We start from the raw sequence: 53,998 nt of genomic DNA, 5'->3' as shown, positions 1-53,998 counted from the left end.
CATTAAGGTGCTAGATTAGGGTTAAGAAAACCCTGGTTGAAGTTTATCTTCAACCACAGAAACTGAATTTTGGCCAGTCACTCACTCAACCCAACCTGTGTTATTATACTGCGGATAAAATGTGAAAATGCCTTGAGATCCAAGAGGAACAGTGGAATATAAATCTAACAATTAAAGGTAAAGAAATACAGGCCAAGGACAATTGAAGTCAGAAATCAAGTCATACCTCTTGGTGCCCCTGGAAATAAGATAGATAGGTAGGTAGGTAGGTAGGTAGATTATATTCCATCAAGTCATTTTCAACTCTTAGCGACCACATAGATAGATCGATTTTTTCCACGATTGGAAATAATCACAATCTGATTAAATCAAGATAGCTTCCATCTTTTATCAAGATATCAACAAGCCTTAGTGTTTGTCCTGTTGGTATGTGTACCTGTGTATGAGAAGAGGTAACGTGGGCTTTTCTGTTAGCAAAATGATAAAGACCTGGATTCTTCACTGTTGTATGGGCCCCAAAGGAGTTCTACAAACGTTTACACCAAAAAGTTTGTACACTCCCAAATCAAGTCTAGTTTTCCATTCTGCGTTTTCCCCACCCAGCCTCTGAAAGCACCCCATGCCCTTACATGGGTTAAGTTGGCTTTGTAAGAGGAGGAGAGCTAGATTTCGTGATGACGCTTGGCAAAAAACAATATGTACCAGAATTCTGACTAATTGCTGGGTGTTATTGGTTGATGGCAAAATGCTCAGGGATGCCAAGAGATCAATTCGGTCTTTAGTTCTGCGCCAGCAAGTGAGTTATCTCCCTTTAGAGTGATTTTATATCACTTCTTAATCTTATTTGTAAATGTGATCCCTTGATGACACGATGTGTAAGACTTTGGCTCAGAATATCCAGTTCATACCATGAACTTGGCAGGCCACAGAACGGCCCCCGGAGCACCAAAGTGCTTTTTATTTTTTAATTCTTTTTGGTACCTGCTCAACTAATTGTCATAGAGGCATGCACGAAAGGAATCTATTGCTTTCGTTTCTTTTCTTCTGTTCCTTTCTTTTTAAAAAAACGTTGTCTAAAAGAAAAATAACATTAAAACCACCCTGGGGTTCTTTTTGGCAAAAAGAAGGGGAAAACAAATTAATAAAAAAAGAAAAGAAAATAGAAGCCAGGTTAAAGTGTGTTGGAAAGAGTCCAGGCATAAGGAAATCCCTGCTAGACCACAGAGGTCTTCTCCCAAGGCTCTTGGCTGTATTTCTGTCATCTCAAGGAGAGACAGGCTTCACTCATGGAGACTTTCCTTCCTAACTGTTACGATTAATGACTGAAAATGAATTTATGGAATAAGAGTATTGGAATCACATTCCTTGTGTTCAAAGAGTCCCTTTTGGGAGATGGGCGGTGATGAATTTGATTGATAAATAAATAAATAAATACTGTTTCTGGACTTGGAAATCTCAATTAGCAGGTCACTATTAATAGCCCCTGAGAGATTTCTCTACCTTTTATTCCATTTTCAAACCTAATTATGTTAGTTCCTTTTCCATTCATAGTAATTTTTCTATTTTAGTGGCAGGCTCCTTTTTAGAATTTACAGTAGCCTTTGCAACCACCACGAATCCCAATCTCTGACTTGCCCGGATCCCTTTCCTCTTTACTACCCATATGGCGATAAGGAGCAATGGCCTCTTTCCCTGTAAAATAACATGCTAAAAGCTATTATTCCTATTACTAATTTTTGGGAAGGAGTGAAACAGAGAAACTACTCCAGTAGGAAGTAGGCAGCCTCTAATTTTCTCTGGGAATGTTACAATTCAGGGAAGGAGCCTAAAGCCTATAAAAGGCTTTGATGGAAACAACGGGAGGATTTCTATGAGGGTGGTGGTGATGTGGGGGGTTAGTTAATTAATTAGCAAGCAAGCAAGCAAGCATGCATCTTTATGGTAGCCTGTTGTATGTTATGAGAGAAAGGGAAGGGACTGTATGCATGCTGGTTGTTCCTCCTCCTTCCCCTCCCCCTCCCCCTCCTCCTCTCCTCCTCCTCCTCTTCTTCGCTGCATGAACCAGTCTTTATTTTTATTTAATTACGCAGCTTATCTGGTGCCCTCCATCCAAGCAGAGTCTAGGTGAAATGCAGATACGAAAGTTAAAAGCAGTTGCAAAAATAATCATAACGATAAAAGTGATAGTAAGAATTCAAAACCCCAGACAACGTTGTGCCAACGACTTCAAAGCCAAGCAAACCACATTATGTTGTTGTGTGTTGTGTGGACCAGACTGTTCCATGTGATGTGGTTTGCTTGTTTTGGCTTAGCATGTTGTGTAAGTACAACCATTGTGATTTATTAGCTATGGTTTGTGGTTTGGGGTGGCTCGCAAACCCAGCTTGACTGCTCAGAAGTCAAAGTGTATCAAGAGATTGCAATGAGAGTTAAACATGATTCCCTGTCTTATACTACCTTAATGTTTTCTGAAACAGGGACTCTGTGAGGTTCAAAATGAGGGGACAAAATTCCTGAGATGGGGACAAGTTTCAGGGAACATACCCTTCTACCTTCAAAAAGACTGGCTGGTTCATGCAGCCTGCTTAGCTAAAAACGATTTATGCTTATTTGTGGCTTAGCATGTTGTACAAATTCAGCCCATGGAGGGTTATCAAGGAAGGAGGTATTTCTACAATCTAGCCCTCTTCCAAGGCACCTGGAGGTACATTGATGGGGAAAACCGGCTTTCTGTGCATCCTCTTTGAAATGGAATATTCACCCAGTGTTTGAGATGATTTCTGGAGTCTTTATCTTTTGATGCAGAAGTAGAAGGATTTTTTTTTTAGGGGGGTTCCTTTTCAGGATTGGCGTCCTCATTTTTATTCATTGGGTACCAGGCACCATTTGTCCCCTTGTGCTCCTGCTGGTTCTACTGAACTTGCAGTCTTTCCATGCCCCCCATCACAGCTAACCTTATTTTCAAAATATTAATTCAGAGGGCTGCACTTTTCTTCTCTTTTTTGCTTTTTGTATTCAGGGTAGTGGTTGAGCCTTTTTGGAACTGAATGGTGTATAAATTACAGTAATGAAACAAAAGTAATTGATTCTGCTCTTAAGGGGCTGAGTTTTAAGATGGTTTACTATGATGTTAGTCTCTATAGAGAAAAGGCTGTCTGTCTGCCTGCCTGTCTGTCTGCCTGTCTATCTATCTGTCTCTATGTGAAGAATTGACATTGTATTCTTCACATTTGAGTCAACTCAAATTTCTTTGAATGACGGTTGAGGCCTCTCTTTCAAGACATCCTCTCTTAAATTGACAACATGGGGCACACAGGCATTGGTGTGACCCCCATCATCTTCCTTGGCTCCTCCTGCTCCCCTCCCTCTTCACCTGAAAGAATGACAGTGATTCTTCTGTGGGAAATTGGCATGCTGTGCATTATTGGTCTCCTGCCTTGCACTTTGTTTCCAAGAACACCCACTGAGAAAATGGAATTAGGTGGTGGGTCTGCATTTGACTGCATGGAGTATGTAGTGTATGAATAGGGGCAGGGGAAGGAATCTTCTCATCCTTTTTTGCTTTTTGGTGCCCTGGCCAACCCACCAAGGCAGTACAACATGCTTTCAAACTTCTAGCTGTGTCCAATGGATCTGTCCAACTCCAGTTTAAAGATAGAGGTTATCTAAGGAGAGAGAAAGGAAAGCAGGGTAGTTAAGTTGTCCACCTCCTGGTGACAGTGGATACTATTTGCCTCTAAAGTAGAATATGTCCATCTGGCGGAGGACTGTACTCTTTGGTGTGCAGATTCAGCTGCCCTGATCAAGTCTCAAGAAATAACGAGGGGGATCAAGTGGTTCTCTGCACGTGTGATCAAGTCCATGATGGCCTCTGTGGCTTTATTTGTTGTGTTCACAAGGGGAGGTAGCCTCTCTTTCCTCCTAGCCTGTGCACTTCAGCTCCTTGGAAAATTCTCAAGACTTTCCATCAAAGGAAGCTGGAGTTTCAGAGCCCTTGTATGCCTCTGACCCTGATCTAAATTTGCATTTCCTTTTGAGTTCTTATTTTTAAAAAAAGAAGAAGAAAAAAGTTCTTGATTTCTTTAATGGCCGTGAAAGCAAGCGATTGAGAACATTTGTGGAAGACAGGCACTGAGCCAGGAAGAGGCTGTGCAGAACTCTGATTGCCAAGAGATTCCAGCCCAGAGTTCTGGATTGTAACCCAGCAGCTACTTAACAAATCTTGGCTATCCGTCATGCAGAGCTTGCCAGTTGTTATAGGCAGCAATGATGCAAATGGGGCTGTTTGGTGTGCACTATTAAACAGGAAAACTAGATTGCCTAGGTTTTTTCAGCATAGCCTTCATGTAGAATTCAAATTATGTTATAGAAGGCTACCCTTCCAATGCTACCTACTTCTGCAATGAGGCTGTTGGGAAGGTTTGTAAGGCACAGAGCAAATAAGAAATGTATCATTTATTTTTATCTAAAAACACAATTTTAATATCACCCCAATCTCATGACTCATTAGGTTTAAGCTGGCAGCCAGTGTTGTTCTAAGTATCTTCAATCTTCTGCTCAGATATTTCCTTTCCCAGATAGCTTGGTTCTCTAGTTTGGGTTCCAGATTTAGTAAATCTTCTCTGGGATCTCAGATAGATAATTTCTGGCAGAGTTTCCACTAAACCACAAGGGAATTAGCATTCTTCTCTGCTTTGAAGTTGAGTAAGTCCTTTGAAAAGCCATATCACATTTCTGTCTTTGGGAGTTAGGCTTATTTGATCATCCACAGATATTAAAAAATCTTAAATATGTCTTTCCAACCACAGTAGCATCAGCTCAGAGGAAAAACGGTCACTGGGTGACATACCAGTCTGCCATGAAGGAATTACCCTCTTGTCATTCCATTGATTTTGAAAAGCATCCTTGGTTACCGTCTAGCTAATCAATTGATTGCAATGAGCTCTAGATTTGAAAACAATAACCTGAATATGTTTTTACATTGTTTTGTCATTACCTAACCAACCAGTCCTTTTGGGTGTATGGAGAAATAAATGAAAAACATCTGCCTGGGGAAAGGGTTGCTATAATAATGCAATATTAATATGTTACTACTTTGTGGAGGCATCACTGCATACCTAAAATAGACAACTCTGCTTTTTAACAACTCTGATGTCATATCTTCTGGCTAGAAGGATTTAGCCTGCAGTTTCCAAGAAAGACTGTGTTTTAAAAGCAAGGACTCCAGAAACAGAGAAAACCAAGGATTAAATCTAAGATTTCCAGCTACAAGTCATGGATGGAGCCATTGTGATTTCCTAATTGGTCAACCAATTCCCTTAACTTTTCTTAGCACCCATCTATTGGCAGGCACAAAGAACTAATCTAATTGGCTTTAAAATCTGTACTCAAGAACATGAATTCTGCCACGTTGAAAGGTATGTTTTGATCTGGAAAAGCTCAGAAGATCACATACTGGAATTTGAAAATGTCATGAACACTAAAAATCAAGTTTTGTTTCATTTTTCCTTTCTCCCTCTCTCTCTCCCTCCCTTCCTGTTTATGTTTTATAAATATATTAAGGCTAGCAGAGGGTCAGCCCACCTATTTAATTTCAGTTTACTTCATTTGCTGCCAGAAACATACCCCTTCCCCAGTGCAGAATTGGAGCACCACTACTTAGAGATGGGCTATCAAACTTAATTATAAAAAAATTGTTAAGTGTGGACCATGTGTGGTCCTATCTGACTAACCCTGTTTTTTGGAGTAGAGCAGAGGTCCCAGATATAACTTGGCATAGAAGTGACAATGTGTGCTTCAACCTGCCCTTGAATTAAGATGATTGCAACCTTTTCAGGATAAAGAGGACCATACGGGGCATGATTCAGGCTTGGAGAAGATGATTCATAGATACTCAGCATTATCACTCAGGTCTTCCCTGTGGCTGTCCCGCCCAGCAATCGGTGTTTCTTGGCATGGTCCTCTTCTCCCTCTTCCATTGACTTAGTGCAGCCAAGAAAGCTCGCAGGATGAGGTCATCTCCCTAAACCCTACCCTTCTCTGCAGCTTCCAGTAGGTCAAGGCTCATGAGTGAAGAGAAACATGATCTTTTGAGGATCAGCCAACACAACAGCAAAACAAACTCAGTGAGATTCCATTTGGAAACCTCCCTCATGGCACAAATCAGTTCCCTGTTCTGTCCTGGAAACACCTTTTCCCATTTTCCTTTTCAAGCAGCAGAAGACGAATGAAAACGCTAACTGAATGTTTAAGCCGGGAGTGCAGGCACCTCCAGAAGTTGAAATGTTTAACGTCTCCAAAGGGGACAATTATGAAACATGCATCTGCAGAGGGCTTAGGTTATCAATAGTTAGTTAGCTAGTTAACTCCATCTTTAACTGTCATTGCATTTAAAGATAAATGAAATTGAACTTTGGATTGTACCCATTACATTTTGCACTGGGTACAAAAGTGGTGGGCTGACTTAGAAAAACTCTGGATTAAGCCACAATAACAAGGGTCTCCCAAAAACCATCTCCTGAAGTAGCCCATTTTTGAAAACACGTTCCTCCCTCTGGGACAAACTTCTTCTATTGAACTTCACCCAAAAATCCAAATTATCTTCTCCAATCCAAATTATCTTCTCTTTATTCAGCTGCCATGCTGATGGCACAGAAAGCTGGCGACTTCAGCCTTCAGCTGAGAGCATTACATTTAAGGTGATGCACCTGGCAAATAGGAATCTTGGTGTGCCTCATTGTTTTTACAGTCAGTGGTCAAGCACCATGAACTTGGCCCTGCAGCAGGAGCAACCTGTATGATTATGGCATCAACCTGTAGTTACTTGCCAAACATAAGAAGTGAAAAAGGCCTAGGATATAGGACTGTTGATCAAAACACAATCACTCTTGAAGAATGAAAACAAAGGCTGGGCTTGAATTTTTGCCTAGGCATCAATCAGTCTTGATTATGCTTGCCTGTCTGGCACCATGTGGACTAGCCTGTTTTGAGGAGTTAACCACGGGTTCAGTTTCAGGACACTGCCAATCTCATTTGATGCCCAGACTTTATTTCAGGGATCCCCAGGATCCCACAGCAGGATAGAGCAGGTGGTCCATGGGATAGGAAGGGTTCCTGAGACAGGAGGAATGGGGCAGAATTCATGATCAAAAGCAACCAGTCACATCTGTCTCTGCTATCGAGGGCCAGATGTATTTATTTCCCACGACCTGGACATCATTGTGCAGTCTCTAACAGCCTTCCTGACCTGGATGCCCTCCACAAGGGTGGGTTTCACCTCCCAGAATTCTCAGCAGTGGCTCCACTCCCAGAGGAATTCTGGGATTTCAAACCCACACATCTGGAGGGAGCACTTCTTGTGCATGTAGGACAGGGTGATCATCATCAGATGCTGGATTCCCATGAGTGACAGTTTTCATTTAAATCAAAGCAAGTTTCTAGCCCTTAGGTTTCCCGGGATGGTTTTTGATATGGGATTTCCATGTGGGGGTCCTCAGATCTGGTCTGTCTTAGATTTGTTTGTGCCTTTATCTGGTATGTTGATTGCAGCAGCTAAACTTGAAATTCGGCAGCAGAATGAAATCCGAAACGGGTTATCCCTTCAGTCTAATAGCTTTTTCCTAATCTCAGCATCTTTCTAAACCAGGCCCACATGTTTATGGTATTTTCCAGTGCATTCAGAATTAAAGGCCAATTGCTGAAAAGGGCATGAACGTTCCCAGAGCTATTGGCACCCTCTGCAATCCTTCACTTTCCATTCAGACCAGGGCAGTAGTAATAAAGGCTGAGCAAAATTCTTACCTAGCTCCTTGGTTGCAGGTAAGATTTTCCTCCTCCTTGTCTGTTTGATTTTGTTCAGAAATGCAAGAAAACCCCGGGAATTTCTGCAGATGGAGAAGAGAAGTCCCAGCAAAAGAGCCTCTTTGGCTGTGGCTGCCACTGTTTCTTGTGGTAGGGAGTTCCACAGATCAACGCTGTGTCATGCGTGGTGGTATAAAATAACACCTACAAGGCCACCTCATGTCTTCTTTGAAAATTAATACTTGATTGCATGTGGTCTTTCCAATGGACCTGTAGAATGCACTCCCATGAAATGGAGTGACAGCCAGGAACCTGAATGGCTTAAAAAGGGAGATGGATGAATTCATGGAGGGCAGATCCGTCAAGGGCTACTGATCCAGAAGACGCCGTGTGATGTCCAGGGTGGGAACGCATGCTCCAAGGACCAGTTGTGGGGGAACAATGGTGGGAGGGAGGGAGGGAGGGAGGGAGGGAGGTCTGCTATTTGCAAGTGCTGAAAGGCACTGTGGTTGGCTAGTAGGCCAGGATGCGCCTTGAACTAATCCACCAGAACAATTCTTGTGGCCAAAAAGTTGTCCCAGCCCATGAAAGACACATTAAAGATAACCCAAAACCCACTCAGTTTTTCAAAAAAGAAACACAGGAAGAAGGTGAAGCATGAGAAGTTGAAGGTCCGTGAATTCTCTACTACTAGAGCCTATCAGCCCTTCCTCCACTGAAAAAAACAGAATCGTAGATATGCAAGATCCTTGGTGTAATGTTCTGAGATGGACACAACTTTCAGAGACATCTGTAAAAGACGCTTGACGTTGGACTGAAGCTTGAGAGAGGCCAAGGCGGCTGCAACATGCTGGAGAGAGGACTGTACCACAAAAGAAATGGCACAAATTAAGAAAAGGAACAAGGTCCGCCAGTTCACCTCTGTGAGAACTCCAATGAAACGTTCCTTTTCTGAACCAATTGCAAATAATTGTATTTACTTGGCCAGTGAAGCTCCAACCTCAGTGCTATGGGGCAGAATTGTTTTTTTTCTCTTGCTTTGAAAGACTGTGTGGACTTTAGACGTTATGTCCCTTTCGCCAGGTGGGATTCTTGTATTTCCCCCCCCCCCATCTTACAAAATTGGGACTCTTGTTCCTGCTGTTCCAACAGCAAGTGAAAACATCTACGTTGAACTTCTGTGGAACAGAGGGAGATGATTCAACCTGTAGAACTTCTTCTTCTTCTTGCCCTGCGGCTTAGGTGAAAATGCAGAGATTTGGAAAAGCTGGTGGGGGGAGGGGCAACCCTTTAAAATTGCAGGCATAGGCATTTTGAATCCAGTAGACCCCCAGGAGTTTCTATTTTTATCTGCTGGGCTTCTAAGGTTGACACTAAATGTCAGGGCTACACTTCAATTTGTCAGCCACCACCTCGTTTGTCAATCGGCATGCAGCTTTTCGGTTGTCAAACGCGGCAGGATCCATGCCGGAGCATCGATCAAACGTCTGACGCAAAGAGGACAGACAGCTGCCCTGGGGAAGGCTCCTGTCAATGCCTAGATTAGAGGCCTCCAAGAAAAAGGAAAAAAACATCCTGGTTGAACGGCTCTGCTCTTTCTTCCCAGGTCAACAAAACACTCTGCATCTACGTTCAGGGATGGAACAAATACCTTTCAGAGGCTGGATGGGGGCTTAAGGTTGAGAATAGTCCTAAGCAACCTGGGTTTTGTTTTTGGTTTTCTTAGGAGGGCGCTATGGAATTAATCCCTGGATTAATTCTAAATCAGGGAAATGCTGGGATGCAAGTGTCATACAGGGCTGGAATATGGAGCTCAGGACTGATTTTTCATTTGTGAATGTCCTGAGTGATGAACAACTTTCTCTCTGTTTTGCTCTCCTGCCCTTTATATGACTGTTCCCTGACAATTTTTCTCTACATCTACCTCTATCTTCCCATGGTAGCTTCTCCAGATTTCTCTGGCTGGCTGGCTGGCTGGCTGATCATTCATTCATTCATTCATTCATTCATTCATTCATTCCATTTGTATTTTGCCAAATCTGCCAGGAAGAAATGCCTTGGAATTCATTCATTCATTCATTCATTCATTCATTCATTTGATTTCTATGGCCACCCATCTCAGACAGGTGACTCTGGGAGGCAAACGTAAAATCAGTTAAAACCAAGTACATGGCTTTCAGACCCTTGCTAGTTTGGAGAAGGATGTGCTACACAGTACACATCTCTTGGCCATACTGAGGACACCTGTCACTTTGTTCTCCCTGCACAGGGTCACCCTCTGAATCTAATATGGTTGCTCAGCCCTCACCTTCTGGATCATGTCAGGGTTTATGATGATGGGTGTAGCTGCAGGGCAGCCAGCCAAAGGATTACTGCCTTTTTGCAGCCCAAATGCATGGCATTCTTTCAAGTGGGCAGGCCTGTAGGGATGTTGGGGTGGGCTGACATATTCTGTCATACGTGACATAAGTAGCCTCCCCACTTAGCCTTGCTTGCATTACAAGTTCAAGTGGCTCTGCAGCTACCCTGACCTCAGTTTGGTTCTTGGGCCCTGCAATTTTATTCCCTCTCAATTTTTTTTAAAAAATCCATTCAATCATCTCCAATTCTTGGCAACTGCCTGGACAATCCCTGCAGTTTTCTTGGCATGATTTCGGAAGTGGTTTGCCATGGCCTCCTTCCTAGGGCTGGGAGAGAGTGACTGGCCCAAGGTCACCCAGACAGCTTTGTGCCTAAGAAGGGACTAGAACTCCTGGTCTCCCAGTTCCTAGCCTGATGCCTTTAACCACTAGACCAAACTGGCTCCAATATGGCTTGGTCTTCTATAAATGCAGATGCAGATGCCTGGTCTCTTTTCCCTAAACCACCTGATCCTGCAGGGTCTTGCTGGATCCCTCACCTACCTCTTGCACATTCTATTTGCAGTTCTGGGTTTCATGGCCCTTTACCCTGATCTCCACTTAAGGGGCAGGGTGTGATGGGGATTCCCCCAGGTGTCTGCTGGGAATAAAAGGGATCACTTGCATTGGGTGTCAATCTGGTTTGGACAGCATCCATTAGGAGCTCTCCATGGTGCTGCAGAACTCCAGCCCCCTACTCAAGGTATTTGCCAGCTGTTTCCAGACTATATTCAAGACCATCCAGCTCTCAGCTTGCTTGGAAGAGGGGACGGGGATGTGGTCATCTAGTCCTTCAGCCTATCTCAAGCTGATGTCCTCCATATGCATGGAGACAACAATTCCTTCAGCTGTGTGGGTTGAGAATCCTGGAAATTGCTTTGCCCTTGCATCTGGAAGGAACAAGTTTGGGGAATCCTGATCTAGCTTATCTAAATTTCTATGTAACATGTCATGGATGGTCTAGACAGGAGTACACTTCATAACCAGTGTGCAATCAAGAGGCCTTTTCTTACTGTGGATGAATATTTGGAAAAAACAGAAAACTTCGATATATCAGATCGATTAATCTGTTTATCCATCCACCCGAACTTTGTGCATATGAATGGTTGTCCATAGAATTAGATAGAGAATGCTTTTTCTCATCACCAGCTTCATGATGTTTTTTCAGTAACCCTCCCGGTTACATGAATGCTTTCCACTGGCTATATGTCAGATTTGGTGCAACCATTTGCTCTACTTTTTTTTCAAATATTTATACCACATCTCCTGGCAATGCATACATGTCCTTTTCTGATAAAATAGAAAAAAGGAAGATTCTAGTTTTTCTGTATTCTTAATTCCGGATGCACTTTATTCATCTTGCGTTTTAAATCTTGATCAGACACAAAAGCGTTTGGGTTCCACAGAAACTCCGGAAAAGTTGTGAAATTCTTCATGGTAACGGATAAAGCCTTCAGAAACCATAGTACTGTTTAAATGGGGAAAAGGTAAAGATTTTAAGAGGTGGTTGAGTTCTGCTGTTTTTTGCTGGCAATTTGTCTGTTCAACACCTGCGGCTAGTTGGGAGGAATACTCTAGGTATTTCCAGATACTTGATTGCCCCCCACCCCCCCAAGAAAAAAACACCTTCTCATTTGTTGAAATGTAATATTTCTTTTCCAGGAAATGAAATGTGGATGTTAAATATGTCTACTTTCTTTTTGCAATACATTTTTTCTTAGTATTCTGCAATATGATACCATGCTCCCCCCCCCCTTCCAATGATCCTGTCTTGTCAGGTTGTTGCACAGTGAAAGTTGATTTAAGAGAGAGAGAGAGAGAAAGAGGGAATAGTATGTGGCATATAATTCCATTTTATTCTAATCTTGGCATTAATCCTCTGTAGGTGTTTTTCTTTTTAAAGGACGTTTATTGAATTAGATAAAATAAAGTGACGTCAATCAAAGTCTTCCCGAATCATTTCTCTGTAATGCAGCTTGTCTTGCTGCAGAGCAAACAAACCTCATGCAAGAGAATGAAGAAGAAAGAAAGAAAGAAAGAAAGAAAGAAAGAGAAAAGCATAGCTGTTTGCTGAAAACTCTGTCTTTTATATTTGGCAAACATGGCCTGTGGTTTGTTTCTTTGTCTGAACTGTTCATATACGGCCAGACAGAGTGCAACATTTACATATCTTTTGTTCAGTTTAAAAATACAAGTGTTTCAGACTGAAGAAATAAATCAGCAGTCGTGAATAGTGGTGATGATACCAACAGGATTTACTAAGGTAAATCAATGCTTTTAGACACACTTAAAGTATCAGAAGGTTACTGCTGCTTTATCTCAAGGGGGAAATTGTTCTATATACAGTGGGTGCCACAGTAGAGAAGGTCCTGTTCCTGGATGCTGGTCTACAGGATGTGGAACGGGCAGGAGGACCTCCATTGTTTATTGAAGTACTGGGACAGGTTTTTATGAGATAAGGTATTTTCAAGTATCAAATGTTAAAGGCCATATTTGTCAAAATAGAATCTGAAACTTGCTATATGTCAAGTCAGTGTTTTTCAACCTTGGCAACTTTAAGATCTGTGGACTTCAACTCCCAGATTTCCCCAGCCAGCATGGCAGATTCCACCCTTCTATGTTCTTAAACATTTTTGTGGGGCTGGCCCCGAGTCCAGAAGATGCATCCTTTAACAATTCCTTACAGAGATTCAGGCCCCCAAAACAGGGAACCTTGAAGAACACAATGTCATTGCTTATTTTCCCATCTGCATTTCTTTTTGGTTTAAATTAGTATTTTCCAAGTGGGCAATCCCAAAGGTGGTTCGGAAGAAGCCTTCAGAAGCCTTCAAAGCCTTCAGAAGAAAATAATAATTGAAAACAGCAACAGCGAAAAGAAATCTGAGTGGAACTTGAAGGTCCATAGAATATATCTAACATGTATTTGATGCCAGAAAGTGTCTTTTCCAGATCTAGAAAGGCTTCCATTGCTCCCCCCTCCCCAAAGGAAACAACATTACAAAGGCAGGAAGGGACTTCAAAGAAACATGCTTGGCATGTAAAAATGACTGTCAAAAGTACAAAGGAATAGCTAAGATTTAGAAGGCAACGTAGGTCATGAGCGCTTAATGGCTTTACCTTTTGGGTCTGTGATCAGAGATGGTGTATATGTGGGGGAAATTGTGCCCATTTGCAAATCAAAGAGCAAAGGGTAGGATTGGATCCTGTTTACTGGAGGAAAATGGCCTGCCTTCTAAACTGTACATGATCCTCATGGATGCCACCTTTGAAAAGTCGCTGTTGTACGCCAAATGTTTTAGTTGTCCTAGCGCATCAACACTGCATGCCTGCATGGAGGCTGTTCATCAAGGCTCAAAGCACCCCTGGGCCCATCCAGAGGCCTGTCTGCTGGGTCGTCACCACCCTCTGTCCAAGCCAAGTGATAGACTAGGCTTCTCTGTCAATGGATGGCCGATCTGTTGATGGCTATTAGCCAAGCTGGCTTAGCGGAAGACACCTTCTTATCTTACTGAATGCCAGCCATTGTGAAGAAACAACAGAGGGAAACAATAACTAGAGGTTTTAATATCTGGCCATTCCATATCAGGGTCCAAACATTAAAGGAATATAATCCAGTGAAGTGGCCTATCAGCCCTTCACGGTAGCCTGCTAGAATTTTTCTCGGCCCCCTCTTATACCAAACAGACTCGAAGGTTATTTTGAAGTTCTTTCTCATGCTTTCCACTTTCCCACAACTAAGTTGTCATTTATTTTGTCTTAACTGTTCCAGCATAGCTTCCTCCCTTTTAGCTCCATATTCTTCTACGCAAGCTTCCTTTGTACTTCTTGAAGGCACCTAGCGGGCCAGTGTGCGACACTGGATGCTATTTGGCTCTTTTGTTCTGATTCAGCAGGATTATTTTTTCCTACCTAATCTTCAGGGAGAACCAGTTTGGTCTAGTGGTTAAGGCGCCAGGCTAGAAACCAGGGGACTGGGAGTTCTAGTCCCGCCTTAGGCATGAAGCCAACTGGATGACCTTGGGCCAGTTGCTCTCTCTCAGCCCTAGGAAGGAGGCAAGGGCAAACCATTTCTGAAAAATCTTGCCAAGAAGACTGCAGGGATTAGTCCAGGAAGTCATCAGGAGTCAAAAACTGACTTGAAGCCACATGCAGACATACACACATGATCTTCAAGATACGTGGCTGGGGAATTCTGGGAGTTGGTCCACACATGTTAAAGTTGCTGGGGTTGAGAAACACTGTGCTAGGAGCTGAATCAAGTTGATCTCTCCTGTGAGGTCACGATTCATATTCATTGGTTGATACTTAGCTCCTTGCAGTTGCAACAGTGCAGAAAAGAGAGTTGTACGCCTCTTACCTTGCATTTAAAGTTACATTTCCTTGGTTTTGCCGTAGGCATGCATGTACTTTCCTCCATCTCATTCATGTACAACTGGGTATGAAGCAGATGTGCCAGCAAAATTGTCCTGCAAGGCCTTCTGCACACACACACACCCCACTTCATTCTTGCAGCACGTTGCACAGGGCAAGTTCCCACTCAAGTCATTCCCTGAATGCTGCAATACTATGATTTAAGATACTGCAGAACCCCTAAAGTTGAGTTATGAAAGGAAGTTTCTAGCTTCAATGGATTAAAAAAAAAGGAAAGAAAAAGGATCTCTGGATACTGGTATATATCAGAAATGTAAAACTGAAAGGTTTCCTTGGTGCTTTTTTTGGAGTTTTCTGGGGACATTAAGACATCCAAAGGCAATATTAATAATCATTGGTCTGGAAGGACAAATTACACCTGTATCCTCTAACAGAGAAAGTCACCCTAGCAAATAAACTCCTCCTTCTTCCTTCTTTAAACAGCCCTTTCTTTCCTTTCCCTTTTTTGTTTTTAAGCCTAGACAGAAAGAATTGCACGAACGAGGTGCAAACACTCCCCCCCCAATGAAAAGATAAAACTTCTCGTACACACCAAGTGGAGGCAACTAGTTACCAACATAAACAAGAACCTGGGTGGTAATCCTAAAGGTTGCCTTTTTCTTTCTTTCCTTTTCTTCCCCTCCTTTCTCCTTTCTTTCTTTCTTGACAGGTCATGGTGGCAGTGATGAATCTGTGAAGTTATCTAATTTTCCACTGTTTTAATTAAGGGGCCTGGATTCTGAGGCTGAACAGCTGGGTTCTTTGTACTGCTTTCTGTTGCCTGACAGAGAAAAATGTTTGACTGTAACTTCAGCCAAGCTCTTGGTCTGACCTGAGCAGATGAATGTTCTGGGATTCATAAACTTGTGGCTGGAAAGCAGAATGTGTTTCGAACGGCTTCTTGGCCATCCTAACAGGCAAGCAAGTGGGTCATGCGGCAGACTCCCTTTGTACTCTGCTGCAGTGAAGATGGTAATTAAAAGGTGAGGCATCAGCTTGGAAGAGGAAGGGAGTGCTCGTCTCTGGTGCAGGACTGCATCTGATGGAGCAGAGTAGTTTCCCCCAACATGTGTTGGACGAGGTCAGGAGAAGGTTTTCTCTGGCCTTTGAGCCGGGTGCTGGGACTTTCCTCCAAGGAGTAGGTGGGATCAGGAGAAAAGATGAGGTAAAAATCCCTCTTTGATTTCGAGCAACCTCTGAATGCAGTTGCAAGTTCCAGATGCAGATGGCATGTTCCTAACACGACGACTATGTACGTGCTTAGTGATGGTTCCTCGTGGTCTGGTGTATGGACTGCGACTTCATTATTCCCTGGCTTCTGCACTCCCGCATTGTTCCAAGGTCACCAGGGGCTGAAAAATACATATAAAAGAGTTCATTTTGGAAGCAAACACATGTAACTGTCTTCAGTGGAACAGAGCTTTTTTTAGATGTGAGAGGTGACGTAGCTCCTCGGGCCTTCAGATTCCAAAGTTACATCCAACCCTTTCATGGAAGGTCAAGAACCAGCTTGTGGCCCGGAGTGCCAACGGAGGGGTAAAGTGAAGTAGCCCAGATAGGCAATTTCCATCAGTACCCAGTTCATAAGGGGAATGTACCTAAAATGGATCTCCCCAAAAGGGGACATTGCAGCTCTCACCTCTATATTGCCTGCTTTGTTCCTTTGCCCTCTCTTGTCGTGACTGCTGCTATCTTGTTCAGGAGGGTTTCAGTATACACTTTAATAAATAATGATAACACGGGTCCGTTGCATTTCTTCAAATTGTTGAAAATGCCTTTGTGCGAATATCTCCAATCACTGAAAATTTATAATCTAGGTTATCCCGGTGATAGTTTCCATGAATAGGTATTAATGCAGATCCATCAACAAATGTATGGACGAGGCGAGTCATACTCAAGCTGTCGAAAGTGGGTGCTCCATTCCTATGGTGTACACAGTAATTGCTTCTTGTAGTGATTTAATCAACTCAGAACTGAATGACCAGCAGACACTTAGAAAAACACTGATGGGAATATCTCAAACTGTCTGTTTTGATTTCTCTCCCAATCTCTCTCTCGAATTGCTTGAAAGCCAGGGACGATAACTCTCCAAGTGAGCCAATGATTTGGAAAGCAGTTGACCACTGTCAGATAGGGGGTTCTGGGAAGGAGATGAGTTTTGTTAGTGGAGCAAAAGATACAAGCCAGTGACCCTGCTGTGTTTACACTGAGCTGCTGAAAGATGCTGGGTAATTGCAATTAGCACAAGGAAGCAACTGCTGACCGCTGATCTGAGTTTTTATCAAGCGAGATTTTTCACAGGACGAGCATCAACATTATACCACCAGATTCTATAGGCTTCAGCCAGCCAGGACGTTTGACCCCGTTAAAGTTAAACTGTTGGCCAAGCCTAGTAGGAAAGGTTGAGCGTGTATCAAATGGCTCAAGGACAGCTGGTGAGCTTTAACTGGATTTAAATTTTTATGTACCCGAGATAACTGACTGGAAGGCTGTAGGCTAGTCCTCCGCAGCTTCACAAATCTCAGAGTGTAATTCCAAGGGTCGTATATCCCCTAGTTTAGCATGGTAGTTCACACTGGATAAACTGAGTTACACTGCACCAAGCCACTCAGATATACTTTATGGTTTGTGTATTCATCACTGACAGTTTTGTAATTTCTCTCGTCAGATTACACCTCCATCGATTTCCCTCTGGATAAAAATATTTATATTTTTAATGGGTAGTGAATCTGGTTTTGCATGTTCCAGGCCAGTGGACCAACAAAACCCAGTCACCCTTGGGAATTCACATTTCTCTAACATTTTCAATGCAGTTGCAAGAGAGAAAATATTGTACAATAGCTTTGTGCTGACTAGAGGAAATGTGCACAAATATATTGCATGTACTCATTGATTCTTCGCTTAAGTGACGCGACTTTTCATCCTCCCAAATTAGCTCACAGACATATCCATTTATTACTGTATGCCGATGATGTAGTAATTCTGCCGTTGACGCCCGTTGGCCTTAAAAGAGCCTTGCGATCATTTACGCATTATTGTACCAAGGAGGAATTAATAACAAATTATTCCAAGACTGCTCACCTAGCAGTTCGAAAACATGCCAATGTGAGTAGATCAATAGGTACCGCTTCGACAGGAAGGCAACGGCGTTCCGAGTCGTCATGCTGGCCACATGACCACGGAGGAAGTGTCTGCGGACAGACGCCGGCTCTTCGGCTTTGAAACGGAGATGAGCACCGCCCCCTAGAGTCGGATTCGACTGGACTTTACGTCAAGGGAAACCTTTACCTTTACTATTCCAAGACCAGGATTCTCACCTTCTCCAAATGTCCAAAACGTAGGTGGGCAGTCCATTGAGCAGGTTAAGATCTTTAAATATTTAGGGTAGTTTTTCAAGCTTCAGGATGCGGAAATGCCCACCTGGATTACATATCCAATAATGCACAGAGGTCTGCTTCAGCTATTAAAATGTATTATTTTGCCAGATGAGCACAGTTTATCTCTGCTGCTAAATGGGGCCCAGTTAGGACCATATAACAGCATGATTGCTTTAGGAAGAATTGTATTGATTGCAGTTAGGTCTCCTCGTGTGCAGTTTTGCTACCAAACACACACACCCCGGATTTCAGCTGTTGTTTTTTGTTGTTCTGCAATTGTTTCTGTCTGAACGAACCAATTTTTTTAAAATGTAATTTTGACGGGACAAACCAAATGTTTGTGTGAGAAACTGAAAAAAGTTAGAAACTATCTAGTCACAACAATGAAAAGGTGAGAGGATCTCCCATTTCACTGAGTTGGGTAAATCTAGCTAGAAAAAACTGTACATGAGGGTGGGATTCTTACTCAATGGTGGAATAAGTTCCCCAGGGTGATTCCCACCACGTCTGGTTTCAATGACCTTGAGCGGAAGAGCTAGGAAAGATTTCAGCCAAGGACTTTGGAGAACCGCTATCAGTTATGGTCCAAATGGTCAGACCCAGAACGCAGCTTCAAACATATTCAAGGCTTTTCTCCAACAGCACTGATTTTGTAAAATGGTCTGCGTGTTTGATGACCTCCTTCCTGCCAATTGTTCTTTTCTAAGCGGACACGTGAGTATCAAAGCACAGAATCAACACTGATCTCCGTTCAGTTCCCGCAATGAAGGTACAATTCAAACATTCCCCTAGAAGAAAGCCAGAGATTTGTCTCTGAAAGAATATCTCCTGTCCGCCAACAGCTTCTCTAGTTAGGACACTTGTCAAGGAGGGATCAGCTTTTGTAGAGTAAACAACTGACTTTCGGTGAGGAAAATCAAGGAAGAGAAAGGATCTGCCAATTTCCAGATATCCTGAATGGTGGTCAGTACACTTCCTTCAGCTGTCGAGGAGAAAAATGTCACCAGCTTCTGGCCAAATCTACTTTGTTTTCAACTTCAGAAATACAGGTCGAGTTGATGAGAAAAAAGGCACATCACAGAACCCTTCAAAGGCTTTTTCCAAAAAAAAGCATCCTTATTTCTGTTGGTCTTTGCATATTTTGACCATCAGGGCCACCTCTGTTGGATGCAACCAGTATTGCACCTTTTTTCACTCACTAACTCGATAATCATGGATAGGCTCCCACCATTAATTTCCAGAGTCTCTTATCAAAAGGTCATGCTAAATACAGGTAGTCCTCGCTTAACAACCATTCATTTAGTGACAGTTTGGAATTACAACGGTGCTGAAAAAAACGACTTACGACTGTTCCTCACACTTATGACTGTTGCAGCATCCCCACAGTCATGTGATCACAGTTTGAGCGCTTGGCAACCAGTTTGTATTTATGACTGTCGTAGTGTCCCATGGTCACGTGATCACCATTTTTGACCCCCCCCCAGCCGGCTTCTGGCAAGCAAAAATCAATGGGGAACCACGTTATTTGCTTAATAACCATGTGTTTTGTTTAATGCCCACAGTGATTTGCTTAACGACTGCTGCAAAAAAAATGTAAAATTGGGTTGGATTTGCTTAATGACCGCTTTGCTTAGCAACCAAAATTCTGGTCCCAATTGTGTCCCAATTCCAGTTGTTAAGTGAGGACTACCTGTATCCAGACATATCACTTACCTTTTTCACCAATAAGCACACCTCCCTCTAAGTGGTATTGTACAGGGGTTACAATTCCCATCATCCCCACCCCAAAGGTGAAACCCAGCCAGCATGTTTCAGTTATGTCTTGTGGAATATGTTGCCCTTCAGCATCATAATTTAGGATGGTCATTGCTCACTGTAGGTTTCTTACTTTCTCTCAGTGTCATAGCACATTCATTTATGTGGTACAAAAGTAATAGTTTTGATTGGAGAGGACTATTATTTACCTTGAAGGGAACAAACCCTTAACCCCAAGAATATACAAGATGAAGTAATCCAAAATGTGGTTTATGGTACAAGAGGCAGATAAGCTTTAGATCTTTATTTAGTTACCAAACTGAGCTCAGTTTCAAACTTTTCCAAATATCAACATGTGTGTTCCATCCCAGCTCATCAGAGGTGGAACACATGTTGTTACTGGCTTTGAAAGAAATTAGACAAATTCATGAATAATTGGCATTAGATGATTATAAACGGCTATTAATCATGACAAGTGTGGAACAGTAACAAAATGTTGTGCGGTGTTCACCATCCCAGAAAGCTCGCTCCAGTTTGAGATTGTCCCACCCGATTTGTTGCCAACCCATTTATCTTTCTGAACAATCACTTGCATGAATGTTGAGCCTGCTGAGTCATCACGGGATTTTTTCTGGGGTCCTTCCTTGTCTCCTGATATTTCTTTCAACTGAACTTTGAAAATAGACAATGGAAACTCAGAATGACATTGGGCTCTTGTAAAAATCTCTTCTTAACTGAGACCATTAGTTGGTCTACACCCATGATGATGACCTTTGAATGGCAACCAAGGTCCCAAGGAGAAGAGGATTCGAAATTTAACCCAATCAGTAGTATCATTAGTAGAGCTTTGCAAGCTCTAAAATGAAAGCAGCCCCACTTCTTTCAGGATTTTGCATAAGCAGGAATGTCTGCAGGGCACAGTCAAAAACATGCGACACCCATAAAAAGCAGGCAGAGCTTGGATTGTATCATTGTAGCCACCACCTTGACGTTTTTGACTACACCCTTTTCAGACATGAGCCTGAAAAAAATGACCACTGCCTTAAGCAATCTACTCATTAATATTAAGGCAACTCTTAAACTATGGCACCTTTTGTCAGTCTGCTTCAATCTCCCATTAAATCTCTTTAATTTTGAATATTTATTTCTTTTTTTTTAATCCATTCAATCATGTCCAATTCTTGGAAACTGCCTGGACAAGTCCCTGCAGTTTTCTTGGCCAGGTTTTTCAGAAGTGGTTTGCCATTGCCTCCTTCTTTGGGCTGAGAGAGAGCGACTGGCCCAAGGTCACCCAGCAGGCTTTGTGCCTAAGACAGGACTAGAATTCAGGTCTCCCAGTTTCTAGCCTGCTGCCTTAACCACTACACCAAACTGGCTATCTGAATATTTCATTAGTTAGTTTTATTTAACTGAGTACGCTATATCATTTTAAAAGCTGCAGCTCCTTGTTGACATCCCAGTGATATAGAAACATCAACAGCAACAATCAGCACAGAATGAATCATTTAAAAAGCCAAACAATTACAATGATTTCTGCCCAACAGTGAAAAACCTGTCCTTATTTACCAGATCATTGACTTCCTATTCAGTTTTGAAGCATACACAGGCTTCATTTTCCAGACTCTGGAGTTACATATTTTTGTATGCCTTGTGATAGAATATGACAAGCCAACATGTTTGCTTTGATGATCCAACCTGCAAGTAAGCTGTAGGATGTCATTCCTAACATCCCATCTTAATGATACCATTAGATTGAACTGGTAGCTTTATTCAGTTGCCTGTCACTGAGCTGTTTCCTCTATGTAAATTTATTTCCAGAAAATAATAATAACAACAACAACAATAACAACTGTTGTGGGGGAATAATCATATAGTTGTGCAGGGAATCACTCAAGGATATCTCTAACCTTAAGTTTCAGATCTGGTGAGCAGCCATCAAAATATAACACCCTCTTTCTTCACTGAGCACACGTCGGCAATTGCCTGGCTATTATAGCTGTGCCAACTCTTGTTTCAGGGCCATGACATTGCACGCCATGAACATTCATCCTTTTGGTAGCCTTGAATTTTGCCATCATAGCTTGAACTGAGGGGGCCCAGATGGTAAAGAATTGTCCCTGTGGGTGAAATTGCAATCCCACGTTCGGTATCTGTTTCTACTATTTAGTTATGAAAGGGCATTTTCCCCCTCTCACTGTGGCCTTATCTCACTCCATTTCCACTTATGTTGTAAACAACATTTTGCAAAATCTCAGGTTAACAATGGAGACAAAATCCCATAATTGCTGTTCCTAATTTCAATAGCTTAGATTTAATCAGAGGGAAGATGTGAAATGGAGAACAGAACTGTGTACCCAAGCTTGTTACTCGGCAAGTTTTTATTTATTTATTTATCTCCATCTTTCTCTCATCCCTCCCTCCCTCCCTCCCTCCCTCCCTTCCTTCCTTCCTTATCTTGAATGAATCTGGTAGGTATTTCTTGTCAGAAAAGTGTGAAATTACATTAATGCTGGGACGTGGAGAAGTGTTTCAGCTTGTGTCATATTCACAATGAATTTTCAGAACATAAACAAATACTTCAGCAATCACCTGTGCTTTGTTCTTTTACTGTAATTTGGCATGACTTTATAAGCCCCTTAATTAGCACTTGCTTTTAATCTATCAAGAAACAGTTCTACTGTATTTATCCTGAAACACAAGTGTGCTTTTCTTTCTTTTTTTTTAATAGGGCCCTGCCTCCCAAACTTAATTATACATATTTAGCTTGGCATGAAGAGTAACAAACTCATAATAAATAAGAGGAGCCAGGCACACTGTTGGGAGAAGCTAGTTTATCCTTTGCAAATGATCCTTTCAACTGCGAAACAGTCTTCAAATCCACCACCTTAAGACTTTATAATTACCAAGAAATATTTAGTTAGTTCTTTGAGGGGTGGCGAGCCTGCTGTTGGCTCAATTGCCCCATTGTGGGCCAAATCTCTCAACTTCCAAACAATGACTCAGGCTTTTTCAGAAGTTGTGCAGACTTATTATGGGGGGTGGGGGCCCTTTTTCTTAACTTCTATATGATGATCCAAGAATGATGAATTGTGGAGCTTTTTGGAAGCATCAAGCCAATTCATGTGTCCAGTTTGGAACCAGACAATCCAATGGTTGAGTTTTGTTTGTGGTGGAAGACTTGATAGCTATAGAGATAAGACCTGTTGGCACCAGAGAAGGCAAATATTTTGCACTCTGGAATTTTGAACCCCTGTCATACACCCTGTGTTAGAAATGGCTGCCATGGGATGGATTTACCTGTTTGAAGATTTATTTCTCTCATGGATGTGGCCAGTCACAAAATTAACACTGATGTTCTGATTTCTCCCCATTGCCCACTCTTGTCTCTCAGGATATATTTAAATATCCCAGCTTAACTTTGCATTTTTTTTTTCTGGGCTGGGTGGGCACACTTCCAGGCAAAGCACTGGCCAATGTGTTGCCCAGCCCATTTTATTTTCTAAGAATGCCAACATGGATCCCTGAGGCATTCTTGGAAACAAAGATCAAGCCAGAGGCAGGCTTTCAACTTCCCATTCATTTTATTTTTCAATCCAAAGATTTTAAAAAATAGTCAGGTGGGGAAAGAAACATGTGCCCTAAGAAGGCTGTATCTGCAAATACATTGTTTTATGTTATGGACCTCTGGTCTGTACTTTCCAAACAACAGCTGACTTGCTCCTTAAATTATATCTGAATTAAAAGTGACCTCCCATATTGATTGCTGTTCATATTTCACTCTGTGAAATCACACAGGGAAACTTATCCAAGAGAGGAGGGGTTTTGCTGGAAATCCTTATAAATTTGGAAAAGCCCAACAGCCAGCTTGGATGGATAGTGCTATGACCTAAAATGTCCATTGTCTCAGAGGGTCCTTTGGATTTCATGAGTCAAGGCAGCTGTGATCCAGAACCAGGAGTTCTCTTTCTAGCTCCAGATGTTGCTGGTTTCCAAATAGCTTCCATTGGGGGCAGAGTTAATTCCCAGCCCATAGGCCCTCAAGAACTGTGGTGGACCTTAGCCACATTTTCCAAAACAAGCATTTTTGGGGCATGGGAGTCTCGCCAATGGCCTCAAAGGCCTCCTTTTTATTTTTAACCACTTCAGTGGGGGCTTTGCCCAAACTCTTTTTAGTTTGTTTTTTAAGTGTTATTTATTTATTACATTTTTTTAAACAAAAAATCCACCTCTGTGTTCCTGCTGAGTGGTTAGCAGGTTGGTAAAACAAAACCATAACGTAATAAAGTATAATATTAAGATAGACTTAGGGTTGAATAAATGCATAGATGCATACCAGGCAGATGGAGAGGAACATTTAAAATCATAGCAGCAGAATAAGATTTAGGAGCTTGGTCACACTTAGGAAATTGTGTAGAAAGGAGAGGATCTTTGAGCAGAGACAGAAACAGGGCAATGTATTTTCCCCCTTGAAGGCCAATGTCTCAGGTGAAGGATACCTAGGTTTGATATAGTCAAACATTAATCATGACATTTCAGACAGACCCTTTGCTGGGCATCTGCAGGAGGGGCTCAGAAAGTCAAGATGGGGGCTGCAACTGCTAGATTAAACCCTGATTATTTTTACATGCATCACATGTGGTCCCAGCGCCTCTCTTTTCTACTTTCCCTGCAACAGATGCCCTTGGTTACCATCTTTAGTTCTCAGACTGACCCGGAGATCCTACAAAGTGGTGTCAAGGATCCCAGAACTTGCTTCGTGCAGAAAGGCTCAACCAATTTCATCCTGCTCTTTTCTGATCTCTTCTGTAGCCTATTGCTCCTACTTGGAATATCTGGTTGTACCTTTTGGCACATAGAAAGCCCTTTCTCTTTGTTTTGATCCTACGTTTTGAATATATTGCAAAGAAACAAGCGTTTATCAAGATCTGGATTAGCAAACTATTTCCTGAGGATCCCCCAACTTCATAAATGGGGTCATAAAAGGTCCACTCTGAATGGAATCCATTAATCTCCTTGTTGTTAGCGAGGAAATGTGGAAAAGTGCAGGTGCGAACAGTCTCTGTGCTATTTTTGGGAGGCTGTGAGTTGAAACACTCACAGGAAGTGCTGTGTTCCCCTGGCAGTAGGCTGAATTATTATTTTAGGCAGTGGAACTAAGGTTTGTGTGCACGGGATTGTTTTGTTTTCATTGCACCTTGGAGGGATGATTTGCTAGGAGTTTGCTTCCAGCAATAACAGCCATTAATTAATTAAATAATCAGCAAGGTCCATCTGAAAGGCTGAGATACACTTTTTGGTAACACTTATTTTTGGTGGGGGTCACACTCACTTAAGCTGACTTTGATTGTATATACAAGGCTGAAGTGTCCAAAGAGGAAGCTTATCGACTCCTTCTGAAATAAATACAGTTCATAAAAATGAATGTGTATTCTCTAAGAGCTAATCTAGATTGGGGAAATAAATGTACAAGGGGAATATTCACAAGTTCGCTTGCAGAAACATGCATTGTAAAAAGCTGTTTAACATATTTCTCTGCGTTCTTATTCAGAAGGGATATAGAGCTGACTTATCTCTGGGCAAAATGTGGTTTTGGTTGTCATGAAAGGGCAGTGAATTGTTTGTTACTCAATTGGTTGGAGCTGCATTGTTATTGCTGGGGAAAAGGAAGAGAATTTCTGCCTTGGCTGCCAAGATTACTTGGCTGACTTTGCTTATTATACATTTGATCAGTGTGTTATCTTTCTTTCTTTCTTTCTTTCTTTCTTTCTTTCTTTCTCTTTCTTTCTTTCTCTCTCTCTCTCTCTCTCTCTCTCTCTTTCTTCCCCTCTCTCTCTCCCCCTTCCCCTCCCTCCCTCCCTCCCTCCCTCCCTCCCTCCCTGTTTTCAATAGAAAATAGAATAATTTAAATACCACCCTACAGTGAAGGTGTAGTAGTGATAATCAAGGCGTAGTACCTTTTCTCTACCTTATTGTCCTGCAGTTAAGATGGAGTACATCTTCCATCAAACCACTAGTGTTTGTCAGTACGCTGGATCAAAAAGCAACATATCAGATTAAGCAACCCATTCCAAGATCTAAGCCATCAGCTTTCTGGCAGAAGAGGGTTTTTTTAATGGTAGCGTTTTGTTTTGTTTTTTGAAATGGCCGGAAGGATTAGGCTGCACATCTCTGGCGGGGAGAGTTCTAAAGCAGGGGGCCATTCCAGAAAAGGCCTGCTATGGGATCCATTGGTTCCAGACCTCATATGGAAGGGGGACCCTCAGCAGGTCTTCTTGAGATGTTCTTACCAGACTGGTAAATTCAGTTCCACATCATGTGGAAGGATTCAATCAGGGAAGCTACTGGACTTTCCACAGGGATATAAGGATCAAATCTCCCCTGCAGAATTCAGAACTCTTTCTCTAATCTTGGAGGTGAGCAAATGATCCAAGCTTATCGACTCCTTCTGAAATAAATACAGTTCATAAAAATGAATGTTTATTCTCTAGGAGCTAATGTAGATTGGGGAAATAAATGCACAAGGGGAACATTCACAAGTTCGCTTGCAGAAACATGCATTGTAAAAAGCTGTTTAACATATTTCTCTGCGTTCTTATTCAGAAGGGATATAGAGCTGACTTATCTCTGGGCAAAATGTGGTTTTGGTTGTCATGAAAGGGCAGTGAATTGTTTGTTACTCAATTGGTTGGAGCTGCATTGTTATTGCTGGGGAAAAGGAAGACCCTTCTTGGGACAATGCGTAAACCTACTGAGAGGCTGTTTGCCTCTCTTTTATCTTTCTGCAGGGAGGAAGAGGCAGCAAAATATCTCAACTCATCCCCATCAAGAACTGTGCTGACGAGTACAGTACACACCATTTTCCCAGCCATTAAGACAGATGGAAGACACCAATCCAAGCAAAACACCAATAAATCTTCCCTTCAACTTTTCACAGCCATACACCCAAATACTTCGTTCCCCACCTTTTGAATTCTGCTGCTTTAAATAATCCCTTAAACCATGTTGTATTTTCCATTTAGCAGACATCTGTTCAAACATGTGTTCTCTGGGATGGGAATGAATCACGTCGCATGGATTATATTTTTGTTTCATTTCATCATTGGCCCACATTGGTTTTAAATGCAACAAGGGTTTGCACAGAGGCTTAACAACACCCCTATTGCTGTTTCCCACTGTGGATCCTGTGTCTGTTACATAGAAAAAGCTGAGTTGGCTTACTCAGCTTAGCTCAGTGATAGAATATCTGCTTTGTATGCAGAAAGTCCTAAATTTGGTCTCCAGCACCTACATCTGAGGCTGGAGAAACTCCTGCCATTTATTCAGGAAAGCTGCTGCTGATCATATTTCAGCTGGTACGTTCTTTCAGTCTTCTCACTTCTTCCTGTCCAAGACCACGCGGGATAGAGCAAGACCACTCAAGCTGGAAGAAGGGGATGGCTGAAGATAGCCGTGCATGGGGGGTGAAGGACTGGCCCAGTCCTGTGTCTGACCATGAAGTGACAATCTGAAAATGATGTGAGAGGGATCTGTGCCCCAAAATAACCACCCACAGGCATCTACAACAACTTAGTGGGTTGTGGCTGAAAATTGGGAGGTGAAAGGGAAAGATGCTGGTACTCCTTTGAGATGCTGGGCATTATTTATTTATTTATTTATTTATTTAATTATTCAAATTTAATGACCGCCCATCTCCCCCAAATTATCATTTGCTCTTTCTCCTATGTTGATTTGAAATAAAGGTTATTTGTCTGGATCAGACCCAGAACCCTTGCAGCTCAGTGATTTGAATTGGTCTGAAATCCTACAAACGTTTTCAGTATTGCTTAATTTTGGAAGTTGGATTAATCATACGTCCTTAATCCAGGCATCTTTCTTTTCTTTCCTTTTTGTGCCTAATCTTCGGGTTTTTTTGACAAATGTTTAATAGACTTGCCAGTAAAAGGGTGGATTTGCATTTTGCTAATTTTAACAGCCCCAGAGAATTTGAAAAGGTTGACATTTCTGTTCTGAGCGTGGCTGGCTGGGGAGAACATTCTGTGTCCTTTACAAGGTATGGTGTCTGTTTTTGGCATACGTAAGTTTTGTGTTATTTTAAGTAGTGTTTCTCAGAATACATTTGCCAATGTTAAGTTCTTCCAAAAAGCAGTTTTGGAAACAATCTCTTCAATGTGCGATTCAAGGAGATTTCTTTTCATCATGCTTGCACGGTGTGTGCGCGTGGGCACGCACACACACACACACACACCTCCATTTGAATGGTTCCTTCCAACCCATGGTTTTAATTAGCTGGCTGGGAACCCACCAAACAATCCAGTCACCACGGAGTTGGCAGCATCACAGACAGTCTTACAAATTACTTAGTTAGAACTAAAAGCTTCAGAAATCCCTTGGATTAAGGGGAGGCCCAGCTAGGCCTTGTTAGGACGAGTCAGAAGAGAAAAGCTGTTTTTATTTATGTTTAAGTGCTCATCAGAGTTAAGAATGATAGTGCTCGAAGACTGCATAGACCTTTCCTATCCCCCCCAAAGGCAGCATCAAGAACTCCCAAGGTCATCTACAGTGCAAGAAAAAAGAAAAAGAGGAGGGGGAGGAGGAAGAGGAGGAAGAGGAAGAGGAAGAAGAAGAGGAGGAGGAGGAGATCCTCAAGGCAGGATCACTGTTTAGTCAAAGATAAAAATAATTGCTTTTAGTTCTTCCCTGCCTTGCCATCCCCACCCACCCATGAACAGCTTCCAATCTTGAAGGCATCCCTGTACCCACATATACATCATCATTTAACTTCGTGGTCCTCTACCTATCTGCTGAAATGTATCTTTCATGGAGTCCAGTATGGATTGTTTGCAGATAAGTGGCTTAGGACTGCAAGGTTAATCTTGTAATAAACAAAAGCCTAAATGCAAAAATGACATTTTGAATATGAAAGGTATCTTAGTCTTTTGGGGTTGTAGTATCCAAATCAAAGAAACCAAAGCAGTTTTATTTATTCCAGACAGTCAAAGTACTGAAGACACCTGACATTTAGAAAATTATGATGAGAGGAACTTTTTCAAAACTGGAGATGGCAGCACTTTAAGGTCTTCTAATACCAAGAGTTGGATTAAAATAAAGAACCATTAAGTACAGTATATCCACAAAATACATCTCCTGTTTTCTAACTTCCAGTATTCTGGTGAGCTAAGGGATGTGATTTGATTTTAAAACTCTCAAAGACATAAGAATGAGTCTAGATATGGCAATGACAAAACAACGCTCAACTAGCTTTGACTGCTTTCTAGTGGATTAAAAATAGTCCCAGCAGGAACACTTACCAACACAAACACATTGTGTAACAGAGAAATACGCAGTGTGGTACTGAAAGGATCCTTAATTTATACTGTGCCCCATCACACAGATTATGGAGAAGTCTGATGAAGAAGAGCAGCGGGATGCCACAGTTAAATCTACATACTAGCTTTCTCCTATAACTTGTATCCTACCTACCAGAAGTTGCATCCCACTGTTGACTCTTGCATTTCACTGGGTGATGAAGTTCTAGAGGAGATGGTGCCACAGCCATGGTTACCAGGAATAACCTGTTTTCTGAAAGTTATGTGCTTATATTTATCTTTTAAGTTCCACAATCCATATTTCCTTTGGAAGTTCAAGGAGGCCTATATACAGTAGCGTTTCCTCCATCGGTTTTCTACCAAAATGAGAACCCTGTGAGGTAGGAATTAGTAACTGGCCTAGAGTGTCACCCAGTGAGATTCTGTAGCTGAATGTGGTCTTGAACCTGCACCTCACTGCTTTTAGTCCAACAATTTGCTGTTGTTTAGAAGAGCCATGAAGGTCTGGTTCTTCACCCAGGCCTTTGGTGATGGAGAGTGAGACCTCTCACTCCATTGTGCTTGCCTCCTTTTATCTTTATTTTTTAAGTTTCATTGATTTTATTGTAATTTCTTTCTTTGATTGTTGTGACCCTCCCAGAGTCGTCACTGTCACCATCATCATTATAATATTATTATTATTATTACTATTATTTCACTATTATTTCACCACATTAGTACTCAACGATCATCACTACTGATAGCAATAGAGCAAATCTGATTTTTTTTAAGGGAGTTCCCTCTCTTCAATTTAAACTTATCTTTTGTGACCTCTTTGGAAATTTCAAGCCAAATTACTTCTTCTTTTGTGGGGGAGGGGGCTGGGGGTCACTGAACAACTGAAATAATTGAAGGTGAAAAGAAACAGATGCATTTTGTTAGTGCATACAATAGCTTTCTAGGTATTTGTCAAAGTTCAATCAATGCTATACAGTATATCAAGTTACAGTGGTGGCTATCTTTAGAATCACCGTTTGGGGAATGTATCCCTAAATATATATTTTTTCCTAGATTTTTAAAGACATTCAGTGCATTACTTGTACAAGGGAAATAAAGTTGAGTTTGTTTCTTTGGCAATTTCTTGGCAATGACTTTGACAAAGACAGCCCCCCATTTTCAATACGTGGGCCCTAAGGAATTAAGCAGGTCCATGCCTTATCACTTCTGGCTTTCATTTCTAGCAGATATTAACATTATGGAGTCCTCGGTGCTCTCTGAGCCTTGTTGTTTTCTTGCAGACGTTTCATTGCCAGACTAGGCAACATCTTCAGTGCAAACAGACGGAAGGCCTTGCTCTCAGTTTATATTTATTTATTTTTATGTATTATTCAAATTTAATTACTGCCCATCTCCCCCAAGAGAGGGACTCTGGGCGGTTTACAATAAAATATATATACCGTGGCTTGCCCTGCTTGTGTTGGTGGGGATATTGTTCTCTCCTTGGGAGTTCTTTGATTGGGCTGTTGTTTGCTGCTTGGTTGATTGACCGAGTTAATAGTTCCTTGATTGGGGTGTATTGTGCTGTTTGATTGTATTGTGCTGTTTGAACAATCAAACAGCACAATACACCTTAATCAAGGAACTATTAACTCAGGCAATCAACCAAGCAGCAAACAACAGCCAATCAAGGAACTCCCAAAGAGAGAACAACACCCCTACCAACACAAGCAGGGCAAGCCACAGTATATAAACTGAGAGCAAGGCCCACTCCCTCTTCACACTGAAGATGTTGCCTAGTCTGGCAATGAAACGTCGGCAAGAAGACAACAAGCCTCAGAGAGCACCAAGGACTCCACAGTTCAACCCTGAGCTACAAATATTTGCTTCGATTGATATTAACATTATTTGGTATGTTGAGTCCTTGTGAAACCAAAGGGAATTCAGAGTTGCCTGTTAATTTGGAACCTTCCTCGCCCCATTTTTTGAGTGGGTGGAGATTCTCCTGAGTAGTGTGGTATCTCCCTTTTGGTTCTCAGCATAAAAGCTCGCTTTGATTTAATTTTCTTTTGGTATTCTTTGTTTAATTTCACCATTAGGAGTAGTATCTCAGAAGCTTTATAGGTTGAAAACATTGCTTAGTATCCACTTCTCCTGGCTACTGAGTTCTAGAGCTCTCTGGAAAATCCTGGGGAATCCACAATCTACCATTTCATTGCCATTCTTCCCCTGCCTTTATTCCCACTGTTTCTTGTTAATGCCATTCTTCCCTCCAACAGACTGGATGATGAAATCTAACAGATTTTACTCACTGAGTCTGCCTTTGGATGGTGTCAGAAGATGAGGGAAAATACTACTTTAACACCAGCACAGCTACTGAATAACACAACTGAAGCTGGTCTCATTCACGGGCTTAAGGAATGCAAAATCATGGAGATGCATCACAAGTAAAAAAGCTGGCCAGGTTAGGTTCAAGTGCGGACACAGCCATTGTCATACGTTGTAAATACTTCTCTCCTTGTGCAGGAGAAGGTTGGAAGAGACACCGTTGGAAATAATTTGTATCTTGCTTTCAAATAGCGATATTTATGTTAGAACTCAGATGGATTTATTTACAATTGCTTCCAAGAAAATTAGATCAAGACTCTTATGCTGCAAATGGTAAGGGGAACTGTTCTGTTTTATTTAACCTGTAAATGATGCTGTAGATTGCTTTGGGGTATGACTTTTTCTTTTGTAGAGCCCTGTGGTTGCATACAAATAAAATCCACTGGATCCGATTAGGAGTGTTAATGTATGGATCATAAATTGGATTGTTTTCAGATTTAAGTGTTAAAAGGGAATAGCAAGCTTTAGCAATCTTGTTGTGCCTGACAGATGTGTGTGTGTATTTCCATTTAAAAAAGAGCAAGTAATTGTGCCAGAAGTGATTGAAAGGGGTAAAGTTGAACATTTTCAGGCCTTTGGGGGCAGGGATGTCTGGGAGGGGGGTTTACAAAAGGTCAAGGTGGCAATCTTGATCCCTCAATCAAAGCTGCACCTCATTTTTTAATGTATTGAAAGTAAAAAAGGGACAGGGGCATCCATCACACAGTTGCAGTCACCATCTCAACTTTTTAAACCCTTGCAGCAGCTGCCCCAGATTTGGGAATTGGTGTTAACAGAGAAGGTAAGTATGTAAAGCCTCAAGGAAGCATAAGGCACATATTTTGCATTTTTAATTTTGCAAAAGACAAGATACCAATCAGTGTATGTGCTTTGCCGGGCTGCAGAATAGATCATACGTGTGTGTGTGTGTGTTATGAGCACATGCATGCACATGTGTGTCTTGAATTGCCCAGACCCTGAAATAGCTTTGGGTATTCCAATATGTACCAAGGGCCAAACTCTGAAAATTCCTCCCCTTTCCCAAAACAGATACATTATTTTCCCTGTATTATTTTCAGGTTTGGACTTAACCATATATTATAGTTATATTATGGCACATGGGCCATAACTCCCCACAGAGCAAGGGCCTTTGCAGTGATGATCGCTGGCTTCCAAATGGAGGTTGTGGCGGGGTAGGCAGAGCCCTGCCCCCTTTTAACATGATGCAGACACTGCATGCGTGTAAAAAGGAGAGGGCTTTGGATTGCCTGGCTGCACTCCCTAGATCAGCCTTTCTCAACTTTTTGACCCTGCAGGAACCCTTGAAATATTTTCCAGGCCTGGGGGAACCCCTGCCCATTCAGGCTCAAAGATAGGCCAGAAGTTACAAAATCATTATCTTCATTTCATGGGTAGGCCTGTAGAGATGCACCAACAGTGTTCTTAAACTAAAAATAAAGAATGGAACTTACCTCTTTAATGTGAAGTTGCCCGAATCTGAAATAATTTTTTAAATAAATCGTGATCTCCCAGGGAACCCCGAGGGGTCCCTTGCTAAACCCAAGGGTTCTATGGAAACTTGACTGAGAAACCCTGATCGAAAGCAAACATTTTGACATAAAAGTTCTTGGAGAAAATGGGCAGCAGGAAGCAGTTATAGTTGTGTCTTGTTCATAAGATCCTGGCTAGTCCTTTGGGAGGCCGCATACTAGATTCGATAGACCTTTTGCCTAATTCTGTACATAATTTTTCCTATTATGATCTTAATTTACCTTAGAGAGGCTATTGGACTTAGGTTGGGTAGGCTTAAGGTCATATTTCTATGGGAGAACACAGCACACTGAGTCAGATGTCATCTTATCTCACAGGGCCTTTGAAAGAATAAATAATATAGTCAGCTCTATGCTGCCCAGGAGGTGTGGATGAATGTGGTTGCTGTAAGAATGGGTGATAGTATCCCAAGTATCCAAAGCAGCCTTTCTCAACTTTTCAACCCTGCAGGAACCCTTGAAATATTTTCCAGGCCTGGGAGAACCCCTGCAAATTCAGGCTCAAAGAGAGGCCAGGAGTTACAAAATCATTATCTTCATTTCATGGGTAGGCCTGTAGAGATGCACTACAGTGTTCTTAAACTAAAAATAAAGAATGGAACTTACCTCTTTAATGTGAAGTTGCCCGAATCTGAAATAATTTTTCAAATAAATCGTGATCTCCCAGGGAACCCCTAGGGACCTCTTGCAGAACCCGAGGGTGCCACGGAACCCTGGAGGAGGAACCCTGGCCTGGATGGAAGCCAATCATCCTTGCTGTGGATGCTTCCACTGGAGACCTTCGTTGTAAAAGAATTTCAGAATGGTACCTTTTCCTCTGCGTGTCAGCTCTTGCATCCTTTATTCTGTTTATTTATTTGTCAGATGTATATCCTGCTTTTCTTTTGGGAGTCCATGGTGGCATTATCCTGTACTCTCCCCCCCCAACCCCCACCCCCATTTTTCCCATCTCTGTGAGGTGGGTTGAGTTGAGAAAGAGGACTGCTCCAAAGTCATGCAGGGGTCTTGTGAGACTGATGGAGGACATGAACCTTGGCTCCCTACTCCTAGTCCAGCATCTTAATCACAACGCTCCCACAAAATCGAAGCCATTAGTGGACAGCTAGGACCACTGAATGGAGCAGAGCTTAACACAGCAAAAGATGTGCACAGAAAAAGAATGTTATCTAAAATAGCAGTAATGAGCATGTTAGAGAAATATAGGTTATTGATCTTACACACTTAGCTCACCCAAGCATAAAGAATTACACACTTAGACAAAGTAGGTTCAAAAGTAAGTAAAAAGTCTTACAGATTTATTTGGTCCAGTTACATCCATTTAGAAAAATGGTCTTTTGTTCTTCTTTCTTTTCCCTAAACTGAATCGACCCTCAGTCATCATTGCTGCTGAAGGCTGCATGGAGAAAGGGGGAACCTCCTGAATTCTAGGCCCACCGCATGGCCCAAGATGGAAAGAGCTGCAGCCGCATGCTCCCTTCCAGGATGGTGAAAAAGGAGGAGGAAGTGAGGAATGTGGGAGGGGCAAAAAACAGCTTCCTCCAGAAGCACATGGAGAATCTGCATCCTAAAAGGAACTCATCCACCTTCTAATGAGGCATGCTGATTTGCTGATACCTTCAACACAAATGTCCCCTTTTCTTTCTGCATCCAAATGGCCTGCAAAGGTTGAAACTTTGCTAATATTGATGCATAACCACTATTTCAAATTCTAATGTTTATGAGTAGAGTCTGTCACATGCAGCTTCTAAAATTCTGTTAATGCTAAAGAGAATTTCTCAACTCTCACTAAAGGCATTTCCAGTTTGGAAATTTCAGTGTAAACAACACCTGATTTTTTGAAGTTCTTTTTCTTAATCTTTGTCCTCTTCTTTCTTGTTAGGATTATGGGGGCTGCAGGCACGTCAAAAGAAAAAAAAAATCATGCCTGCAAAAATATTAGCTCCCAGAAAGTTTTTTTTTTTTTAGGGCTTGAAGGAGTTGTGATGATTCTTTGCAGGGAATGTACAAGAAGAAGAAAGACTCCCACGCTAGTTTTCCAAGGAAATTTGTGCCCAGAGCCATTCATGATGCTTGCAGGGAGAGAAAAATGTTCCCATTCATGAATGCATGAAGTCGAAAAAAAAAAAAACTTGATCGTGTAGAAATAAACACGGTCCTGCTCGGGGAAAAGCAAAGAAAAAAATACATTTCATTATATACAATATTGAGCACACACTTGATCTTTTCCAAGATACAATTTACTCACAGTATCCCCCGCCTCCTCCTCCCCCCCCCTCCTCCCTCTCATCATCATCATCATCTTAATGCTTATACTTGACAGTCCTTCTATTACTTTCAGAGCTTCCCTACCTTGGTTGCTCTGAGGCCACCCAGTTAGCTTCATGGCTTAAAGGAAACGGGAATGTAAAGCCTTTCCCTCCTACTTAAAATCTATGTTCTGCAAAGTGTACGCAACTCTGCCTCAAGGCTGGAGACCTGCTCAGCTCATAGGACAAGTGAGGGGTTGTCTCCTGCTGTCTCCTGCATGCCAGCTGGGCAAAATGGACAGCAAATCCCCAACCTCTTTCTTCTCTGATTTCACTTTTGTTTGAGCAAGCATTGGCTTGAGCAACTTTTCCATTACGGATTTTTAAGAGCTGATTCTGCAGCTTCCAAGCAATTTATTTTGCCCTCATTTCCTTTGCCATTTAATCAGCCCTTTGTCACAAGGCTCACCTCCTCTGGAAGTTATTTACTGTAGCTTGCATACTATCAATTGTTATTATTTGATGCTTATTTATTATTAGATTTACATTCTGCCTTTATTTGCACAACCCATGGTGGCATGCATAATGCTCCAGCCTCCTATTTTCTCCAGAACAACAAGCCTACCACTAGGCAGAGAGAGGGGGATTGGCCCAAAGTCACCCAGCTGGCTTTCATGCTAAGGAAGGACTATCTCAGTTTCCCAGTTTCCCAGTTTCTAGTCCAGAACCAGAATCACAGCACCAGACTAGCTCTCTTAATTGACAAGGACAAGAGGACGCTCCCATTTTTTTTCAAAATGAGTTTCAGTTGGCCAGATTCCATTTATTTAGTTACTAAACCATGGCCATTTGTATGTACAAAAGCCAAGTCGATCTTTTCTCACCAAAGTCTACCTTGCTCTTGAATGAATGCAGAAATGATTATTCACTTGATCAGGTCAGGTCCAGTGCAATTCTTGGTGGAAATTGTTGAGGGTCTCCAAAATCGAAGTGTTTTTAACGATCCACCTCTTCTTTACATTAGTTATAAGGAACTGGGATAGTTTCTTTGTGATAAACTTTCTGAAAACATAGAAATCAAAGGCTTCCTGTTGGAAAAAAAATTTTTTAATCCCTAAGGCACTAAAGGGAACAAAACACCTAAGATTAGCTTCATTTTAATTTCTGTTTTTAGATTTCTGCTTCTTTAAAAAAAAATCTGAGAAGTTGCTATAGGTGATATCATGTCCGTTCCAGATTTTTATTATTATCATGAGAACCTCTATTTCCTCTTCTCAATTAGAACAGATATCTAATAATATCTAATAGATGTAGCAGTCTTCTCTTCCTATATTCCAGGTTAAGTGTAGACTTTGCATTAGCCTTGAAATCTGAGGTGTTTAAAAGGTAGATCGTTTAAATCAAAGTTGTGCAAATTTCAGGCTTGTTCCTAGACGACAGTATTCCCTGAAATGTAAAAGATGTACATCTCACATTAAAGAACTGAACTTCGAAGTTTATTTTGAAGATCAGCACTGAATTGAGCCATAGTTCCTCCACACAAACATCCATTCTTGGTCATCTCAGGCTTTCTTCATTTCAGCGGTAGAAAATTTTGGGAGGAGGAGGAGGAGACACATTTTTGTGGTTGTCACTGGTAAACAATTGTGAGCCAGGAGGATTCGAGAGATTTATGGTAAGCTACCGAGAGACCAAGATCTACCTTCTTCCTGCTGTAAATCTCCTCTAATGTAAAGTTTGACTAGAGAAATCATTCTCAACTTGTGTGTTTGCCAGTTGGGAGGGATTTTATTCCCAGGATTCCCCAGTCGGCATAGTCACTGCTGAGAATACTGGGAGTTGAAGTCTCCAATATGGAGTGAAGCTCTAAAGCAAGGGTGACCAACTTTTGCTGGACTGAGTTGGGCTTATGGGGACTACCCAAGTGGGAATGGATGGATAAAAGTAGGTGGAGATACAGCAAAAAAAAAAAGGGGGGGACATGAAAGAATATTTCGTAAATTGAACTCCTACAGGTTCAGAAAAATGAGAAATCTGTAGCAGAAAAGAGATTTTTCTTCTGCCTCTTTAGATTATCTATTCTCCTGAATAAACAGTTCCAATCACTTATGCACAAATAAGCATACTATGTAGTTTTTAAAAAATCAACTGGACATCTCCAAAATGTACGTGAAGTTCACCCATATTTGCAAACCACCCAAATAAGGGCAAATAATGGCGCTGAACTCCACCACTCCTCACACAAAGGATCTAAACCAGTGTTTCTCAACCTTGGCCATTTTAAGATGCGTGGACTTCAACACCCAGAATTCCCCAGCCAGCACACACATATATCCTATTCCTTCCAGTGATATATGTGCATTTCTGCCAAATGTGCTGTGACTTTAGCCCAATGGTACATATAGTGCATAACTAAATAACAGCCTAAATCATAGACAGGTCACCTTAGCGCTATAGTTCTTTGTCCTGTTTGGTGGCCTGAAATCTCCCCAGTGGAGCTCCTGACTTGGCAATGTGATCTCTTCCTAATGTTGCTTAACTCAGGAGCTCATCAGACTCCTCAGGGAACGGAAGAGAGCATCTCCATTTTCCTTATTCTGTGGGCCAGATGGAAAGCAGGTATAGCAGGCCAATTGGGCCTCCCAACTGCATCTGAGTTTGGCCAAAATTGAACACTTCATTCCGAGGTTTACAGGACCTGGAGTTTTTTGTGAGTGTGCCACAGATGGCAGATGGCATCATGCAATAGCCAAAGGGGTATCCTGCATTTGATGCACAGTGTGTGGTAGATCTCATTTTCTGATGCAGATGGTGTCTCGTTGCCAGATGTTCAGCCTCCCAGGAAGAGTAACCAATTCTAGTCAACTTGTTCTTCTCCTTGTCCAGATAGTCCTTCAAACACCATTCCCTAGGAATCAACTTTCTACATTAATAAAGTTAATGGTTAGCAATTGACTCTCCCTCTAGGATATTTGGAATCAGATGTCTGAAGCACTCATCTTGTTCTTTGATGGGACTAGTCCTGTTTTGTTCAGGCTCAAGCATTTTTCCATCAGACTGTGGCCTTAGTTTAAACTCAGGAATACCTGAAACTTTTCAGCTTGCAGTGAAAGAGATTCGTATTCCCTTTCCCTTCTTCAGTCCACTTTTTGTTGTTGTTTGCTTCCAATCATTGAGACCCAAGGGATGATCTATGCCTGAACTGTACTTCGGGGATGCTATTACTCAAGTCATTCTGTGGAACAACCTACTCAAGCATCTATTTAGCTTTAGATCAATCCAGGCTTATTGATGCTTGAGTGTTTTATGGCTCTTTTAAAGAAGATGTAAAACTTCATTGCAGTGAGGAAAAAGCATGGAATGTGGTGGCATTCCACAGGTGGCTCATGTCACAAGCGTTCTTGAAACTGGTGGGGTTAGTAACTTCCTGCCCGTTCAGTAGGAAGCCTGTTCTTGGCTAGTTATGATCAGACCTTATAAGGCATGGAAAAGAGAAAGGCAAGCTGCCCAGGAAGGAAACATGAAACCGTTGTGCAAGCAGTTAAGGGGGGGGGGTAGATAATGGTTAAGGGGAAATGATGTGCAACTTCCTAGATGTAGGCCATGCCATGGTGGTAAAACTAGGAAGGCTGAGCAAAGGCTAGATCAGTCTACCAAACTGGATCCAACAGTTTGTGAAGACCATTGGTCTTGGATGTGTAAAGTGCAAGGCCGGCCCTACCATTGGGCAGATTCTGGCAGCTAGTTAAGTATCTTCTCCCTTGCTTCTTACCACTTTCCCTTTTATAGCTTTCTTATGTTGAGAAATAATCCGTCGCCTGCCCCCCAACGTCATGGAAAATCAGCATCTAGTTTCTGGTCTTGGGAAGAAGAAATTTCAGCCAATCCTATACTCCCAGGATACTTTTCCAGGACTCAGCCCTGTAGCTTTAATCTTGCAGATTTACAAGTGTTTGGGCTCTACTCTTACATTAATTGCTAGCTGCCTTGAAGATCCACATTAAGATTGGAAAGATGGGATATAAATGGGTTGTGGCTATCACCTTGGTGACTTTAATATGTTTTAAACATGGATTTCCTTAAAGGAACAATTTTATTTTTCTTCAGCAGAACTGCTTTTGCTTTGTCTTGAGGTATTCAGTGTACTTGATTAAAGCAGTGCATGGTTTGGAGGCATTTAATTGACATGTGGGATGTAAGTAGATTAAAACCCACCTAGAATCAGAAGAGAGAGTAGCATATGCACCTATCTGTACAGAAATAAATGCAATAAAAAATAAAGTTGCAGTAAAAATGAAAATCCCAGGAGCTATGAGCCACTGAAAATGGGTGGGTTCTGAAATGAAAAGTCAATCTTTGAAGGTAATCACATAAGGGAGTTTTACACTGGTCCTGGTCATGTTCAGTGGGATTTCTTCTGATACATTGCTCTGAAGATTTGATAATGAGGACCATTTTTCTGGTTAGATAAGATGTTTTCCTTCTAATTTCAGAGAAGCCAGAGAGCATGGTGAGATATGGGGAGTCCACCTTACAGCCCTGGATAATTCAGACTTCTATTACAGTAGTTATAAAGGTAATCTAATTTTATAGGTTAATTAATTGTCCATCTGATACAAACTGTTGAAAGTGAGGGCCAAAAAAAGTTACTTTGTAAAATAAGTAAGCGCAACCTAATATTGATTCAAATTAATAATTGATTTTGAATTTGCCCTTCAGTCAGGACACTTTTTTTGCTTTCTAGTTGTCTGAGACATTGCAAATGCTAGTATTTGTTCAGTTCAATATTTGAGAGCACAACCCTTGCATGCTCCTGGAGATGAACAGATAAGCAACTTTAAATTCTTAGACTGATGTCACTGGACTTCAGCTCCTGTCATCCCAGTCATGGCATCCAGGAGGAGGGAAGAGAGAAAATGAACACACGTGAGTGACAGCATCATCACTCAAGCCTTGTAATGTGCCTACTTGTGTCAGATCTCAGGATGCAAGTTCAAAATGGCAGCCTTTGAGTGATTATGAGTTCTGAGGTTTTGACCTTACCAAAGTTTGCTTCAGTCTCTGCCGATCCCAATCACTGGCTACACTGCTAAAGGTTGGAGTTCAGCAACATCTGGTGGACTACATATTACACATCCCCGAGCACTATTAGATTTCAGCCCAAAACCTACCCATCCTCCATAGTTGTCTGCTCCTTGCACTGATCAAGCTTGTAGATGGATGCCTCAGCTTTAAAAGTTTCATCTTTACTGCCTTCTACCTCTTGAGCCTTAATGGTTATGGAAAATGCGTCCTAGATGGCCTCACTGCACACAGAATTAATAGAATTAAACTTTCTAAGAAACTGATCAATAATGTATATGAATAATGCCACCAGGAGAAATGGCGCTAATAAGGTTGGCTGCACATCACTTGCGTCTATTATTTTGGTTGTGTTTATAACTTTGTTTTTAAATTGGAAAGCCAACTGGTTGCCCTCTAGATGCATTGGAATATAACTTATATCTTACCCAGCCAGCATGGGATATTGCTAGGACGACAGGAATTAAGAGTGCCTCAGGTGGGTTAAGCTGTTGGAGACCCATGCGGACTCTACTTCCTTATCTCCTCTTAGGTCTTGAGATGGGACCCTGAGGATCTGGTTAACAGTACCTCTTTTAGGTTCTTCTGCAATTCCTGCTTCTTCGGAAGTGTTGTCACAGCAGGTTTTTGGGGAGGGAATTTGCTTCAAACCTTCTGCATCTCAAACCATTGCTCTTGAAAGCAAGGCTGCTTTGGGAAACCCCACCTCACTAAATGGAGGGGTGCATGTGGTCCTCCTAACAGAAGCATCAAATAGCACGCTGTGCTCGGTAATGACCTTGAACGGTTTCTGTCAGCTTGATGTGTGTAGGTTCAAATTAGCCCTCCTCCTGGCCGTCCAACTGCTTGTCAGGAACTTGGGGGGTGGTCGGGGGGCAGGGAGCACACATATGGTTTCATCATATCCCTTAGATTTTCAAGGACCAAGTGGAATTTTGGAATGATTTGCTTTACAGTTCCCTTAAGTAACATTATCTTGTTAAAGACATTAACCCTGGCCCCTTTACTGTTATATATTTGCTTTGTTTCCATCTGAAGAACAACCTGTAGGAGAGACACTCAACAGGAAGAGGGAGGTCAAAGGTCATGAAAACATTGATTTTCAAGATGGCTGAACAGCTGTCTTGGGAGCACAGTGCAATTATGAAAAACAGACATCCCTCTTTAACCTTCCTTTTTTTAAATTAAAAACAAAAAAACAATGGCCCTTGCGTGCACTTTAACAGCTAATAACTGTATGGTTATAAATATTAAGTGACTGTTCCAATAATCCGCTTTGCCTGCAACCAAAGCTATTTTAAAGGCTATCAAATAAAATAGCTAAAGTGACAGAAAGGAAGAGGTCAAACAATAGCTGCTTATAATGTGATAGTTATAATTTAAAAAAAAAACAACGGGTAAGAATTGTGTTCCAGTAACAAAGCAGTAATCTCAATTTTTTTCCATGTTAAAATAATAGCTTTTCCCAGAGTTTTTGCAATCCCATTAACTAGAAGATGGAAGTGGATGGGGAATAGGATGAAAATAACCCAGATCTATGTAATTTGAATACCTTGCAACAGATTTACAACATGCTAAAGGAAGTGTTTTTCACATAATAGCTTGGTCCACAGATTGCTCTACGCCACATTGTAATTTATTTGACCTTCTCCAATCCTCTATATATCTTTCTATCCTTGCAAATCATCCTTGTTTCCATCATGTCTATATACTCTTTCATACATTACATTTTGTTCTTTAGGCTTATCAGTGGAAGTTGATGAAAGGCCCATCTTGCCTTAGATGTTTCATAGCTATCCAGCATCAGTATTCGAATCTAAGAAACCCCGAATATTCCATTTCAATGCTTAAATGGGAGTGAAAGCCCATCCCTTCCCTTATTGATGAAAACCACTGGGATCAGATATATTAATTTATAGTTGCTTATTATAGTTATTTATTTATTTATTTGATTTCTATAGCCGCCCATCTCAACAAGTGACTCTGGGCAGCTTACAACAATAAAACCATAAAACTATTAAAACAATTATAATTAAAACAGTTAAAATATAAAATAAATACAAAATAAATATATATGGCTGCCAAGTGAGCAACGTATGGATGTTAATACAGCCAAGAGATGGGACCATCCACACGTTCAAGGCCCCAGGCCTGGGCACAGAGCCAGGTCTTCACGGCCTTACAAAAGGCCAACAGGGTCGGGGACATCCTAATTTCTGGAGGGAGGATGTTCCAGAGGGCAGGCGCTACGGAGGAGAAGGCTCGCCTTCTAGTTCCCACCAGCCGACACTCCCTGGCTGACGGGACCCACAGCATACCCAACCTACTAGATCGAATTGGACGGGCAGAAACAACTGGGAGAAGGTGGTCCCTTAGGTAGCCCGGCCCCAAGCCATGAAGGGCTTTAAAGGTGACAACCAGCACCTTGAATTGCACCTGGAAGCACACTGGCAACCAATGCAGCTCACATAGCAGTGGTGTTACATGTGCCGAGGAGCCAACACTATTTACTATCCATGCAGCTGCATTCTGCACAAGTTGAAGCTTCCAAATGCTCTTCAGGGGCAGCCCCATGTAGAGCGCATTACAGTAGTCCAGATGGGAGGTCACGAGGGCATGAGTGACTGTGAGCAAAGTTAGTTGAATGCAGCACACTAAGCCATAATCCAAAGCTTCACCAACCAGAAAATCATGATTGTTGAGTTCATACAATAAGCTACATCAAAAGCCCTACAAACTGTTTTATGGTTTAGTACAAACACAATGTACAGTAGATCTTAGTTAACGGGGAGGGACAGTAATGGAGGACGATCTCCATCATGTCTTTGGTTTGAATCACTGAAAAAAATTGGCCCACTGTGGATGCTGGACTTGATAAGCCTTTTGGTCTGAAGCAGACCTTCACAAGCATGGACCAGAGACAAATTTGTGTTCAGTTCAGCTCCTTGTCCAGAACATACTTTAAAAAATAAAAAAAAGCCTGCAGATTTAGAAAACTTGAAGACATTGTGTTCCAGCTTTTCCTGTGAACCTTTAGCAATGACTTGAAAGAGAAATGACCTCAGTTATGAGCAATTCCCTAATTATTCACAAGTGAATGTTTTTTCTGTACATTCACACAGCAGAAACTGGCTATCTCTAAGTAGGTCAGTGTACAGCCAAAACGGCATATAGTGTTTTATTTCCCAACCCCAGTGTAAACATTATTCAGGACAGTATCTAAGAATTGAAACTTGTAAAGGGTTTTGAATTCTCACAACCATGTTATGAACCAGATGGAAGAACAGCCTGTTTCTGAACCTAATAAACAAGTGCCTGTAGCATTAGCTGAGTTCAAATTAACATCGGGATGAGTTGCCTTAATCTGAAATATTTTGCTAACAAAATTTTATCGTTCTTAACTTACATTTTAGGGCTGGGAAGTTTGTTTTGTTTTTTCTTCTGTAGAGCCTACCTTTCAAGATCTGTTGAACGGTGAATTGACTCCAGGGAAGCTGACCACTGCAGTATTGAAAATAAGATTGTTTTTTGCAAATGCAATCCAGAGGCAGAATTCTGAGTGCAAATTCATCACAAGCCTGGTAACACTCCTGCATTTTCTTTGAAGCCCATGACTGGGTTTGCATATCATAATAGGCTAGGATTTGTATTAAGCATGGTTTATTAAATGAACTCTAGCTGACTGAGCAATCCTTTGCACTAAGCCATAACCATGGTTTATCGGCTACTGTGTTTGGGATTAGAGAGCAATCTGGCCCAGAACTAAATAAATGACATTATGGTTTAGCATGATGCGTGAACCAGTCATGATTTAATGCAGATGCCATAGCTTTAGAACCAGCAAAGGATGTGCTGATGACTTGGCTGCTTGGTTTTAGCAGCATTAAGGAGGATTTGTCACATTTAAAATGCAAAGCTCTCCAGAGCTATTAGACTGTCTGACTCTATGCTGTGGATGCACCAAGACCATCCAATTTGCTTTGAAGTTCTGACTAGAATCCTAAAGAGACTCCAGGGAGAGTCCAGCCTGGTTCAGGCTCAGATATGGAGCATGATTTCTTATAATAAAATTATGGGTGTACCATTTTTGTTTTACAGCAGAATGCAATGGGATTGTCTAGCAAGGTAGAGGTTTACGAAGGAACAAAATACACTGTGGAGCAGTAGCCGTCAATCTGGAGCTCCCAAATCAGACATGTGGTGGGGAACAGATAAAAAGTACAGTCCAGACCTTAAAATGGAGACACCATATTTAAAAAACAAAGTCCCCCAAGTCAGTTCCTCCAAAGAACATCCCCTCTGCCTTTACCCACAAGTGTGATGTTAATTGTCTTGCCCTCCAAAAAAAAACCCCAACTCCCCCAAAACCAAAATAAGAGGAGGTGTTCTTAAAATAAATAAATAATGGAGGGAAGTACGCATGATTGATGATCTCAAAACCAGCTTCTAAATGCCAGAGAAAGAAATGCAGAAGCCGCCTGTCTCTTGCGATGATTCCCTTTCAAGCCGTTTGGCAATATCAGTGGTGATTTGGGCATTTAAATAACATTTTTCTCTGTTTCCTGTCCCCTTTCTTGCCCGTATTCTCAAAAAGGAAAGGTCCTGAAAAGATGCTGAAAAAAATGTGACGTCTGTAAAAAAAGAAGGCGACACAGAATTGAACATGTTGTTTTGGTGTAATCAATCAAGAACTAAACCACTTTGCGCATCTTTCTCGGATTGGTTTTCTTGATTGATAGCATGCCACATTTGTTTTCTCCAAACTAGCAATCTCCCGGTGTGTTTTCTTGATAACTGAGCCATTGTAATGAAATCAGGAGGGCACCAGGTTGGGGAAAGATTGTGCATGCTTTGACTCCAAGTTTCTCAAACCGGGTTCCGTGGTACCCTAGGGTTCCATGAGAGGTCCCTAGGGGTTCCCTGGGAGATCACAATTTATTTAAAAAATTATTTCAAATTCGGGAAACTTCACATTAAAGAGGCAAGTTTCATTCTTTGTGTTTAATATAAGAACACTGTTCATGCATATAGACAGGCCTACCCATGAAACGAATATAATAATTTTGTAACTTCTGGCCTCTCTTTGAGCCTGAATGTGCAGGGGTTCCCCAAGGCCTGGAAAATATTTCGAGGGTTCCTCCAGGGTCAAAAGATTGAGAAAAGCTGCTTTGACTTGACATGTCCCTTTAGAAGATGGGAGTGGGAGGAGGAAGAGGGAGGGGGAAAAATCCCAGTTCCTTCCCATTTAAAAGTTGGTCAGAGTCAAAGCCAGTTTTGCTGAACAGGTGTCTGCTGTGTCTGAGCTTATGTTGTTGATATAACCCTTGGTCCATTTGGAAGAATGAAAAATATCACTCGGTTTTATTGTAAACAGATTTTGGTTCTGTTAAACACCAAGAGAAAGGTTACCAGTTAGTCATATGCTCTGGCCTCCCTCCTCTTTTAGGAAGCCAATGAAGAGACATTCTTGGTCTGCCCTGGCTCTGCTGTGAGTCTGTTGGGCTGTGCGTGTTACACTGATGACCTTCATGGTACTAAAAGTGGGGGCAGAACCCCTTCCAAGCTGGAGATTCAAGCTGTTGTGCAAACCATGCCTGCAACGTGTGGGGTCCTTCTGCGCAACATGAGTTCTTGCTATATCAGTTTACAAACATGAGCTTGGAATAACATTCAGGTTTTTATCTGCTGCCAACAATTTCCTCCTTCCTTCCTTCCTTCCTTCCTTCCTTCCATCCATCCATCCATCCATCCATCCATCCTTCCCAAACTTTTTTTTTTGTTTGACAAGCAGTCGTGAGTGGAAGGCTGATCAGGGAAAGCCGATTTTTATTTCTGACAGCTATAAAGCCAGGAACTGATGTGAAAAGGGCAAAAGGTAAGGTATGGTTCCTCTTTCTCTCTCTCTCTGCCTTCCCATTTTTTGTGACATTGGAGCAAGAGAAAGAGCTATGGCTTGTACACTTCATGTGCCAGGAGGGCAGGAAAGCATCAAGCACAATAGAAGTGAGTGGGATCTCTGCAAGGTGGGCAGGACATCCATGGAGTATGGATGGAGAAGTTATTATTCAATGACAGCCTCCTTTCTTTATTTGCACTATAGAACAATCACATTGATCAAGAAATCTTAGCTGGAGAATCAGATCAGCTGCTTATCCAGGGGCCCAGAGTTCTCTTCATTTCAATATTTGTGGTGGTGGTTTTGTTGTTTATTCGTTCAGTCGCTTCCGACTCTTCATGACTTCATGGACCAGCCCACGCCAGAGCTTCCTGTCGGTCATCACCACCCCCAGCTCCCCAGGGATGAGTCCGTCACCTCTAGAATGTCATCCATCCACCTTGCCCTTGGTTGGCCCCTCTTCCTTTTGCCCTCCACTCTCCCTAGCATCAGCATCTTCTCCAGGGTGTCCTGTCTTCTCATTATGTGGCCAAAGCATTTCAGTTTTGATAAAAATGGTTTTACTAGGATAATGGAAGAAATCATGATTGCCTGGATTCACATGGCATACTTAACAGACTGATTCAGTCATCTCAAAGGATTTTAGCTTCTGTGGGCCCCACCCATAGACAGATCAACTCAAGGATCTACCTCAGGCTGCTGCCCCTGATCACCCACTATTTTAGGTGGTCCTCTAGAGGTCACCCTTTGGTTATGGAGCTCTAGATGTCAGCTCTGGTTGTGGAACATGAAGGATGATGATGTGGAGAATGTTGAACTTTTAAATCCCCATAAAACATAACTTGCTAAATTGGACAAACAGGTGGATGTGTGATCCATACATATCTACTTGGGTCCTATTGTCAACTATACAGTCCTTTGCTCTGAAATAACAAGGAGGAGAAGAGAGGAGAATTTTGGAGAACCTGCACTGGATTAGGTGTTATTTCCACCATCCACCTGGAATGATCTTTTAAAAACATCTGAACCTGCCAAAAGTTGAGGGTGGCATGGAATAAATCACTGCATGTGCACGCACACCCAACACAGAGTCTGGAGACCAAGGTGTTTATGCTTGATGATCCTTGGTTCAACAATGTTCTTCTCGAGGTGCTTCAACCTGGCCAGCTGCAGCCTCCCTACATAAAGCAGGAGTGTGTAAAAGGTTGGCTAAGGAAGTGACAGTGCATAGAAACTGACATCAGCCTCCCTTTTTTCCTTAATAAAGTGCATTCACACATGGGTCATTCAATGAATCACAGCTGGCTTTGAACAAGCTATTAAGGACCCGAGATGCCAAGGGAAGGGGAAAAAATCCTACCCTCACTTGTTGGGGAATCAGGAAAGCAGGTGTTATTTTTTGTAAGTGAACCTCAGCCTGAAAGCAAGTTGCTATAAATTGTGAGTAAAGGGGGAAGGGGGGTTGCAGATGTTCCAATCTTCCTTGCTGAGTGAGAAATTCAGCTGAAACAGATTTATTGCAGGTAGAGGCCAAAAACTTCTTTCTACTTTTCCAGATTTTCTTTAAAAGGGGGGGGGGGGTTTGATATAAGCAAAGGGAAACTTCTGACATTCATTTTTCTCACTAAGGTTGAGTCCATGTAAGTCCAAAGAGTGGGGTGTCTCAGAGCACTCATTGATCTGGTGAAGACATTGCATTGAGCCATCATGGGATGTGTTGGCTTTGTGCCTAGCATACTATGAGAATGCAGCCATTTGCAAACCATGGATTATTGCTTGTACCTGGGGGAACGTGGCACCTGTGGACACCTCCCTTGCTGCCCACTAGGCTCCATCCCCACTTCACTTTTTAAAAAAAATTCATTTACTATAACCTGCCTGTTTGCAATGCATGCATAAAACAGGCAATGCTTTGATTGCATTGTCATGGCTCCCCTGCTGAAAATGAGTAAGTGTTAATTGGTGCACAAGATTATTTTACTCATCTGTTGGCTTCTAAACCAACACCATCCCCCCCCAAAAAAACTCCCAGCATCTAAAGAATGAGAACAATTTGGGGGTGAAGCAGTGCTTGGCCATACTTGGCAATATTTTAAGAGGCAGATTTACTATCACAAAAAAGGCCTACTGCATCAATACTAGCATCTTGTTGGAAAAGAAGCCATGTCACTTAATTTCAAGACAAAAGATCAGGATTCCTCTGAAAAAGGGAAGTTGACTACAACTCCCACAGGACTCATGGCATTCTCCCCAAAATCCAGCCAGTCTCTTAAAATGTGGACATTATGTCATATTTAGCATTACCATCCAAAGAATTCAAGCTTTAAAAAGAGGACAGATCCCGGGGGGAAAAGACCGAAGTGTAGGAACTCTATCTTCTTAGAAAATAAAAATGAAAAGGGGGTGCAACTTTCTTCTCTATTTAAAATTGTGCTTTGCTGCCTGGAAAGAATGATAGCTATGATGGAAGCCATCTTGAGATGCTAGATGTATGTAGTATGTAGTATGGAGCAACCCCAACAGTGTGCTCTTTAATAGAGAGTTAGGGAGCAACACCAAGACAGTTGTAGCAATCATTGTCTGTAAATGCTGTCAAATTTCCCAAGATGCCCATTGGCTTAAAAGGATGAGAAGCCCTGGTTTAGTGTGTTGGATGAACCTTGCAAATTGTGGTTTGTTCAATAAACCGTTATGAAGCCATGGCTCAGCATTATGTGTGAATGAAACAGTTTCTCTTGACAAACTGTTTACCTCTTACATAGTAATAATTAAATTACTGAACACTATACAACTGACTTTTTTTTTTAATCTCATCCCTGTTGAATATTGAGTTCAAAATGAGCCATTTTTATAGGATGGCTATTTCTCTCCAGCCTACTTTGTGCTGGAAGCCACCCAGAGTCGTTGGAAGTCTGGCAGCAAGCAAGTTTAATATATTTTTCATCATCATCATTATTATTATTTTGTTTATGTAATTTATTTTGCTCTGTTGTTCCTTCAGATATTGCTTTTGCGGTCTTCCTAAATTAATGCTCACAGAAATAATGCGTTGTTGTTCTCCGCAATGACTGCATTTTACCAGTGACAAACAAGAGTGGTTGAAATGAATCTAGAAACATCTTTTCAAAGATAGACTCCAAACTGTGAAAAGAAAAAAGCATAGACAACAACTATGCTTTGGAAAGCATTCTCTCATAGTTTTCCCAGAGATGGTATTTTCTCCACTGCCACAAATAGGCTAAATGGAACTATCTCTGAAGTTTCCATCCTGGGGCTTCTGCAGATCAAAAGCACATCAAGATGGCAGCTTCAGTCATGCACATGTTGCCACCCTCTTGATTTTTTGGAAAACCTCCCTCCCCCTGGACACCCATGTTTGTCTCCCAAAGAGATGTGGAAGGTCATGAATCAGATCTTTTTTTTCTTGCCTGTTTGAGGTGGCTTCTGATGCATGTTTGGGATGTCTCTCGTTCTTCAGCTGAGGTTAAAACTGACTCTGAAAAAGGCTCAGTCACCCCAAGGCCAGAAATCTTGGTGGCACAGGGCTGCATGTGTTCATCTTTTCTTCTTGTGGTCGTTGTTGTTTTTGCTTCTCCATCTTGTGAGTAACTTTCTCTTTCCCGCCTTCAAGCAAGCGCTGGTTGCAATGCAGAAGACTCGGGTGACCACAACAAGGGTTCTTGTGGTTGTCCCCAACTCCAGCTACTCATCATTAAAGGCACCTCCCCCCCATGACTCACTTGTTGATGGAATAATTTGCCCTTGCAGAGTTTTCATCATAAAAAATGTTTAGAAGTAATTAACGCTCATCAATCCCAGACTGATTAGTCCAATCTACCTCATTAAGGAAGAGAATCAGATATGGCAATTTAAACAGAAAAAGGCATGGCTTCAGGAGGGAAAAAGGAAGTGTTACTATACACCAGAAAGCCAGGCAGAGAGAGAACACATATACGCACATGCCAGCAGTGACCACCCATGAAGAACAGGGAAAGCATTGAAACGTGACACGGATTATTTGGGGGGAAACTCTGGAAAGGGTTTTTGTTGATATCTCATTTACTCAGCATTTCTACAAGCAGCAAAGCTGGGCCTTCTCTCTTTCCAGCCTTTTCTGGGGAGGTGGATATCGGTTTTTTTAAAGGTCTCTTTACTGTACTGTAAAAGCAATCAGGCTTACGAGGAAGGCTAAGTTGGATTACAGAGCTGTGCAATCTGAGAAGCAGAGTCTTTCTGGAGGAGATTTCCTTGGAAGTGGAGTTATCAATTGGCTTGCAATACAGTTAGAAGGGGTCAGAGGCGGTGTAGGAAAAAAGAAAGAAGGGGATTCTTTCTGGGATATACATCCTGGAAAGAACTGGGCTTTCAGGTTGTGGGAAACGAGCTGCAAACAAGACATGGGGAAGGAACAAGCAGGGTGGTTTTGGAAAAGTCCAAACATGACGTAACTGCGGTAAGAACTGGGGCATGGCCTTAGATGCTGAGGAATAGGTAGCCATCCACCAAAAATAATTTCATCCACTCACCAAGTCTAGGCAGGAAGGACACGTCATGTATAACCAATAAACACACACACACCCCAAATGCGTCCAAGGTTTCAGGCCCATTTGGAGTTCCAAAACATAAGTTTTAAAATATGTGTGGTACTAGCCCAACCAGACAGAGCTTTCTGTGGAGCTGGCCTTTTTAGGAAAATACATGCTCCTTCTTGGCATCATGCATGGATGCCTTTAGACAGAGATGAGGAGACTGTAGTCCTTTCGATATGGATGAACTACGCCTCCCAGAAGCTCCAGTCAACATAGCTGATGGTGGGGGATGCTGGGAGGTGTAGTTCAACCCTCTGAGGGCTTGCTTGTTGTAGTAGCAGGGATTAGCAATGCTTGAGGCGCTCTGAAATGGGGTGACCAAGAATCGGTGTCTTAAGTTCCCAGAATGACTTGGAGCAAACCTGATCAGGGGTTTGCTGCTTATGGGGAAATTAAAGGGCGATGCTTCGGGCCCAGAGACATAAAAAACGAGGAATTCGGGAGTAGCTTCAGTGTTCGACATTGGTAGTGTGCTGGCTCCCCAGCAATTGCCCCAGAATGCTATCTGTTGACAACTAGCTGTACAGGAACATTAAAAGATTGGCTTCCATTGATAATTTGATCTGTGACATTAGCTCCTTCCTCCCCATCATGCACTACAGATCATCCCTTGATTTGGAGTATGGCCTCAGGAGAGAGGCAAGATCTGTCAGCAAGGTCCATTCAGCATGCAAGTTGTTCCTTGATGCTACTGTAAAGCAACTCTAAGCTAGGGTATTGTGGGAGTTTTCCAATGTGATTGAAATAAAGCAAGGTGACACCTCTTGGATTCCAGGATGAAACAAAAGGAGTCCACTTCTGTTTCTCTAGGAATTAAGATGCCCTGTTCCTTTTCCTCTTCCCACCCTCTGAGAACTTGGTCACTGTTGACTATCCAAAACAGCACATACTTTCTTGTGAAACTGCTGACCAAGCAGGAGGTTTGGCCAATGGGGCTGGCTTCAAAGTCTTCTCAGTCTTAATGGTGTATGACATTTTTCAGGGCAAATACTGCTCAGCTAATCATGTCCTAATAGCTCTTCCTCTTACCCTTGAACTGGCTGGGAGTGCACCCAATAATATTTTAATTTCTTAGGTCTGATGAGCTTAATTCTGTACAGGTATTCAGTTTCTACACTTATAAACGGGCTCCCAGATGTTCGAGGCCAATGGCTAGAGAGAGCAGCAGTACAAATATAATATTTAATACAAAATGTCAGTTTGGGTGTTCCACTCAATTTCCTGGAGAAATCTTGACAAACCTTCTTATTTAGGCTGAAGACCCAATCAGTTCCATACCTCAGCCCCTGCCCAGTTGCTATGTAATTCCACATAACTAAGTTCTCTAATTTCTGAAATGCAAATACAGAGCAGATGTAGGTAAAAATTGGGGGGTGGGGGGGTGGAGAGAGGCAAAAGAAAGAAAGAGAAAAGTTTCTTTCTTGCTTTGAAACAGCCTTTTGGTAGAAGTAATCTACCAGAGGTTGTTTTTCCAGAGAAATGTAGAACATAGCAATTTTAAATATACAAGAGAGTCTATGCGTAATCTGGGCCCTGAATTAAAACACAAAGCAACAATCCGGTTCCGAACCAAGTTGGAGGACAGCATACCTGAATAGGTTTCCTCTTCTAAGTGATAAAAATGCTGCCTTACAAGGAGTTTCCTACTTTACCGAGAAATTATCTTCTGTCCTGCGAAGATAAAGCATCACATTGACTCATCCTGTTTTCTTTGAAGTGTCAGAGGATGTTTTCAGAGTTGGAACAGGCTTACGACTGGTTTAGGTTTGAAGGCAAATTATGGTCATCTGCTGTGATACAGATTCCCTTCTTCCTCAGACGTGGTGGAAACGATACTATTTAAATGGGAAACTTGAAGAATGGACAGCCAGGGATGCCTGGGGGAGTCCATCTCCCAAGGGTCTCATTCTGTGAGATTGGAGGTGAACTCAAGCCACATGGAGTTTGCTGGGATCTGATGTGAGAGATGGTTGCTGGGCATTGGCATTCTAGACTCTACTTATTCAATAAGTACATTAATAAGAAGCAAATTTAGGTCTGCTGAAAGTACGAAGAAAAGAGAATGGGGAGGTGTTGCCCTGGCAAAATAACTCATTGATCTGGAGGTAGGGAGCTGCAAAAAACCCACACAATTTAATGGATTATGTATTAGCATGAAGTCATTCATCTGGCCATTGTTCCCCGATTGATTGGCTCAGGTTACCAGGACAATTGAAGACATGAAATGCCGTTGCCCAGAAGGACAAAACTGAGACAAAATACTGCAAAAAAGGAAAATATGTGGGATTGTAGGACAATTCTTGGCAGATTCTTTTCTTTCTTCCAGCAGGTTGAATAATGTCAGTCCTGGAAATTGTTTTTGAAAATGCTGCTCAAATGTTGGGCTGGACTGAAGTGGCTTGATTGGCAATGCACTTGCTCAGTTATTTATACTGAGGAAAACGTCCTCTGAACGTGGATTGAACTCATGTGAGTACAATTTTTCAAATATTTTCTTTTCCTCCTGGGAATGCCTCTTCGCTGGTGGGTGCATTCTCCCACCACATGAAAGCTGGGGGCTGGGGGGAGGTTGCCCTTGTTTTGTGGCTGCCCTGATTACAAAGCCTTGGAGATCTTTAATTAATTTGGCTGGGCTTTGTGTATTTCTTTCAAAAGGAACCATCAAAATAGCATTTGAAACTCATTATCTTTTTGACAGCGATTCTCTCATAGTTGCCGTGATGTAACATGGCCCAGTTTGATCAAAACACAGCCTGACGGAAGCCACTCCAAGAGGCCGGACCGAGTTACCAAAGCCACACACACACACACCACAACTGAGACATTTGCTTATTTGGGAGGTGGGTGGGCTGCGCGTTAGGCATTAGGCGGACAGCAACAACTTGCTTGGAACGCCATGGAACAAGCTCCTAGTCCTTGCTGTTTGCAGAGGAAGTCAATGTCTTTCTGCATTCTGTTGTTTCCCTTCCATCATACCATACCAAGCCTGGCTTGCTTGCTTGTTTGACAGACATTGGTGTCTGGTGATAGCCACCTTTTTCCAGCAGAGAAGAGGATGATTAGCTACCTAGGCATGTGTCCTCCTCTCTGTCTTCCAGTTCAAAGTGGTTTCATCCTCTGAGTTTATCCTGACAATAGCATCTCTGTGAAGCAACTTGGGTTGCGAATGACTGACCCAAAGTCACCCAGGGAGTTTCTCCATCTCCAGGTGGCCTAGAGCCTGGC

General features: G+C 42.0%; 1 long non-coding RNA gene across 1 annotated transcript; it reads left to right on the top strand.

Annotated features, from left to right (window-relative positions):
• The first annotated feature begins 23,958 nt into the window (after nucleotides 1-23,958).
• On the top strand, nucleotides 23,959-31,823 carry LOC134504016 (uncharacterized). The gene is made up of 2 exons (XR_010068620.1): nucleotides 23,959-23,995; nucleotides 31,323-31,823. It is a non-coding gene; the product is annotated as an uncharacterized LOC134504016 (long non-coding RNA).
• The last annotated feature ends 22,175 nt before the right edge of the window (nucleotides 31,824-53,998 follow it).

The sequence above is a fragment of the Candoia aspera genome, chromosome 11 (assembly GCF_035149785.1).
Source record: "Candoia aspera isolate rCanAsp1 chromosome 11, rCanAsp1.hap2, whole genome shotgun sequence".
Classification (NCBI taxonomy): domain Eukaryota; kingdom Metazoa; phylum Chordata; class Lepidosauria; order Squamata; family Boidae; genus Candoia; species Candoia aspera.
This window is presented reverse-complemented; position numbering and strand designations above follow the sequence as displayed.